We start from the raw sequence: 72,089 nt of genomic DNA, 5'->3' as shown, positions 1-72,089 counted from the left end.
TAAAAATCCCCGCGTCGCCCACACCTGTTTGGGTATGCTGAGGGAGAATTTAGTGTGGCTAAAGCACCTAACCAGCACATCTTTCGGACTGTGGTAGGGCAGCACGGTAGCACAGTAGTTAGCACTGCCGCTTCACAGCTCCAGGGACCTGGGTTCGATTCCTGGCTCGGGTGACTGTCTATGTGGTGTTTGCACATTCTTCTCTGTGTGGGTTTCCTCTGGATGCTCCGGTTTCCTCCCACAGTCCAAAGATGTGCGGTTTAGGATGATTGGCCATGCTAAAATTGTCCCTTAGTGTAGGTTAGAGGGATTAGTGGGTAAATATGTAGGGATACAGGGATAGAGAATGGGTGGGACTGTGGTCAGTGCAGACGCGATGGGCCAAATGGCCTCTTTCTGCACTGTAGGTTTTCTATGAAATTGGAGCAGCTGGAGGAAACCCACACAGACACAGGGAGAACATGCAGAGTCCACACAGACAGTAACAGGAATCAAACCCTGGTGCTGTGAGGCAGCAGTGCTAACCACTGTGCCACTGTGAAAAAGTTAGTTAACCCAAACTTCTTTTGGTCAAAGATTTAAAGTCATATCATTCAAACCAGGTGCTAAAATGTACAATTTTGTGGTTTATGATTGCTAACATGTTCTAATGATAAAACAAAGATTCAAGACTGTCACATTATGGAATACTTTAAAAGTTTTAAAATGATTACAGCAGGGAGCCCATCGATATTATGGCTGGATGGTTTATAGGGGTTTCTTTTCCCTGGAGCAGCACAGCCCAGTGTCAAAAGCCAACAGTTAACTCAATTAAAGCCCAAATTTTGGCACAGTGTAGCAAGCAAGTTTGGAACAATTGATATCGTCACGTGAATCCGTGCACCATCTAGTGGTGGGGCAGGAAATCCAAGCACACACACAGGGCCCCGGGAGGATTCTATATTCTACAGACAAGGATGATTCACTCCTCCAACATTTAAAGTATCCTTAACGTGGTTAAGCATCCTAAAGTGCACCACAGAAGCAGCAAACAAAACAGCCTCTGGCTCCGTGTCAGATTAGACACTCGGGTCAAAGAGATAAGGTTTTGTTTTCCAAAGGAGAGTCTTAAGGAGGAATTGAGAATTAGAACCTCGGATCCACTACTGATAACTGTGGCCTCAGCTGCCACTCGGGGAATGAGGGATATCAGAATGGGAGGCTTGTCAGGAGGAGAACAAGGAGCAGCCATGAATGCAAGCAATGTAGGTCTGCAAGCACGGAGTTGACGGAACAGGGCTTTTGCGAGTTAGACATGGGCTGCACAGGCGTGTGGATAGAATTACAGAATCCCTACAGTGCAGAAGGAGGCCATTCGTCCCATCGAGTCTGCACCAACCTCAATCCCGCCCCTTAACCCCATGCATTTACCCTGGCTATTCCCTCGACACTAAGGGGCAATTCAGCGTGGCCAATCCACCTAACCCACATATCTTTGCAGTGTGGGAGGAAACCCACACAGAGACGGGGAGAAAGCGCAGACAGTGACCCAAACCGGGAATCGAACCCAGGTCCCTGGCACTGTGAGGCAGCAGTGCTAACCACTGTGCCACCCTCGATAAGGTCAAGGAATCTGGAGTCATGATAAAATAGGACTCTTATTCAATCCAGCATTTGAACTGTGGATCATGGTCTTGTCCAGCTGACAGACACATTGGGGAAGGATGACACGGTGAACCAGGTCACAAGTTGCAGACAGGTCAAAGGCTGGCAACCCCACTTAAAATATACGGTCGCTCATTTAATACAGACGAGGAGAAATTTGAGTGATGACTGTCTGGAACTCTTCCTCAAAAGGCAGTGGAAGCAGAGTCTTTGATTTGATACTACACTCCTGAAACATCTGACCGTGGCACCTCCAAGTTGATTTTCAAGTTTGCTGACAACACTGCCGTAGTGGGTCAAACCTCAAACAATGATGAGACAGAGTACAGAAATGAGATAGAGGATCTGATGAACTAGTACAGAAACAACAATCTGTCCCTCAATGACAATTGTCAATGATCATTAAGTTAATCTCTTCCTTAACATCCACAGAACAAAGGAGATCGTCATCGACTTCAGGAAGTCGATTGGAGAACATGCCCCTGTCTACATCAATAGGGATGAAGTAGAAAGGGTCAAGAGTTTCAAGTTATTAGGGGTCCAGATCACCAACAACCCGTCCTAGTCCCCCACGCTGACACTATGGTTAAGAAAGCCCCACCATTGCCTCTACTTCCTCAGAAGACTAAGGAAATTTGGCATCTCAGCTACGATTCTCACCAACTTTTACAGATGCACCATAGAAAGCATTCTTTCTGGTTGTATCACAGCTTGGTCTGGGCTCCTGGTCTAACCAAGACCACAAGGAACTGCAAAAGGTCGTGAACGAAGCCCAATCCATCAGGCAAACCAGCCTCCCATCCATTGACTCTGACTACACTTCCCGCTGCCTCGGTAAAGCAGCCAGCATAATTAAGGATCCCCACGCACCCCGCACATTCTCTCTTCCACCTTCTTTCGTCAGGAAAAAGATACAAAAGTCCAAGGTCACATCCTAACCGACTCAAGAACAGCTTCTTCCCTGCTGCTGTTAGACTTTTGAATGGACCTACCTTGTATTAAGTTGATCTTTCTCTACACCCTCACTATCTCAGTAACCCTATATTCTGCACTCTCTTGTTTCCTTCTCCATGAATGTATGTTTTGTCTGTATAGCGTACAAGAAACAATACTTTTCACTATGTTAGTACATGTGACAATAATAAATCAAATCTTTCTCTACATCCTAGCTATGACAGTAACACTACATTCTGCACTCTCTCCTTTCCTTCTCTATGAACGGTATTCTCTACCACATGCAACAATACTTTTCACTGTATATTAGTACATGTGACAATAATAAAATCACATTACACAAAGAGAGGGATCCATTAATACCAACTAACATTGGTCCTTGGAAGTAATGTCAGGTGGTTAGCAGTTTGCTGGGAATAGGGTCAAGGGAGCTGGAGTTTGGATTCATGGACAAGATAGGCTTGGAGAGGGTACAGAAGAGAAATGAGGGGAAGAGGAGAGTTCCGCAGTGGGACAGCGAGAGGTTCACTGGTTATCTAATCTGCACCGATTGGATTCTTCATAACCAGAGAGTTAAAAAACTCAATCCCAATTTATCATCCTGAAATTTACCAGGGATCGCGATTCAAAATGATTTCTGTATATAACCCTTCAGACAACATTAGACAATGTTCACTAAATCTTACCGTACACAAAGGCATAATGTCGTAGCCATACTTGTAGCCAGAACAGGAATCATGACAAACATAAGGATTTTCCTCGTCTCTGGATTCTCAGACAACACAAGCAGGAAGTCAAAATTCTGACATTGGGATCCAGTGTATCCTGTGGGACACCTTGAATTGAAGGGGGAGGGAGAGCAGTGTTACGGCAGTGCAGTTTGTAACCGGCTTGTTTTCCTCTGGGCAGTCATTGTTACTCACAATCGATTCTGTTCCATGGAATCAACCAACCTCGGAGACCCAAAGAAAAGTTATTTTCCAAAAAAAACGTTTATTGCAAGAGCGAGTGCTGACATCTCTGATCAGCTGAAGGCAGTGGAGAAAGCTACAGACCCTACAGCATCCTAGCTAATAGTACTGAGATTGATGATCTAGAACTAGCCGCACTCCCTGTTACAGTACAGCTGAACACTGGTATTTACTGGACATTGTGGAATCTTGCCAATGTCCAGTTTATAAAAATCAAGCAAGCCAGTTATCACCCTAACCTATTTGCCATTTGGCAAAGTGACAGAGGTATTGTTGGCAGTGCGGTGGAGTGATACTTACTCCGCAATAACCAGCTCACTGCTCAGTTACTGGGTTCCACCAGGGCCACTGGAATCAGAATCTCCACCGTGCAGGAAGGCCATTTGGCATCAAGTCTCTGACAGAGAGTCTTACCCAGGCCTTCTCCCCATAACCCCACACATGTACTATGGCTAAACCACTTATCCTACACATCTTTGGACACTAAGGGGCAAATTTAGCATGGCCAATCTACCTAACCTGCACATCTTTGGAGAGAGAGGAAACTGGAGCACCCGGAGGAAAACCACACAGATGATATGGGCAGAATGCGAAAACTCCACATGGACAGTCACCCGAGGCCAGAATTGAACCCGGCTCCCTAGAGCTGTGAGGCAGCACTGCTGACCACTGTGCCAAGGGTGGAATATTAGATGCAAAATGAGAGCAACTCCAATGCTGCATCGAGGAACCCTAGTGAAATTGAAGACAATGGAAATGGAGGGCAAAAGTTCTCCACTGGTTTGAGTCATACCTAGCACAGAGGACGATAGTTATGGTTATTGGAGGCCCATTGTCTCAACCCCAGAAGATCACTATAGGAGTTCCTCAGGGCAGTCACTTTAGGTTCAATCATCTTCAGTGGACCCTCTCTCCAATGTGAAGTCAGCAGTGGGGATGTTTCCCCTCTTCAATGGCATTTTGCAACTTTGGATGCTAAAGCAATCCATGTCAACTGGACACAAATCAGGTATGGGCTGGGGCGGCTGTGAATAATACTTGGCACAAGTGCCAAACACTGACCTTCCCCAACAAGAGAGTCCAACCACTCCCTTTGATATTCACATTAGTCTAATCTCGCAACAACTTCCTGGGGGGATATAAAAGAGGAATTATCCTTCACTGGATAAGTGACTGAACCAACCATGAGAACACCATGTCTACAAAAGCAGGTCAGGAATGAGTAACTCATCTCCTGATTGTCCAAAGCTTGTCCACTGTCTACAAGTCAGGAGTGTGATGGAACACTCCCCACTTGCCCAGATGGGGACAGCTCCAACAACACTCAAGAAGCTCAACACCATCTAGGACAAAGCAGCCCCACTTGATTGGCACCCCGTCTATCACTGGTGCATAATGACTGCAGTGTGTACCATCTATAAGATACACCACAAGAATTCACCAAGGCTCCTTAAGCAGCACCTTCCAAACCCATGACCACTACAACTTAAAAGCACAAGGGCAGCAGCTGGATATGGAAATAGCACCCCGAGATTTCCCCTTTAAGTTTACTTACTAGTGTCACAAGTAGACCCACATTAACACTGCAATGAAGTTACTGTGAAAAATCCCTTGTTAGTCACCACATTCCAGAGCCTGTCCAAGTACACTGAGGGAGCATTTAGCATGGCCCATTCACCTAACCAGCACGTCTTTCAGACTGCGGGAGGAAACTGAAGCTCCTGGAGGAAACCCACACAGACACGGGGAGAACATGCAGACTCAGGAAAGACAGTGAACCAAGCTGGGAATCGAACTCGGGTCCCTGGCGCTGTGAGGCAGCAGTGCTAACCACTGTGACACACACACCCACTCCTCATTGTTGCTGGGTCAAAGTCCTGGAACTCCTTCTCCAACAGCATTTCTTGGGCTGATCAGAATCTGCAGTTGCGAAAGAGGTGAACTGCAGTAGTGGGGGCCATTCAGCCCCTCGAGCCTGCTCCTGTCATTCAATATGATAACGGTTGACCTCACCTCCCATCTGGTGGCAGAGGTTGGCACTGCTGCCTCAGTGCCAGATGTGTTTGCGTGGGTTTCCTCCCACAGCCCAAAGATGTGCGGGTTAGGTGGATTGGCCATGAGTGTCAGGGGAATTAGCTGGGGTAAATACATGGGGTGATGGGGATTATGGTCAGTGCAGACTTGATGGGCCAAATGGTCTCCTTCCATACAGTAGAAGTCTATGACTCCCACCCACTCCCTATAACCCTTCATCCCACTATTAATTATTAAAAAACCTATCCATCTCTTCCTTAAATCTGTTTAGTTTTCCATCATCCATTTCTCTCTGGGATAGAGAATTCTACAGATACTTCACTCAAACGGGGAGGGGTGGAATGCAAGTTCTCCTTTCCTGTTTTCAATCTAAAACCATGACTGTGAGAGCTCACCATCTTCAAGGACAATTCAGCTGGGAAACAAGTGTTGGCCTTGGTTACAATGTTCACACATCTCACAGACAAAGCGTTTGGGTAATGGGGATTTACACAATGCTGTTCTAAGGGCTATTGAACCCAGAGTATCAATACACAAGAGCCTGCCTCCTTTTAACCTAGGTTATGTAGCATCGAGACCCTTTATGTTCTGTTCTGTTCCATTCCAGGAAGTCAAGTTCTAAAAGAAAGTGCCCCCGCAAGCTACTTACACGCAAAGTATAACGTCGGTAGATACTTGATGCCTGCATGTTCCATGAACACAGGAACCAATGTCAGAAGTGGAGCAGTCCACAAACAGCTCCTGAGCACCTGCCACATTTTTTTGAGAGAAAAGATAGCAAAAACAAAAGAGAACAATGCTTAAAATCAAACATTCAGTACAATAGCCTTCAAAAGCCAGCAACACCGGTTAGGGCAAGCTATTGGTTAGTTTATCTGTTCATCACAAGCAGGTGTACATTAACACCGCAATGAAGTTACTGTAAAAATCCCCTAGGTGCCACCTGTTTGGGTATACCGAGGGAGAATTTAGCTCCAAAACGTAGCACAAAATAGTTAAGTTTATGCAGTAAAGAAGAAATTTACTAGCGATATGTTGTTCTGAAGTGTTGGACCATTAGTGGTTAGCACTGCTGCCTCTCAGCACCAGGGACCTGGGTTCAATCCCCACCTTGGGTCACTGTCTGCATGTTCTCCCCGTGTCAGAGTGGGTTTCCTCCGGGTGCTCCAGTCCCCCACCCCCCCCCCCACAGTCCCAGAGATGAGTTGCTTAGGTGCATTAGCCATGCTAAATTCTCCCTCGGTGTACCCCGACACTGGCTAGGAGACTTTCACAGTAACTTCACTGCAGCGTCGATGGAAGCCTACTTGTAACACTAATGAATTTTAAAAAAGCAAACTTGTCATACCAACCAGGGAGAAAAAGAAACTACAGACTACCAACGTCCCCGTAAACATCTCCACATGTAACCATTGGTTACAAATAACCTGCGGTGTTCAACTTCCAAAGATGTTTAGCAAATCCCAAAAATTGGTGTTCGAAATATCAGGTTAAAATTAAATATTCCATGTGCTTGGAGACATCTAAAACTCTGGTATAAACCTAGTTCCTATAAAGGTTTACAGTTTTGCAAAGGAAAGCATACAGCAATTATTCCTCATCCTAGCTGGGTGCAGAGCTCTATGCATTGTGTGTGACATTCTATCAGAATGGATCTGTCTGTGAAGAAAGTAATTGATTAGCTGCCTTTTGCCAAAGGCTTGTACAGCAGAACATAAGAACATAAGAACATAAGAACATAAGAACATAAGAACATAAGAACATAAGAACATAAGAACATAAGAACATAAGAACATAAGAACATAAGAACATAAGAACATAAGAACATAAGAACTAGGAGCAGGCCATCTAGCCCTTCGAGCTTGCCCTGCCATTCAATAAGATCATGGCTGATCTGTCGTGGCTCAGTTCCACACTCCCGCCCTCTCCCCATAACCCTTAATCCCCTCTCTTATCAAAAACCCATCAACCCGCGTCTTAAAAATATTTAGCGAGGCAGCTTCCACCACTTCAACAGGCAGAGAATTCCAGAGATTCACCACCCTTTGAGTGAAGAAGTTCCTCCTCAACTCCGTTCTAAACCGCCCCCCCTTTATCTTGAGGCTGTGCCCCCTAGTCCTACTGTCTTTTTTGAGCGGGAAGAGCCTCTCCACCTCTATCCTATCCATCTCATTCATCATCTTATACGTCTCAATGAGATCTCCCCTCATTCTTCTAAACTCTAATGAGTACAAGCCTAGTTTATTCAGCCTCTCCTCATAGCTCAACCCCCTCAACTCCGGCATCAGCCTAGTAAACCTCCTCTGCACTCCCTCCAAGGCCAAAATATCCTTGCGTAAGTACGGCGCCCAAAACTGCACACAGTACTCCAGCTGCGGTCTCACCAATGCCCTATACAGCCGCAGCAAGACCTCCCTACTTTTATATTCAATCCCCCTCGCTATGAAGGCCAGCATCCCATTCGCCTTCCTGACCACCTGCTGCACCTGCAAGCTGGGTTTTTGCGACTCATGCACAAGGACCCCGAGGTCCCTCTGCACCGTCGCCTGCTGCAGTTTTTCTCCACATAAGTAATAAACCTTCCTACCATTATTCCTACCAAAGTGGACCACCTCGCACTTGCCAACATTAAATTCCATTTGCCAGTTCCTGGCCCATTCGCCCAGCCTATCTAGATCCTTCTGCAGACTCTCCACACCCTCTGCGCAATTTGCCTTTCCACCAATCTTGGTGTCATCAGCAAATTTCGACACCCTACACTCGGTTCTCTCCTCCAGATCATCTATATAAATGGTAAATAGCTGAGGCCCCAGCACCGACCCCTGGGGCACTCCCCTAGTCACCATCCGCCAATCCGAATAGCACCCATTGACCCCCACTCTCTGCCTCCTATTTGACAACCAATCCTCTATCCACGCTAACACCCTACCCCCAACTCCATGTCCCCTGACCTTCTGCAATAACCTCTTGTGAGGTACCTTGTCAAACGCCTTCTGAAAATCAACAAAGACCACATCCACCGGCTCTCCTCTATCCACCGCCCTAGACACATCCTCATAGAACTCCAGTAAATTTGTCAGACACGACTTCCCCTTAACAAAACCGTGCTGCGTCTGCTCTATCAAGCAATTCCCCTCAAGATGCCTCGTTATTTCCTCCTTGATGACGGATTCTTAAGAACATAAGAAATAGGAGCAGGAGTAGGCCATCTAGCCCTTCGAGCCTGCCCCGCCATTCAATAAGATCATGGCTGATCTGTTGTGGCTCAGTTCCACTTTCCCGCCCTCTCCCCATAACCCTTAATCCCCTCTCTTATCAAGAACCCATCAACCCGCTTCTTAAAAATATTTAGCGAGGCAGCCTCCACCACTTCAACGGGCAGAGAATTCCAGAGATTCACCACCCTTTGAGTGAAGAAGTTCCTCCTCAACTCCGTTCTAAACCGCCTCCCCTTTATCTTGAGGCTGTGCCCCCTAGTCCTACTGTCTTTTTTGAGCGGGAAGAGTCTCTCCACCTCTATCCTATCCATCCCATTCATCATCTTATATGTCTCAATGAGATCTCCCCTCATTCTTCTAAACTCTAACGAGTACAAGCCTAGTTTATTCAGCCTCTCCTCATAGCTCAATCCCCTCAACTCCGGTATCAGCCTAGTAAACCTCCTCTGCACTCCCTCCAGGGCCAAAATATCCTTGCGCAGGTGCGGCGCCCAAAACTGCACACAGTACTCCAGCTGCGGCCTCACCAATGCCCTATACAGCTGCAGCAAGACCTCCCTACTTTTATATTCAATCCCCCTCGCTATGAAGGCCAGCATCCCATTCGCCTTCCTGACCACCTGCTGCACCTGCAAGCTGGGTTTTTGCGACTCATGCACAAGGACCCCGAGGTCCCTCTGCACCGTCGCCTGCTGCAGTTTTTCGCCACGTAAGTAATAGTCCTTCCTACCATTCTTCCTACCAAAGTGGACCACCTCACACTTGCCAACATTAAATTCCATTTGCCATTTCCTGGCCCATTCGCCCAGCCTATCTAGATCCTTCTGCAGACTCTCCACACCCTCCACACAATTTGCCTTTCCCCCAATCTTGGTGTCATCAGCAAATTTCGACACCCTACACTCGGTTCCCTCCTCCAGATCATCTATATAAATGGTAAATAGCTGAGGCCCCAGCACCGACCCCTGGGGCACCCCACTAGTCACCAACCGCCAATCCGAATAGCACCCATTGACCCCCACTCTCTGCCTCCTATTTGACAACCAATCCTCTATCTACGCTAACACCCTACCCCCAACCCCATGTCCCCTGACCTTCTGCAATAACCTCTTGTGAGGTACCTTGTCAAACGCCTTCTGAAAATCCAGAAAGACCACATCCACCGGCTCTCCTCTATCCACTGCCCTAGACACATCCTCATAGAACTCCAGTAAATTTGTCAGACACGACTTCCCTTTAATGAAACCGTGTTGCGTCTGCCCTATCAAGCAATTCCCTTCAAGATGCCTCGCAATTTCCTCCTTAATGACGGATTCTAACATTTTACCTACCACAGACGTTAAACTAACCGGCCTATAATTCCCCGCCTTTTGCCTGGCACCCTTCTTAAACAACGGCGTAACATTAGCCGTTTTCCAATCTTCCGGCACTTCCCCGGAATCCAGCGACGTCTGGAAAATAACCACCAAGGCATCCACTATCACCTCCGCCATTTCTTTCAGAACCCTCGGATGCATTCCATCCGGTCCTGGGGACTTGTCCACAATCAGCCCCTCCAGTCTGTCGAGCACCACCTCTCTAGTAACAGTAATGTCATTAAGACCCTCCATTCCTACCACCTTTCCATCGCTAACACCCGGCAAATTATTCACGTCCTCCTCCGTGAAGACAGTCTGTTCCAAACGTATTTCAGCAATTATTTATTCTTGCTTTGCGTTTATGTCACTAAAACAAACCCAAGAAGTTTTAGTCCAACTTGGATATTGTGCAGCTTGATATAAAATTCCAGTCACTTGGTGGTTTATTGTGCAATTTCAAAATTCTCTTCATCTTTAAGTCTCTCGGTGAGTCTTGCAAGTTACTCATTTTCCTGGTTAGCACTCTCTTGAGGGGAAACTCAATTTTTTCCAGCCCAAGATTTGTGGTCAAGAGGGCAGCACAGTGGTTAGCGCTGCTGCCTCACAGCACCAGAGACCCAGGTTCAATCCCAGCCTTGGAAGGCTGTGTATGGAGTTTGTACATTCTCCCCATGTCTGCATGGGTTTCCTCCAGGTACTTTGGTCAGCACGGTAGCACAGTGGTTAGCACCGCTGCCTCACAGCTCCAAAGACCTGGGTTCGATTCCAGGCTCGGGTCTGTGTGGAGTTTGCACATTCTCCTCGTGTCTGTGTGGGTTTCCTCCCACACTCCAAAGATGTGCGGGTTAGGTTGATTGGCCCTGCTAAAATTGCCCCTTAGTGTCCTGAGATATGTAGGTTAGAGGGATTAGTGGGTAAGACATGTAGGAATATGGGGGATAGGGCCTGGGTGGGATTGTGGTCAGTGCAGACTCGATGGGCCGAAGGGCCTCTTTCTGCACTGTATGATTCTATGATTTCTATCTATGAAAGATGTGTATGTCAAGTGGATTGGCCACATTAAAATTGCCCATTAGTATTCAAAGATGTGCAGGTTAGGTGGATTGGGTAAGATACTCTGTCAGTGCAGACTCAATGGCCTCTTCTGCACTGTAGGAATTCTGTGATAAGATCCTACAACCTTAAAGAAATGTGATCTATTCTTATCCAGGCCCTATCCTTGTAATCCCACACGTTTACCATGGCCAATCCATCTAATCTACACGTCTTTGGATGCTAAGGGGCAATTTAGTGTGGGGCCAATCCACCTAACCCGCACATCTTTGGATCGTGGGAGGAAACTGGAGCAGCTTGATAGGACTGTTTCTAAAACTCGGAATTTGAAAAGTTTTCCACCTGTCGGAAAGATTGAAGGGTAAAACCATTGGTTTTGTTCATCGCAATTGTTATTGAGCTGTGTGTTCTACACAAGGGTATTAAAGTAATCAGGCATTAATAGAGTACAAATCTAACAGAGCCACATCATTTAGTTTGTTGTACTGGCACCAAAAGTGTTCATTGTTACATCAGGGTCTCTCCTTACTGCAAAACAGTAAAATGTCCCATTCACACTATCTGTCTGAGGACCAAATATCACCAGCTGGTGTGAAGCAAATCTTTGTAAAGTTACACACAGAACATAAAAGATTGCTTTATGTGCTTGCAAGTAACCTTCTATTAGACCTCTTCACACTTTCCCACCTAAGGGAATAGCGCCACTTCATAATTAACATAAGAACATAAGAAATAGGAGCAGGAGTAGGCCATCTGGCCCTTCGAGCCTGCCCCGCCATTCAATAAGATCATGGCTGATCTGTCGTGGCTCAGTTCCACTTTCCCGCCCTCTCCCCATAACCCTTAATCCCCTCTCTTATCAAAAACCCATCAACCCGCGTCTTAAAAATATTTAGCGAGGCAGCCTCCACCACTTCAACGGGCAGAGAATTCCAGAGATTCACCACCCTTTGAGTGAAGAAGTTCCTCCTCAACTCCGTTCTAAACCGCCCCCCCTTTATCTTGAGGCTGTGCCCCCTAGTCCTACTGTCTTTTTTGAGCGGGAAGAGTCTCTCCACCTCTATCCTATCCATCCCATTCATCATCTTATACGTCTCAATGAGATCTCCCCTCATTCTTCTAAACTCTAACGAGTACAAGCCTAGTTTATTCAGCCTCTCCTCATAGCTCAACCCCCTCAACTCCGGCATCAGCCTAGTAAACCTCCTCTGCACTCCCTCCAGGGCCAAAATATCCTTGCGCAGGTGCGGCGCCCAAAACTGCACACAGTACTCCAGCTGCGGCCTCACCAATGCCCTATACAGCTGCAGCAAGACCTCCCTACTTTTATATTCAATCCCCCTCGCTATGAAGGCCAGCATCCCATTCGCCTTCCTGACCACCTGCTGCACCTGCAGGCTGGGTTTTTGTGACTCATGCACAAGGACCCCGAGGTCCCTTTGCACCGTCGCCTGCTGCAGTTTTTCGCCACGTAAGTAATAGTCCTTCCTACCAAAGTGGACCACCTCACACTTGCCAACATTAAATTCCATTTGCCATTTCCTGGCCCATTCGATTTAATAGATTGAATGGATGCATCACAACACAAATGTCTGTGTGGGTTTCCTCCCACAGTCCCATCAATCCTTTATTCCCCAATAAAGATAAATCCTCCAAGGAGATGCGGCTAGAGTGGGTCGACCATGCTGAATTGTCCCTTAGTGTCCAAAGATGTATACTTTGGGGGGAGAATTAGTGGAGGAAATAAACACAAGTTGCTGGGATAAGGTGGATTAGGGCCTCGGTAAGATACTCTGTTTGAGAGTGTTCCAAGGTGTGTACGTTAGGGGGGATTAGTGGGGTAAATATTTAAATTTCTTTATTAGTATCACAAGTAGACTTACATTAACACTACAATGGAAGTTACAGAAAAAATCCCCCAGTTGCCACACTCCGGTGCCTGTTCGGAGGGAGAATTTAGCATGACCGATGCACCTAACCAGCACGTCTTCTGGACTGTGGGAGGAAATCAGAGCACCCGGAGGAAACCCACGCAGATATGGGAGGGTCACGCAGCCCCCCGTACAGACACTGAGAATCGAACTCGGGTCTCTGGCACCGAGAGGCAGCAGTGCTAACCATCGTGCCACCAGAGTGTTCCAAGATGTGTAGGTTAGGTGGGATTAGTGGGGTAAATACATGACAAGGATAGGGTGGGTTTGGGCCTGGGCTTGGTACTCTTGTCAGTGCAGACTTGATGGACTGAATGGCCTCCTTCTGCACTGTGGAGTTTCTATGGATGACTACGATAATGGCAGATGATGCAAACTCAAGGCAGAGAATGAATTTATAATTTTGTAAGAAGTTTTGTACACATTCCACTGACAAAAGCAGTGTCAGGCTACTGACACTGGAAACTATCAGTTTGATTTGCCAGAAAGCTCAATTTAGATTTTTTTTTTAAAAAATGGTTAATCTCACTTCTGTTAACATAGCTGATTGGGTGAAGGAATTAAATGCAATTCTAATTGTTAGAACAAGATGCACAAGTTCAAACTACCTGGTTGTTAAAACTGGTTCACTTAAAAAGATTTTTAAAAATTACATCAATGAGAATACACAGATTTAATTGCTGCGATTTAGCCTGACAAAGGATTTCTTTGTGGCATTAACACATCTTTCAAAACACCTCATTACTCCAATTGTTTCTAAAGTAGTTTTTGTCATCAATTTTAGACATTGCACCATTGAAGTGTTAGCTAGTTTGGGTAACTTTGTCAGAAACGGAATAAATCCAAGCTTGCTAATATCGGGACTTTTCACCAGGGTGTTGCCTGGGATGGAATGTTTAAGCTGAGAATTTGGGTAGGCTTGGATTGTTTTCATTGGAGCAGAGAAGACCAAGGGGTGACCTGATCAAGGTGTACAAGATTATGAGAGACATGGACCAGGAGGGAAGGGAGCAGCTGTTCCCCTTATCTGAAGGGCCAGTTACAAAGGGGACACAAGTTAAAAGTGAGGGGGTGGGAAGATTTGAGGAAAAACATTTTTTTTTAAACCCAGAGGGTGGTGAGGGTCTGGAATGTGCTGCCTGGAAGGGTGGTGGAGGTGGGATGCCTCACAACCTTTAAAAAGTACCTGGATGAGTACTTAGCCCTGAATGTTATGATGTGCCATGGGTCAAACACTGGACAAGTGGGATTAAGTGGGCAAGTCAGGGCTTTTCAGTGCAGACTCAATGGGCCTCTTCAACACTGTAGGATTCTGTGACTTCCATAACTCACCAATTCATTCTTCATCCCGTCTTAATCAACTCAAAATAAAGCAATAGAAGTTGGATTCAGTTAATAAATGTTGTGCAAGTCATTTTGATTTGCTCAGAAAGCTTAGGATATTTATGGGTAGTTTAAATTGTAGATATTCATTTTACATTTACAGAAGGTATTTAAAAAAGGAGGAAAAAAAAATTAACCTTACCTGTTAAAAGCAGCAAGAGTCCACACAAAGTGCTCACTCCATGTTGTGAACTACCAGTCATTTCTAGTTTAGGGTGGAAATTCTCAGTGGGAGGTAATGTTTTAACACAGACTGGATGTGGGGAGCAGTCAGTAAGAAGCAAACATTCAGCAGAATAATGGAAGGACACAAATTATCCTCAAAATTGCAGTAAGGGTGGGGGAGAAAAATTGGTGCAATTCACGCAACCAACTAGTGCCAGAGAACAGAAATAAAAGCTCACCAAACAGGGACAAGAATGCAGATCCAGAAAACCCCCCTCTATTAATTACTTTCCCCTTCCATTCCCACCACTGAAAGAACACATCACTCTGATTGCCAACCCTTTCCTTGTTCAATATTACACACCCTGGAGCTCGTTTTGGATTAAGATCGGAGGCAGGGTCACTAATATGTTTAACAAGGGGATAATTGAGTTTGTCGGATTCTCATTGGTGACACATTGTTCTGATCCAACATTCATGGAGAAATGTTCCCATATGAAAAATATTTAATTTGGAGTTTATTATTTATGCCTGACATTATATTTCCCCTGTTTGTTGTCCTGGTCATTATTTATTTTATCTGTGAGTCAAAGCTTGGGTTGAGAGTATCTGATCTCGACTATATCAAACCTTGGTTGGGTTGTATTTGGAGTATTGTGTGCGGTTCTGGCCACACAACTGCCCGAAGGACGTGGAAGCTTTGGAGAGGCTGCAAAGAAGGTTCACCCGGGTGTTGCCTGGTCTCGAGGGTGTTGGCTATGAGGAGAGGTTGAATAAAATTGGGATTGTTCTCACTTGAAGCACAGAGGCTGGGGGAAGGACCTGACCGAGGTCTACAAAATTATGAGAGGTTGTCAGAGTCTTTTTCCCAGGGTGGACGTGTCAGTTACAAGGGGGCACAGATTCAAGGTGAGAGGGGTAAACTTTAAGGGAGATGTGTGGGGAAAGTGGTGGGCGTCTGGAACGCAATACCCCACAAGGTATACCCCTCAGCAATACCCCTCAGCGATACCCCTCAGCGATACCCCTCAGCGATACCCCTCAGCGATACCCCTCAGCGATACCCTACGGCGATACCCCACGGCGATACCCCACGGCGATACCCCACGGCGATACCCCACAGCGATACCCCACAGCGATACCCCACAGCGATACCCCACGGCGATATCCCACGGCGATACCCCACAGCGATATCCCACAGCAATACCCCACAGCAATATCCCAGCATGACAGTGACAAACACAATCTGCCTTCATGTTTTTGTGGTGATTTTGATTGAGAGATAGATACCGACCAGGCAACACAGTGGCGCACTGCCTCATAGTGCCAGCGACCTGGGTTCAATTCCGGCCTTGGGTCACTGTCTGTGAGGAGATTGCATGTTCTCCCCGTGTCTGCATGGGTTTCCTCTGGGTGCTCCGGTTTTCTCCCACAGACTGAAATTTGTGCTGGTTAGGTGGATTGGCCGTGCTAAATTGCCCCTTAGTGTCAGGGGGATTAGCAGGGTAAATATATGTGAGGTTTTGGGGGTAGGGCCTGGGTGGGATTGTTGTCGGCCCAGACTCAATGAGCCAAATGACCTCCTTTTGCACTGCAGGGATTCTAGGATACCAGAGAAAACTCCCCGACCCTTCTTTGAATAAACCCATCTGGGTGACTAATGTCCTTTAGGGAAGGAAATCTGCTGTCCTTCCTCGGTCTGGCCTACATGTGACTCCAGAGCCACAGCAATGTGGTTAACTCTCAACTGCCCTCTGAAATGAAGAGCAGTTAGGGATGGGTAATAAATGCTGGCCCAGACAGTGATGTGTCCCTTAAAAATGAATTTAAAAACAACACAGAATCTTTCACATCCCAGCCAAGGGAGCACTAGTTTAGTATCTCCTCTGACAGGCCTCTTGATAAACCAATTTAACGGATTGTTTGGCCTGGATTAGAGGCACTCAGCCATAAAATTGTTCCGACTAACTGACAAGAACAGAAGAAACAGAGAGGATGAGCAACGTTTGAGAAGGTTGTTGGAACATTCGACCCCTGGTTTGCGAAAGGGGTGAATTAAAATCGGAAGTTCCAACGTCATACCTCAGCATTCATAGAATCCCTACAGTGCAGAAGGAGGCCATTTGGCCCATCAAGCCTATACCAACCACAATCCCACCCCACACATTTACCCTGCTAATCCCCCCCTGACACTAGGGTCAATTTAGCCTGGCCAATCCACCTAACCCGCACATCTTTGGAGTGTGGGAGGAACCCAGAGGAAACCCACGCAGACATGGGGAGAACATACAAACTGCACACAAACAGTGACCCGAGGCCAGAATCGAACCTGGGTCCCTGGTGTCGTGAGGCAGCAGTGCTAACCACTGTGCCCACCGTGCCAGGCAGTGGCAGCTCTGCTTTTGACTAGGGCAGAGCTGTTACTTGTGGGGAGAACGTTGGAAAGAAAATCCTCCAGCTTTTAGACGTGTGAAGGATTCCCAGGCAATACAAATTGCTAAAAGCTTTGTGTGATAAAGATCATGCAAGCATGACAGCGCAGAACAACTTTGAAAGCAGTGGTGAAGGTGATCGAAGAAACACACAGAGGTTACAAAGAGTAAGTGATGGGTCAGTATCACTACTTAACCATCAAACCCAGTGGGGAGAGGTTCAGGATTGGAGCTTAAATCAAAGGGAAAGTGGAAGGAGTGCTGCAGCTTGAAGGTTTATTTGGATTGCTATGTTCTGAGGTTGTTTTCACAGTAAGGATTAATTAGATAATGATCCAAAAACAAGCCACACAGCGAAGAACATTCATGCAAGTTTAAAAGATGTGGTGGGTGAGATGTCAACCAGCCACCTGTACTTCCTGCAGGCAAATGCCCAGTACGTAACTAAGGAGAGATGTTGGCCTAGGGGTATTATTGCTAAATTATTAATCTAGAAACTCAGCTAATGTTCTGGGGACCTGGGTTCGAATCTCGCCACGGCAGATGGTGGAATTTGAATTCAATAAAAAATATCTGGAATTAAGAATCTACTGATGACCATTGTCAGAAAAACCCACTAATGTCCTTTAGGGAAGGAAATCTGCTGTCCTTACCTAGTATGGCCCTACATGTGATTCCAGAGCCACAGCAATGCACTCGTTGGAGTTTAGAAGGCTGAGGGGGGATCTTATAGAGACATACAAGACAATGAAGGGGCTAGATAGGGTAGAGGTAGAGAGATTCTTTCCACTTAGAAAGGAAACCAGAACTAGAGGGCACAGCCTCAAAATAAGGGGGGAGCAGTTTAGAACGGAGCTGAGGAAGAACTTCTTCTCTCAGAGGGTGGTGAATCTCTGGAATTCTCTGCCCATTAAAGTGGTGGAGGCTGCCTCGTTGAATATGTTTAAGTCACGGGTAGATAGGTTTCTGATAGATAAGGGAATTAAGGGTTATGGGGAGAAAGCGGGAAAATGGAACTGATCCACTTCAGATCAGCCATGATCTTATTGAATGGCGGGGCAGGCTCGAAGGGCTAGACTCCTGCTCCTATTTCTTATGTTCCTATGGCTCTCAACTGCCCTCCTAGAGCAATTAGGGATGGGCAATAAATGTTGGCCAGCCAGCGACGCCCATGTCCCACAAATAAATAAGTAAAAACATGTCTAAATAAGCAGTTCTTTACTATAACTCACCCTCATCAGCTGTTCCTGCAGGGTAGCCACCTCGCTAACCCTGCGTCAGATTCTTTGTGGGCATGGAGTTTGTGCCAGGGCACTGCCTCGGTCCCTGTGCCCGCCTGTGGAGCGATCACCTTCAGCTTGTGAACATTGTACACGCCCCAGGCTGGTGCCTGATCCTAACTGTTTCTTAGAACACATATCCACTTGCCTTAGCACCATTAATGCTGGCATCGAGTGCAGGGACCTGAGAGGGATGTCTGACCACCATCCTCCCCACACCCCCACCCACCCCACACCCCCACCAACCCCTTGCATAAGAACTAGGAACAGGAGTTGGCCCCTCGAGCCTGCCCCGCCATTCAATAAGATCATGGCTGATCTTTTTGTGGACTCAGCTCCACTTACCCACCCGCTCACCATAACCCTTAATCCTTTTACTGTTCAAAAATGTATCTACCCTTACCTTAAAAACATTCAATGAGGGAGCCTCAACTGGGCAGGGAATTCCACAGATTCACAACCCTTCGTGTGAAGAAGTTCCTCCTCAACTCAGTCCTAAATCTGCTCCCCCTTATTTTGAGGCCATGCTCCCTCGTTCTAGTTTCACCCGCCAGTGGAAACAACCTCCCTGCTTCTATCTTATCGATTCCCTTCATAATCTTCTATGTTTCTATAAGATCTCCCCTCATTCTTCTGAATTCCAGTGAATATAGCCCCAGTCTACTCAGTCTCTCCTCATAAGCCAACCCTCTCAGCTCTGGAATCAACCTAGTGAATCTCCTCTGCACCCCCTCCAGTGCCAGTTTATCCTTTCTCAAGTAAGGAGACCAAAACTGTACACAGTACTCCAGGTGTGGCCTCACCAGCACCTTATACAGCTGTAGCATAACCTCACTGTTTTAAAACTCCATTCCTTGCAGAGGTGGTAGATGGGACAGGCTCCGAGCGGGCTGAATGTGTATGCCTTCCTCCTCCTCATGGTCTAGGCTAACTTCCTAACGCACCTTGGAGTTTCTAATCTGACCCCTAACAGTACAATAAGACTTCCTTTAACTATAACACAAAACATGAAATGCAAAGTCCCTCATTCAGGAGTGTAAAACATGAAACACAATAAAATCCATCATTCCCTGAAATTGTTGTTTTACTGTTTATTGAAGCATTATAATGTACAAAACTTGCTAGTTAGAAAGCAATGGTATTGCAATGTGTTTGCTCATACAATAAACATACATCGTAGTATTGTTGAAAAAAAGATACACATCATCAAAGCTTTTCATCTTGCACCCATCAGGACAGTTCGCAAGAATTCCAATGGTAACATAGAACATAGAACACTACAGCACAAATAGGCCCTTCGGCCCACAAGTTGCACCAATCATATCCATACCTACCAGGCCTATCTATAACCCTCAATCCCATTAAATCCCATGTGCTCATCCAGAAGTCTCTTAAAAGACCCTAACAAGTTTGCCTCCACCACAACCAACAGCAGCCGATTCCACTCACTCACCACCCTCTGAGTGAAAAACTTTCCCCTGACATCTCCTCTGTACCTGCTTCCCAGCACCTTAAACCTGTGTCCTCTCATAGTAACCATTTCAGCCTGGGAAATAGCCTCTGAGAATCCACCCTATCTATACCTCTGAACATCTTATAAACCTCTATCAGGTCACCTCTCAATCTTTGTCTCTCCAGGGAGAAGAGACCGAGCTCCCTCAACCTATCTTCATAAGGCATGCCTCCCAATCCAGGCAACATCCTTGTAAATCTCCTCTGCACCCTCTCAATAGCTTCCACATCCTTCCTGTAGTGAGGCAACCAGAACTGCGCACACTTTCTCCAAGAGGGGTCTGACAAGGGTCTTATAAAGGGAACAACAATTTAGACTGCTTGAGGCCAGCATGCTGATTGGTTGGCAAGTGGACTCTGATTGGCAGAGGCATTTCTATGGAGAATGCACTAGAGAGCAGTTAACTGCCGATGCTTGGATTCAAAGCTGGTCAAGATTGGTCTCTGCACTGCCATGAGGAATGAACCAGGAATTGACTGCTCCCCCCCAGTTTCCTGTTTAGTTGAAAAGGGCTCAATGTGAACAGCTGAGGGGATGATGTGATGCTGGGTATGAACCCTGTACACAAGGTCTATACCATCAAGCAATCATACATATTATAATATTCGATATTTTACTGTATAATGGAAGATAAGAGAAGACGTAAAAAGATGCCATTTCAGAAGGGAGACCACAATCTCCCTCGAACAGAAGGAAAAACAAAATGTTTACAAATACTTAGAGCAATAAATACTTTCCTTTATTCATCTGTCCCTTAATTTGAATTTCATTGGACCTCCCAAATCCCTTGAAACCATAAACCCATCACAAGTTCAGAATCGACGTGACGTGCTCAGCGCTGCAAACCTCTAAGATCCTCTATCATAGAATCTCTACAGTGCAGAAGGAGGCCATTCAGCCCATCAAGTCTGCACCGACCACAGTCTCACCCAGGCCCCATTCCCGTAACGCCACATATTTACCCTGCTAATCCCTAACATTAAGGGTTAAATTTAGTATCGCCAGTCCACTTAACCTGCACATTTTCTGGAGTGTGGGAGGAATCCGGAGCACCCGGAGGAAACCCACGCAGACAATGCGCAGACTCCGCAAAGGCAGTGACCCAAGCCGGGAATCGAACCCGGGTCCCTGGTGCCTGAGGCAGCAGACTGTGCCACCGTGTTGCCCTATCACTGGAGGTTTGTTTTACAGGTAGGTTGTTATATTCTAGAATGCAATCTAAGGGTGTGGCCAAGTAGATCCAATCAAAGCCTCCCAAGGAGTATTGGCAATGGGGAAACGAGTTGGTGAATTGGAACTAACCAGTAGCTTCATCCGTAGTGTGGGCCTGGGCAACTGAAAACATCTGAGTTTTCTCCCTGCCCTCCTCTGGGTGGAATTTGATGCCCTCCTCTTGGTGGGTTTGGTGCCCCCTTCGCCACCCACATGAAGGCCCACCAAATTGGCCAAAAGGGTGCAAAAGAAAACCGTGATACCCACCCCCACCCCCGCACAAGATCCATGGGGAATCACTGATTCCCATAGGACCAACGGTATAAATGGGGGATTGGTTCCTGAACCAAGGCGGGAAATCACTAAAGGGGCACCAGTATTCCAGCTCTCGTCTGGTCAACTCACTGAGGTGACCCTTCAAGCTTGCACGGCTTAGCACAAGTTCCTCAGTTAGTGCGGGGAGATACATTGAAACCATCGGTCACTGTCTCTTTCCTGTGCAACAATGAGCTTCTACGAATCTGACCACATATTCCATACAACACAGAAGTGCATAAAAATCGCAACGGCGATGGCAAAAAGTTTCTTAACAAATTAAAGCATTTGTTTCCGACCTGTCCAGTCACACAGATGGGCAAAGCAGAACGTCAGCACACATGCACAAACATGTCAGCATCGTAAAGTCGATAGCGATATTGTAAAGTCCAAATGAGATGTCAATTTCCAAACATTGATTGGACCGTTGGTCATAACCAAAATGTTGCAAAGTTGCAAGGTCCGAGGGCACGACCTCAGAGTGAAGGGACAACCCTTTAGAACGGAGATGAGGAGGAACCTCTTCAGCCAGAGGGTGGCGAATCTGTGGAACTCATTGCCACAGAGGAGGCCGGGTCAGTGAGTATATTTAAGACAGAGATAGATAAGTTCTTGATTGATAAGGGGGTCAAAAATTATGGGGAAAAGGGTAGGAAATTGGGTTTGAGAAACCTATCAGCCGTCATTGAATGGTAGAACAGACTCGATGGGCCGAATGGCTTAATTCTGCACCTACATCTTATGATCTGATGCATTTAATTGGGCTACGAAAGAAGCTGATTAAACGTAAATCCTTCTTCCAGTTGAACTGGATCCCATTGTATGTTTAAAACAATCTGATTAAAACATATTCCCGGCACCCAGCTTTACTCAACTAAATGACCTCAGGCAAAGGCAGCTACACAAACGTCATTGGTAAATGTGTACCAGAACCAGACACAACGGGAAGGAAAAACATTCAACTGTGGCCTGGCGTCGATGGTATCTCCTGGCGAGAGTGGCAGGGGAGGAATTCTAAGTGCCCGGGCTCGCGAACGGCCCGTTTGTAGGTCACACACCAGTTCAACTCAACGTGTTCGATCTGGTCGTTTCTCTCGGGCTTCGCTTGGTGCTCGGGACGGGCCCAGGCCACCTGCCTCACGGACGCGGCCGGCTTCTGCGCACGAACCGCGGCGTTCCGACGTGGGCGGCGGACACAGCAGGACAGGAAAGAGAAGCAGTCGTTCTTGAAGGTTTCGTTCATGAAGGTGTAGATGACGGGGTTGTTGAAGGAGTTGAAGAACCCGATCGCTTGTACGACAGCGACGATCATGTTGATGGTGACATCATCGTATTCCTCCTCCAGCTCGTCTGCGGAAACAGAATTCCATCAACGTTAGGGAGACGGAGGCAATGGAGCGGAACCTGGCTCCAGCCCTGTGGGGTTATTAGATAACCGGTTACCAGACAACCAGCAAGATAACCAGTTGTAAGCAACAATATAGAGTCCAGTCACAATGTCTCACTAGCTCAAGGCAGTGATAGGTCACTGTTTAAGTTTAAATTTATTTATTAGTGTCACAAGTAGGCTTACATTAACACTGCAATGAAGTTACTGTGAAAATCCCTGTTCGGGTGACATGGTGGCACAGTCGTTACCACTGCCGCCTCATAGTGCCGGGGAGCCCGGTTCAATGCCAACCTCGGGTCACTGTCTGTGTGGAGTTTGCACATTCTCCCCGTGTCTGCATGGGTTTCCACCGGGTGCCCTGGTTTCCTCCCACAGTCCCAAGATGTGCAGGTTAGGTGGACTGGCCATGCTAAAATTGCCCCTTCGAGTCAGGGGGAATTAGCAGGGTAAATATGAGGGATTACGGGGATAGGGCCTGGGTGGGACTGTGGTTGGCGCAGACTTAATGGGCCAAATGGCCTTGTTCTGCGCTGTAGGGATTCTATGAGCCTGCCTTCTTGAATCACTGCAGTCCGTGTGATGGAATGTTCCCGTGGCAGGGGGAGGTGGCCAGAACTATTATTTTTAATTATTTACTAGTGTTACAAATAGGCTTACATTAACACTGCAATGAAGTCATTGTGACAATCCCCTAGGCACCACACTCTGGCACCAGTTTGGGTACACTGAGGGAGAATTTAGCACGGCCAATGCACCTAACCAGCACATCTTTCAGACTGTGGAAAAATATCAGAGCACCCGGAGGAAACCCATGCAGACATGGGGAGAACGTGCAGACTCCACACAAGCCAGGAATCGAACCCGGGTCCCTGGCATTGTGAGGCAGCAGTGCCAACCACTGTGCCGCCCATGCCGCCCAACTGGAAACGGGCAATAAATGTTGCTTCAGGAAAGGTAATGGCCTAGATTATTAATCCAGAAACTCAGCTAATGTTCTGGGGACCCGGGTTCAAATCCCACCATGGCAGATGGTGGAATTTGAATTCAATAAAAAAAAATCTGGAATTGAGAATCTACTGATGACCATGAAACCATTGTCGGAAAAACCCATCTGATTCACTAATGTCCTTTGGGGAAGGAAATCTGCTGTCCTTACCTGGTCTGACTCCAGAGCTACAGAAATATGGTTGACTCTCAATTGCTGTTGGGCAATTAGGGATGGACAATAAATGCTGGCCATGTCCCTTGAATTAATAAAAAAGACTCACATTCTGTATTTGGTGAAAAAAGGAAAGGAACAGGGAAAATCTTTTCCCAAGATCAATCCTACTTTAACATCCTTCCACCATGTGCCATGTTTTATGAGTCAGCATGTACTAAGCAGAAGTTGGTGTGGTGGAACCCATGGTGCGATGGGACTCTGTACACATACCAGTATACCTTTGGCCTGATTTTCTTTCCTCACCCCCCCTCCCATCCCCCACCCCGCCTTTTCCTTCACTGGAACTTTACTTGTCTCCGACAGACAGGGGGCTTAGATCATTTCCGTTTGATTTGAAGTGCTGGTCAGTTCTGGGGTAACAGCCAGCCAGCAGAAAACGTCTGGGTCATTTGCCCACTTTCTCTTCTGGGAAATCAAAAGGCAGCACCTGTAGGACTGAGAAAAAATTAGGCCCGAGTTTCCCCTTTGCGATGGGAGAGGGGTAAATACTGGGAGCTCAAACTTGTAACTGATACGCATTCACTCAGCTAGACTTCACCCCCCCGCAACCCCACAGCCACCTATAATTGCTGCCCTATGCCCAGTCTCCCAAAGGAGGTTGGGCCAAAATAGCCCCACACATCTTTCAAATATCCTTCCCTCAAGGTGTAGTCCGAAATACGTGCTGGTTAGGGTGCATTGGCCACCCTAAATTCTCCCTGAGTATTCCTGAACAGGAGTGTGGTAACCAGGGGATTTTCACAGTAACTTCATTGTAGTGTTAATGTAAGCCTACTTGTGACGTTAATAGAGTAAAAACTTTTAAAACTTTAGATCCTTGATGGGTGCTGGTGTGGGAGAGGAGGACTGAGTTCAACAGGGGGCCGGCCAGGGGCCAGGAAAATTAGCAGCACTCTCACTGTTTCTGCACATACGTGAAATAGTCAGCACAGACAAAGGGGATATTTCACTATATCTATCAATGGTACACAGCTGAATATCCTTGCTAACAGCACCAAAACTGTGATAAAAGACATGATTAAGTGACCATTGTCATTCCATCCGTCTACCACTAAAGATTATGACATTACTGATGGGATACAATTAAACAGCTATTGACTTGGGTTATCTCTTTGTATATGTAAATAATTTACCGGTGTGTGTGACTAGAATTATCTTTACTAGAAGTTGTAAGAAATGCCCTATAAAAAAAGCTGACTGCACACAATTGAGTGGGACAGACTGAAGAAACATTAGGAATTCTCCAGTTCTCCTCTCCTTATCGATAAAGGATCCATCACTCATGAACGCTGTGTCTAAATATGTTTTTCACTCCAACACTGGTGATGGATGCAGAGTAGCCCCAGTAAGAGCCCCAATATGTTACTGAACTAGTAACCCAGAGACCCAGGGGTAATGCTCGAGAGACCCGGGTTTGATGGCGAAATTTGAATTCAATTAAAATCATGAATTAAGAAGTCTAAAGGAGATGGTGAAACCATTGTCGTAAAAACCCATCTGATTCACTAGTGTCCTTGAGGGAAGGAAATCTGCTGTTCTTACCTGGCCTGGCCTACATGTGACTTCATACCCACAGCAATGTTATTGACTCTTAACCGCCCACTGAAATGGCCTAGCAAACCACTCAGTTCCAGGGCAATTAGGGATGGGCAATAAATGCTGGCCCAGCCAGCGGTGTCCATATCCCCTGAATGAATGAAGTTTTAAAAATGTACAAATGTGGGCGGATAAGGGCAGTGGGGTCAGTCTCATGTCAATCATGGAGATAGCGAACTCTCAGAAGGGTTTATATTTGCCAGTGAAAGAGCAGAATCTGCTGCTCTCAAATTTCTTTTCTTCTTCTAACTTTCTCATCTCCTGAAGACACTGGAACTTTGTTGACATTAGCACTGCTGCCTCACAGTGCCAGGGACCTGGGCTTAATTCCAAGCTTGGGCAACTGTGTGGAGTTTGCATGTTCTCCTCATGTCTGCGTGGGTTTCCTCCGGGTGCTTGAGTTTCCTCCCACAGTCCAAAGATGTGCAGGTTAGATGGTTTGGCCATGCTAAATTACCCTTAAGTGTCCCAGGAAGTGTAGGTAATGGGGATTGGCCATACTAAATTACCCTTAAGTGTCCCAGGATGTGTAGGTAATGGGGATTGGCCATACTAAATTACCCTTAAGTGTCCCAGGATGTGTAGGTTAGGGGGATTGGCCATGCTAAATTATCCTTAAGTATCCCAGGATGTGTAGGTAACGGGGATTGGCCATGCTAAATTACCCTTAAGTGTCCCAGGATGTGTAGGTAACGGGGATTGGCCATACTAAATTACCCTTAAGTGTCCCAGGATGTGTAGGTAACGGGGATTGGCCATGCTAAATTACCCTTAAGTGTCCCAGGATGTGTAGGTAACGGGGATTGGCCATGCTAAATTACCCTTAAGTGCCCCAGGATGTGTAGGTTAGGGGGATTGGCCATGCTAAATTACCCTTTAGTGCCCGAGGATGTGTAGGTTAGGGGGATTGGCCATGCTAATTTTTCCCTTAGTGTCAAAGATGTACAGCTTAGGTGGATTGGCCATGCTAAATTGTCCCTTAGTGTCCCAAGATGTATAAGTTGGGGAGATTAGCAGGGTAAATAGATGGGGTTAAGAGGATCAAGTCTGGGTAAGATGCTCTTTCAGAGAGTTGGTGCAAACTCGATGGGCTGAATGGCCTCCTTCTGTACAGTAGGGATTCAATGATTCCATGTCTTGACAATTTAAGCGCTCATCCTGATGCTTCTCAAATGTTATTTAGTTCCCAACACCACTCCAGATGAGACCAAATAACCTGTCCAAGAGTCCAGTGAGATTTTGACCTCCCATCGCAACATCTCCTCCTGTGGCCCAATGCCTAATTTTACTGGGTGAGACCTCTGCAAAATGACCTGGGCCCTTCCACTGTTGGCATCGATGGCAGTTGTTGAGAGTTGAACGAATGAAAGGAATTAAAGAGGGTTAATAAAAGAAGAAGGAGTTTACTTACTGAACTCAAACAGCATGTGCACCACATGGAACGGAGCCCAACATATGGTGAAGAGAGCAACGATAGTTATCATGATAACAACAGCTCGCTTCTTCTTACTGTAAGCGACATCAATCAGTGTCAGTCCTTGGTGAGAAAGTGTGTTCACCCGGATGAACATTTCACATTTTCTGCCTTACATATTTTACATACACTACCTGCGGAAATCTCCAGCCCTGCCACCTGGCTGGATTTTCCAGTCCCACCACCAAAGCCGATGGGCTTTTGGAGGGCTTGCCCTGTTTTCCAGCCCTGGACCCGCACCCCCCCTGCTGCGACGGTGCTGTAAAATTCCACCAATAATAAATAATCGAGGAGCGCCAACATGCAAACGCATTGTGATATCACAGAACGCCTACAGAGCAGAATTCAGCCCATCGAGTCTGCACCAACTACAGAGCATCCCATCCAAGCCCTATTCCCACATATTTACCATGTTAATCAACCTAACCCACACACCTTGGACACTAAGGGGCAATTTAACATGGCCAATTCACCTAACCTCCACATCTTTGGACACTAAGGGACAATTTAGCATGACCAATTCACCTAACCTCCACATCTTTGGACACTAAGGGACAATTTAGCATGGCCAATTCACCTAACCTACACATCTTTGGACACTAAGGGGCAATTTAGCATGGCCAGTCCACCTAACCTCCACATCTTTGGACACTAAGGGACAATTTAGCATGACCAATCCACCTAACCTCCACATCTTTGGACACTAAGGGACAATTTAGCATGGCCAATTCACCTAACCTACACATCTTTGGACACTAAGGGGCAATTTAGCATGACCAATTCACCTAACCTCACATCTTTGGACACTAAGGGACAATTTAGCATGACCAATCCACCTAACCTCCACATCTTTGGACACTAAGGGACAATTTAGCATGGCCAATTCACCTAACCTACACATCTTTGGACACTAAGGGGCAATTTAGCATGATCAATTCACCTAACCTCACATCTTTGGACACTAAGGGACAATTTAGCATGACCAATCCACCTAACCTCCACATCTTTGGACACTAAGGGACAATTTAGCATGGCCAATTCACCTAACCTACACATCTTTGGACACTAAGGGGCAATTTAGCATGACCAATTCACCTAACCTATACATCTTTGGACACTAAGGGACAATTTAGCATGACCAATCCACCTAACCTACACATCTTTGGACACTAAGGGGCAATTTAGCATGGCCAATCCACCGAACCTACACATCTTTGGACTGTGGGAGGAAACCAGAGCACCTGGAAGAAACCCACGCAGACACGGTGAGAACATGCAAACTCTGCACAGTGACCCAAACTGGGAATTGAACCCGGTTCTCTGGTGCTGTGAAGCAGCAGTGCTAACTACTGTGCTATTGTGCGACTCATAAATGATCTATTTAATGCTAGAGAAGCTTCAAACAACAAGAGGGTCATCATCTAAAAATGGGAAAAGATAACCAGGGAAAGAGTAGGGCCCATTAGGGTCCAAGTGGGCAATCTGTGGGTGGAGCCAGAGGACATTAGTAAAGTGTTGAACAAATAATTTACACTTGTCTCCATGAGGATATAGGGTATATCCTCATGAAGGTATAGTCATTGGGGAGAGAGGTTGCGAGGTTCTTGAACAAATCGCCAGAGGGAAAAACAAAGTATTGGAGGTGATGGCATCCTGAAAAAGGGACAAATCTTCAGGTCTGGGTGAATTGTGTCTTAGGCTGCTGTGGAAAGCAAGGAGGAGGTTGTCATGTCTCTGACTCATATTTTTAATCACTCCCTGGTCATGGTAGGAAGGGGAGTGGTGGGCACAATGTGGAGAAGCCAGCGTTGGACTGGGGTAGGCACAGTAAAAAGTCTCACAACACCAAGTTGTGTTAAAGTCCAACAGGTTTATTTGGTAGCACGAGCTTTCAGTGTGTCGCTCCTTCTTCAGCTGAGTGAGGAGCTGTGTTCACAAACAGGGCGCACATAGACACAGACTCAATTTACAAGATAATGGTTGGAATGCGAGTCTTTACAGGTAATCAAATCTTAAAGGTACAGATAATGTGAGTGGAAATGGTGGGGTAGGGAGGGGAGGGGTGGGCGCTGGGGGGGCAGCTGCCAGAGGACTGGAGAACATCTAACGCGGTTCCGCTATTTAAGAAGGATGGGAGGAATAAGCCAGGGAACTGCAGACCAGTGAGTCAGTGGCAGGGAAACTATTGGAGAAACTTCTGAAGGAGAGAATCTATCTCTACTTGGAGGGGTAAGGCTTGTAGAGATAGTGAGCATGGCTTTGTCAGAGAGAGGTCATGCCTAACAAATCTGATTGAATTTTTTGAGGAGGTGACCAGGTGTGTAGATGAGGGGAGTGTAATTTATCTGGATTTCAGCAAAGCCTTTGACCAGGTCCCAGAAAATCGAAGGCCTCTCCCCCCGACAGGATCTTCCAATCCTGACAAGGTCAATGAGGTTTTTCAAAGCTGGCCGCATTTTCTCGCCACCCGCCCCCCGTGATGGAGGTGGGAAAATCCACTCCCCCCCCCCCCCCGTGATATTTGGGTAAAAACACTGACCTTGTAATCTTGGTCATTTCCCTCTTGTTCAGGGTGTTTAAGAAGGAGTTATCCCCGACGCGTTTCTTAACCCAGAGCTCAAAAACGATTCTGGTGCAAAGCAGCAGCATCGCCGTGAGGGGCAGCAGGAAGAGAGCCACCAGGATGAACGTGGCGTAGGCCCTGCGGAGTGATGGCGAGTCCCAGCGTTCGAGGCAGGAAACGTAATGGCGGTCGTAGAGAAAATCATACTTCACCTGTGGAACAAATCACCGTCTGGAGCTTATCGTTGGATTTCTACAGCTCGCCTCACCAAAACTGAGCCAATCATTTACGCCAATTAAATGAGTTTTACTTTGGCCCAGATTTACCAGACGATGAATTTGGCCAGTTACCGAGCCACCCTCACACCCAACTAGAACAAACAAGAAAGAAAATTACAGCACAGGAACAGGCCCTTCGGCCCTCCAAGCCTGCACCGGCCATGCTGCCCCACTGGACTAAAACCCCCTACCCTTCCAGGGACCACATCCCTCCATTCCCATCAAGACGCTCCTTAAAACTCACTATCATATCTGCTTCCACTACGTCCCCCGTCAGCGAGTTCCAGGCACCCACCACCCTCTGTGTAAAAGACATGCCTCGTACATCTCCTTTAAACCTTGCCCCTTGCACCTTAACCCTGTGCCCCCCCTAGTAATTGTCTCTTCCACCCTAGGAGCCACCCTTCTGGCTGTCCTTGCCCCTCGTAATTTTGTAGAGTTCTATCAGGTCGCCCCTCAACCCAGTGAGGACAAACCAAGTTTCTCCAACCTCTCCTCGTAGCTGGTGCCCTCCGTACCAGGCAACTCTTGTATACCGACTACCCCTATGCTCCCTGGCTCCCGGTATTGCGATGTCTTTTAAGTTTACTTATCAGTGTCACAGCAGGCTTACATTAACACTACGATGAAGTTAGTGAAACTCCCCTAGTCGCCACGTTCCGGCGTATGTATGGGTACACAGAGGGAGAATTTGGCTTGGCCAATGCACCTAATCAGCAATCTCCACATCTGGGAGGAAACCGGAGCGCCCAGAGGAAACCCATGCAGACATGGGGAGAATGTGCAGGTTGCACCACAGCTTGATATGGCTCCTGCTCTGCCCAAGAGGGCAAGGACCTACTATACATACAGACTTGGGGGTGTGCATATCACTGGCAAGGCCAGCATGAGTTGCTCATTCTGAAATGCCCTTAACTAATTGGGTGCTGAGCCACCTTTGGACACAGCTGCAGTTCCATAAGACCATAAGAAATAGGAGCAGAATTAGGCCATTCGGCCCATCGAATCTGCTCCAAATGGGCCAAATGGTAAGTTTCTGGTAAACTTCTCAACCCCATTGTCCCGCCTTTTCCCCTCTGATCCCCTTACTGATCAAGAATCTATCTATCTCCGCCTTAAATACACTCAATAACCTGGTCTGCACAGCCTCCTCGTAGAATCACAGAATCATAGAATCCCTACAGTGCAGAAAGATGCCATTCGGCCCATTGAGTCTGCACCGACCACAATCCCACCCATGCCCTACCTTGTAACCCATTTACCCTGCTAATCCCCCTGACAATAAGGGGCAATTTAGCATGGCCAATCCATCTAACCGGCACATCTATGGAGTGTGGGAGGAAAGTGAAGCATCCGGAGAAAACCCATGCAGACACGGGGAGAACATGCAAACCCCACACAGACAGTGACCTGACGCTGGAGTTGAACCTGGGTTCCTGGTGCTGTGAGGCAGCAATGCTAACCTCTCTGTCACCGTATGAATTCCATAGATCTGGTTGAAGAAATTCCTCCTTATTTCGGTTCTAAAGAGTGGTCCCTTCTCTCCGAGGCTGTGCCCTTGGATCCCAGTCTCTCCCACTAATGGAAACGTCTCCCCCACTCTATTCAGGCCTTTCAGTATTCTGTAAATTTCAATGAGATTCCCCCACCTCCTTCTTCTAAACTCCATCAAAAACAGACTCCAAGTCCTCAAACACTCCTCATACCTCAAGCATTTCATCCCCGGGATCATTCTCATGAACCTCCTCTGGACCCTTTCCAACGCACATCCTTCCTTAGGCACAGGCCAGCCAGGAGAACGTGGGAATGTTCAAGTTCAGCTGGTCTAGATGGGCCCAGAATGCTGTTAAACTGGGAACTCCAGGAATTTGATCCAGCTACAGTGAAGGGATGGCGATATAGCTCCAAGCCAAGTTGATGAGTGACTTGGAGGGGAAGCTACAGATGGTGGTGCTTACTGCCTTGTCCTCCCAGAGGTTAGAGGTTTAAGGGCATCTTAGAAGAGGAAAGTGAGAGAGGCGAAAAGGTATAGGGAGGAAATACTTGGCTTCAGGACCTTGCCAACTAAAGCCATGGGCACTGATCTTGGAGAGATTAAAATCAGAGGGTGCACAAGAGGTCAGAATTTGTTAAATCCAGTGATGTAGGGTCGGGAGAAATGGTGAATTTAGCAGTGGCAAGGCCATGGAGAGATTTGAAAATGAGGATGAGAATTTAAAATACTGCCAAAAGTTGTCCAGCGAATACAGGAACAAATGGGTGAATGAGTATTGATCTGATTTATTATTATCACATGTATTAACATACAGGGAAAAGTATTGTTTCTTGCTCCCTATACAGACAAAGCATACTGTTCATAGAGAAGGAAAGGAGACAGTGCCGAATATAGTGTTACAGTCATAGCTAGGGTGTAGAGAAAGATTAACTTAATGCGAGGTAGGTCCATTCAAAAGTCTGACGGCAGCAGGGAAGAAGCTGTTCTTGAGTCGGTTGGTACGGGACCTCAGAATTTTGAATCTTTTTCCCCGACCAAAGAAGGTGGAAGAGAGAATGTCTGGGATGCGTGGGGCCCTTAATTATGAGGGCTGCTTTTCCAAGGTGGTGGGAAGTGTAGACAGAGTCAATGGATGGGAGGTTGGTTTGAGTGATGGACTGGGCTTCGTTCATGACTTTTTGTAGTTCCTTGCGGTCTTGGTCAGAGCAGGAGCCCAGACCAAGCTGTGATACAACCAGAAAGGATGCTTTCTATGATGCATCTGTAAAGGTTGGTGAGAGTCGTAGCTGACATGCCAAATTTCCTTAGCCTCCTGAAAAAATAGGGACGTTGGTGGGCTTTCTTAACTATATTGTCAGTGTGGAGGGACCAGGATAGGTCGTTGGTGATCTGGACGCCTAAAATCTTGATGCTCTCGATCATTTCTACTTCATCCGCATTTGTTTATATTTATCTATTAGTGTCACAAGTAGGCTTACATTAACACTACGATAAAGTTACTGTGAAAATCCCCAAGTTGCCACACTCGGTGCCTGTTCGGGTTACACTGAGGGAGAAGTTAGCATGGCCAATGCACCCTAACCAGCACATCTTTCAGACTGTGGGGGAGGAAACCGGAGCACCCGGAGGAAACCCACGCACTCACGGGGAAAACTCTGCACAGACGGTGACCCAAGCCAGGAATTGAACCCGGGTCCATGGCGCTGCGAGGCAGCAGTGCTAACTAACCGCTGTGGTGATGCAGACAGGGGTATGTTCTCCATTATGCTTCCTGAAGACGATGACGATCTCCTTCGTTTTGCTGGCTTTGAGGGAGAGATTATTGTCCAGTTCACCAGATTCAGTGAGTTGGGACACGGGCAGGAGTATTTTGTTGAGCTCAGATTTACAGAGGACAGAGGTGCGGGGAGGGGGTGGGGAAACATGGAAATATTCAACTCTAAATAAAGGTAGCAATGGCACGGAGATGGTTTCCACAGCAGAGGACCTGAGATGGAGTGGAGTTGGGCGATCTGCTCACCTGATGTGCCAAGGGATGTTTTGCTGTATAAAGGCAAAATCTGGGCCATTATCTCAAAAAGCCTGTGACATCTGACCGTTTTGAGATAATTCTGATTAAAATGTCCTTTAACTTCAGGGCCGCATGGTGGAACAGTGATTAGCACTGCTGTCTCACCGAGTCAGAGACCCATGATTCGATTCCTGGCCTCGGTCATTGTCTGTGTGGAGTTTGCACATTCTCCCCGTATCTGCATGCGTTTCCTCCAGTTGCTCCGGTTTTTCTCCCACAGTGCTGGTTAGGTGCATTGACCTGAACAGGTGCTGGAGCGTGGTGGCTGAGGAAAGTTTCATAGTAAGTTCATTGCAGTGTTAATGTAAGCCTTACTTGTGACTAACAAGCAAAATGATAAAACTTTAGTTGAATCAGAGCTTTCTGAATAGAGAGTCATCTCAGGAACGTGACCATGTGATCTGGTCACCATGGGAGAGAAATACAAACAGAAGCCATCAAGTGACGATCTTAACCCCTTTACACAGTGTTTAAGGAAAAAGTTGTTTCCTGAGTAACTGAGAGAGACAAAGAAAATATTGTCTTGAAGAAACAAAGAAGGATGATTTGAGTTAAGAACCAAGCAGGGTGCTGGTGAGAGTTTGTTTTCTGTTTGAAAGGAAGGGAACTGGGCAAATGGGGCTCTCGGAGATTTAAAGGAATAGCGAGTAATAAAGTGGGCCGCGCTGGTGAAAATTGTGTTGAGAAATTTTGGGATGAATGGAATGATTTTTGTAGGACACTGGAAGTTTCAATCTAGGGTGATGTGGAGATGTGATACGGCATGAGAGCTGGCAGTTACTTTGGAACTGTTCTAATAATGTTATATATCTCCCAGTGAAATACAGTGAAAGGAATTGAAAGATCGCATTAGTTAATTTATAGGGAACTATATTTTCTTTAGATTTCAAGTATTAGTTACCTGGCAATTGATGTTTGACCTTTATTGGCTTTGGGTTTTTTTTCAGTAAAAGTCTTACAACATGAAACTTCGTCCTGTTTTCCATCCTTGTTTTTAAGTTATTGATCTCAATGAGAATCATACCATATACAGGAACTTGAATCAATAATTCAAGAACGTTTTCATTTTGAATAATGTATTAATGCAGAGCAAATGGCAGAACTTGCCTCAAGCTGTTGGACGTACAACATAGGAGCTGCAACGATGATAGCCATGACCCACGCAAACCCTGGCAACAAATAATACGTATTAGAATGGTTCACATTAGAAAGATTTCCAGTCAACTTATGAGGACAACAGGCCTTACAGCACAGGAGGATGCCACAGCTGGAGAGATGGGTTATGCGCTAGTTACTGTGGTGCAAGTGGTACCTCAAACTACTCCCAGGATCCTAACACAGCCACGCTCATAGATAGCAGCAGTGTGGCAGGGTGGCTCAGTGGTTAGCACTGCTGCCTCACAGCACCAGGGACCCGGGTTCAATTCCGGCCTCGGGTCACTGTCTGTGTGGAGCTTGCACATTCTCACCGTGTCTGCATGGGTTTCCTCCAGGTGCTCTAGTTTCCTCCAACACTCCAAAGATGTGTAACATAGGTGGATTGGCCATGATAAATTGCCCCTTAGTGTCCAAAGATCATAGAGTCATAGAATCCCTACAGTCCAGAGGAAGGCCATTCGGCCCATGGAGTCTATACTGACAACATTCCCACCCAGATCATAGAGTGATAGAATCACTACAGTACAGGAGGAGGCCATTAGGCCCATCGAGTCTGCACTGACTCTCTGACAGAATATCTTCTCCAGATCCACCCCAACCCCATAACCGCACACATTTACCCCGCTAATCCCCCAACCTGCACATCTTTGGACACTAAGGGGCAATTTAGCATGGCCAATCCACCTAACCTACACATCTTTGGACACTAAGGGGCAATTTAGCGTGGCCAATCCACCAAACCAGCACATCTTTGGACACTAAGGGGCAATTTAGCATGGCCAATCCACCTAACCTGCACATCTTTAGACACTGAGGGGTAATTTAGCATGGCCAATCCACCTAACCTGCACATCTTTAGACACTGAGGGGCAATTTAGCATGGCCAATCCACCTAACCTACACATCTTTGGACACTAAGGGGCAATTTAGCGTGGCCAATCCACCAAACCAGCACATCTTTGGACACTAAGGGGCAATTTAGCATGGCCAATCCACCTAACCAGCACACCTTTGGACACTAAGGGGCAATTTAGCATGGCCAATCCACCTAATCTGCACATCTTTGGACACTAAGGGGCAATTTAGCATGGCCAATCCATCTAACCTGCACATCTTTAGACACTAAGGGGCAATTTAGCATGGCCAATCCACCTAACCAGCACACCTTTGGACACTAAGGGGCAATTTAGCATGGCCAATCCACCTAACCAGCACACTTTTGGACACTAAGGGGCAATTTAGCATGGCCAATCCACCTAACCTGCACATCTTTGGACTGTGGGAGGAAACCGGAGCACCCGGAGGAAACCCACGCAGACACGGGGAGAACGTGCAAACACCACAGAGACAGTGACCCAAGGCCGGAATTGAACCCGGGTCCCTGGCGTTCTGAGGGCAGCAGTGCTAACCCACTGTGCCACCGTCAGGGGGAGAGGACTAGGAAACAGCACTTAGGGGCTGATTTGCCCCCGGCCACCTTCCGTGCTGTAGCACGAGCTGTGATCTCACAGGCCACTGAAAGAAGGGGAACAAGATTTATTTTGACAATATTCTCCCGACAAGTGCAACAAAGTTAATTTACCAGTGGCTCGTGACGTAGCCACTTATGGGGTGAAGGTTTGGGTGAATGTGGAGCTCTCGAACAAGAAAGATAATTGTTCCATAGAAAACCTACCAAGCATTGTGTAGGCTCTTGTGTTCAGGTCATGTCTCTTGAGTGGGTGCACTATCCCTTCATACCTCTCCACAGCTATGCACATCATTGTAAGGATGCAGCTCACAACAGCTGTAGTCTGAACAAAAGGAACCATCTTGCAGACAAAAACCCCTGTGAGTGAAATTTCAGACAAAAGGTTGAAAGAGGCCTGCTGGAGCTTTCCCTGACAACGCAAAGCCACTTGACATTGCAAGGTTTAACGGAATGGCCACTCCATCCGGAAGGGAAAGGAAATTGTGCAGCAAAATAGCCGCTGGATTTTTCGGCCTACACTCCACACCTGAATAATACACCCTACCTTTGTGTGTTTTGTCCGCAAAGGGGGTGTCTCAAGGTATTTAAACATAGTTCGGATGGACCTACACAAAGCGTAGATCAGATACAAATTGCCCCCTTCCCCCTCCCCAAACTGGCACCCCACCCCCCCCCCACCCCCCCCCACCCCCCCCCAGCCCCAAACTGGCTGCCTTCAAAACATTGCTTACAATTCACTCTTGGGATGACAGCACCATTGGTTAGGCCATTTCTTGCCCATCCTTTGAGGAAAGGTGCTGAGCTGCCGCCTTGAGCCACTGCAATTCATATTCATATGTGACGTCTTAAAGAGAGAACCCCTTGCTTTTTTTTGGGGGGCAGCACAGTGGCGTAGTGGTTAGCACTGCTGCCTCACAGCGCCGGGGGCCCAGGTTCGATTCTATACCTCAGAACACCGCCTGTGTAGGGTTTGCACTTTCTCCCCATGTCCACGTGGGTTTCCTCCAGGTTAGGTGGATTGGCCGTGCTAAATTGTGTCAGGGGGATTAACAGGGTGAGGGGAATAGGGCCTGGGTGGGATGTGGTCAGGACAGACTCGATGGGCCGAATGGCCTCCTTTTGTACAGTAGGGACTCTATGAGAAAAGAAAGATGTTCATTTTTGGCCTCTAAAATAAAGATTGGTTTTGCCGTTGGGTGTGGAAGCCATGCATCATTCCTTAATTGTTGCACGGTTGGAGGAAGACAGCCTTAAGCCAGCAATGCAGTTGTAAAAGCCATTCCCCTCGCCCGCTCTCTGAATTAACAATTAGTTCTCTGCCACAGAGAACTAGTGAGTGAGTCTCGGTCAGGTAGCTAATCCGAGATTTCCCATTTTATCACATGTTCTAATGTTAAAAGTTCACTTATCCGTGTCACAAGCCTTAGTCACCACACTACACGGAGGGAGAATTCAGCACGGCCAATGCACCCTAACCAGCACGCCTTCCGGACTGTGGGAGGAAGCCGGAGCACCTGGAGGAAACCCACGCAGACACGGGGAGAATGTGCAGACTCCACACAGTGATGCAAGCCGGGAATCAGGCCTGGGTCCCCTGGTGCTGTGAGGCAGCAGTGCCAACCACTGTGCCACCACCGTGCCCTTAAAATTGACCCACCTGGAATTTTTCTTGCAGCACTCTACCTGGGGGTAAAGTAGAATCCAGCATCCCATCCGATTCTCCCATCATTCCCCAGACAGCGTTCCTTCCTTCTTACATCAGCTGCTTGTTGGTACCATGGTGACGACCTTTAACAACTGGCAAGCTGCAGGGAACGGCTGCTATTTTGGGTGAAAATCCTATTCTTATAGATGATCAAATCTTTCAGAAATAAAAGCAGAAAAAGCTGCCAGAAGTACTCACCAGATCAGGCTTTTTTTTTTGGTTTTATTCCAGATTTCCAAATTTTCCATTCCCGCCGACAGTGATGGCAGGGCATGCGAGACTGGAGAATTTCAGTGGCGATCTCACCGGCCGTTCACACCACACTCCAGCTGCAGCCAGCTCGGAGAATGTGGCTTGCAACCAAACCTCCGTTCACTGCAGCGAGAAGGGAAAATATCGCCAGCGTGAACGGTAGGAGAGACGATGGCTTAGTGAGATTATCGCTAGACTACTAATCCAGAAACTCAGCTAATGTTCTGGGGGAACCTGGGTTCGAATCCCGCCACGGCAGATGGTGGATTTTGAATTCAATAAAAAGTATCTGGAATTAAGAACCTATTGTTGGAAAAACCCATCTGGTTCACCAATGTCTTTCAGGAAAGGAAATCTTATCTGGGCTGGTCTATGTGTGACTCCAGATCCACAGCAATGTGGTTGACTCTCAACTGCCCCCTAAGGGCAATTAGGGATGGGTAATAAATGCTGGCCCAGCCAGCGATGCCCATGTCCCACATATGAATAAAACCTAGGCCTCAGTCTCTTCATCCTAATGGCCTACCCTTCTTCCATTTCCCTGTGTTCTGCATTACAATAAGATCTTACCTCAAGAAATCAAAACAGTTTCTGGTTTTTAACAACATTGCAATAATTGCCTTGAAGTGTCAAGTGGTGCAGTCAATAAATAAACCTGAAACATTGGCAAGTCAATTAGCAGACACGCGTGGAGTTAGTTTTCTTTGCTTACCACTCTCCAGTAGTAACTCTTCACATGCCCATTGCTGCAACGTGTCAACCAGATGCAGTCACTTGCTCCTTGATGTTGCACCCTCTTTAAGATTAAACTCATCTAAAACCCTACAGCCCACACACCCTGACTGGGGCCAAGACTCATTTACCCATCACCCTGGGTGGTAAAGACATACCTCCATTCTCATGTACAAAATCTTTTGATTTTTAGAGCTATTCTAAACATCAATATGCATTCACATAGAACCACAGAATCCCTACAGTGCAGAAGGAGGCCATTCCAGCCCATTGAGTCTGCACCCTCTTTCTGAAAGACCTCTTTACCCAAGCCTAACATGCACTTCTGCCCTATCCCCACAACACATGTATTTTCCATGGCTAACCCCCAAAGCTATCCATCTTTGGACCCTAAGGGGCAATTTAGCATGGCCAATCCACCTAACCTACATTTCTTTGGGCACTCAGGGACAATTTAGCATGGCCAATCCACCTAACCTACACATCTTTGGACAGTCAGGGGTAATTTAACATGGCCAATCCACCTAACCAACACATCTTTGGGCACTCAGGGGCAATTTAACATGGCCAATCCACCTAACCTACACATCTTTGGACACTAAGGGACAATTTAGCATGGCCAATCCACCTAACCTACACATCTTTGGACACTAAGGGGCAATTTAGCATGGCCAATCCACCTAACCTACACATCTTTGGACACTAAGGGGCAATTTAGCATGGCCAATCCATCTAACCTGCACATCTTTGGACACTAAGGGGTAATTTATCATGGCCAATCCACCTAACCTGCACATCTTTGGACACTCGGGCAATTTAGCATGGCCAATCCACCTAAGCTGCACATCTTTGGACACTAAGGGATAATTTATCATGGCCAATCCACCTAACCTGCACATCTTTGGACACTCGGGCAATTTAGCATGGTCAATCCACCTAACCTGCACATCTTTCGGACTGTGTGCGGAAAGCGGAGGAAACCCATGCAGACATGGGGAGAACATGCAGACTCGGCGCAGACAGTGACCCAAGCCGGGATTCGAACTGCAGCACACATTTTGGGAACCGAAACCCTATACTGATAGTCTCCACTTTGCGTAATAAAGTATCCATGTGTAATAAACCCGTGGAGGTGGAAATCAAAATCCCTTTATTTACAAGTCTGACAACAGCGTACGGTGCTTTCAATTAGCAGTCCACACTCGGAGTGCCAGAGGAACTGACACTCCTGGTTAAAAACAAAGAAAGAGACTCCCTGATTGGCCCATCAATTTATCAGGGATCCACATTCTAATAGGCCCACCTCAATTGCCCGATTAAAGTCAGTGGACTGTGTCACCCTGTAATGAGGATAAACTTTCTTCTCAAGAGTGCAGTTGAATATCCATCTGTTTCTTTCTTTTTAATCCTATCCTTTACTTTTCATTCCCACTTTGTAACAATTTACTCTCGGAGACACTTATAATCATGGCTTTAAACAAATACCCGGGGTAAGAGATGGAAGGGAAACCAGAGTGTGTTACATAAGTAATCACGCTGTTATACAAAACAGTCATCCCAAATCATTATGTGGATTCTGCCACCCCGCGCTTTACAAGTAAATTTGCTGCAATTAACAGATTCAGATTGAATGGGAAATTGAGTCCAGAATTTTAAAATCAGCAGGAAACAAAATCATTTCTCTTGATTTATTGCAAAGCGTCAATGCAGTTTTCTTTAGTGCACGTCACCTGTGAAACGCTAAGTCTGTGCCATTTCTTTCAGTATGTTTTCCTGGCGTCCGGACCTGTCATTATAAAAATTAGGAAGTTTCCATCATTACAGGTTCAAGGAACATTTCCTGCTGTGTGCTCAGCAGCATGAGTTCCACGTGTTACACGTGGTTAAACGTGCTACAGGAGGCTTGTATAATCCACAGTGTGCCTGCGTTTCTCAAAGGCAGCCTCCCCACCCCTCTTCAAAGGGGTCGGGGACTCGGTTTACAGCAGCACCTCAGGAGAATCTTCGATGGAAGGAAAAAGAAATGGAGATTTCAAAATATATATCCCCCTCCCCAACCATTTTCCCAAATCCTTGACTGTGGGTTTTTTAGTTCCTGCGATTATAAGAACATAAGAACATAAGAAATAGGAGCAGGAGTAGACCATCTAGCCCTTTGAGCCTGCCCCGCCATTCAATAAGATCATGGCTGATCTGTCGTGGCTCAGTTCCACAATCCCACCCTCTCCCCATAACCCTTAATCCCCTCTCTTATCAAAAACCCATCAACCCGCGTCTTAAAAATATTTAGTGAGGCAGCCTCCACCACTTCAACGGGCAGAGAATTCCAGAGATTCACCACCCTTTGAGTGGAGAAGTTCCTCCTCAACTCCGTTCTAAACCGCCCCCCCTTTATCTGGAGGCTGTGTCCCCTAGTCCTACTGTCCTTTCTGAGCGGGAAGAGTCTCCCCACCTCTATCCTATCCATCCCATTCATCATCTTATACGTCTCAATGAGATCTCCCCTCATTCTTCTAAACTCTAACGAGTACAAGCCTAGTTTATTCAGCCTCTCCTCATAGCTCAACCCCCTCAACTCCGGCATCAGCCTAGTAAACCTCCTCTGCACTCCCTCCAAGGCCAAAATATCCTTGCGTAAGTATCTTCCAAAGGGGAATTCCGTGCAATGTTCAGATGAAAGAAAAGATCCAAGGCTGCTCCAGAGGCAGATCAGCTGCACCCAAAGTTGCCCAGGCAAATCACATTCATAAATAGGGGCACATCGGCCATGGAATGTGAGAGGAGGGTTGCCAATACAAACTTCTTCTCACTAGGGTTGCTTTCCCAGATTTAGTAATCTCCTTGAACCTTATTTCTAACCAAGTTCCACCACGGGGACAGATCTTCCAAGTTCACCACGTGACTCGGAACATTTGAGCGCTGGCTACAGGGACACACAGCTCACTAGTTGCTCACTAGGACACTGTAGTTTAATTACCTTTCCCAGAGATTATTAGGCAGCACAAAGAAGATGCTACAGGATTTTCAGTTTGCAAGGTTCTCCGTCCTCCACCGACACCCACCCCCCCAACCAGAGATCCATCTGAGCGCCCCCCACCTCCAGTAGATGCCAGCGGAAGGCCAGGAAGGTGTGACAGGCTCTCAAAGGACTGCAGTTCGGAAGGATAGTGAAGGGAGAGCAGCGATCGAGGTAGGTTGGGGGTGTGCTCTGCTGGGGGGGTTGGTGGGGGGGGGGGGGTGGGGGGCCTGCCTCCCAGGCGTGTCCGATCGTTGGGGGACAAGTCTGCCAGAGGGGGCCTGCCTCCCAGGAGGTTCTAATCCAGGGTGGGGGCTGCCAGGAGTGGGGGGGGCCTGCTCCCGGGGGGGTCTGATCCAGGGTGGGGGCTGCCAGGAGTGGCCTACCTCCCAGGCAGTCTGATCCGGGGTGATGGGTGGTGGGGGTTCGGGGGTGGGGGGGGGGGTTGGGGGGGGGGGTGGTACAGTGGGGTTTGGCGGTAGGGCTGGGCGCGCTGTTCATTAAATCGATTTAAATGCAGGATAATACATTTAAATCGTCAGGCTGCCTGCAAATCGGGTGCCGGTAAAGCCACGATCTGCTCGGATTCGGGTGCAGATCACGTTAAAGGCCCGAAGCCTGAATTTAACCGCGATTTCGCCCCGTTGGTAAAATCGGGCCCCGAGTGTCCGGAGGGAATTATGGGGTAAACACATGGGGTTACGAGGATCATTACTTTAAACAGATTGACCCTTCAGTTTTAAACCGTCAACAGGGGAACTGTGTGATTTTGGTAACTTCCATTATCCTGCATGACGTATGTTCCCTTGTCCAAGTCACAGCAGAGCAACCGTGTACCTATTCGCTAGTGTGCCAGTGTATGGTATCCAGGTGCCACCTTGTGGTGCCCGTGTACTCATGTGGCACCTGAGTGCCAGTGCATGGCACTTGTGTACCAGTGTGTGTGGTATCCCCATGTGCCAGCTTATGGTGCCTGTGTGGTACCTGGGCGCCAATGCATGGTGCTTGTGTGTCAGAGTGTGTGGTACCCAGGTGACAGCAGATGTTACCGGTGTATGGTGCCCACATGCCAACACGTGGTATGGCACAGTACACACATGATAAAGATACCCACTGTACAAGCACTTTTGTATTGCAGTGGCTTCAATCTGCTTCTCCATGGCTTTTGGGGAAGGTGGCGTGACAACAGGATTACATTGGCTGGGAGGAGAATGCCTCAATGTGTCACCGGGCAATTAGCAAACCATCAGCACTCACTGGATACTCTGAATAATGGGCCCTGTTATTGACAGATTTCTCTGTCTGGCATTCAGTCAGCTCATCCTGCATTCTCGATGTCTAAGCTCATTTTCAAGTTCGGGGCACGCACAAAATGTAATTGAATTTCTCTCCCTGTTTAGCCGAGAGCTACGAAGGGATAACACTGGCGATAATCGCTTTCCCTCAAATCTAATGCAACTCACTGTTCAGATGGCACCACCAGAAACGTCCCAGAGTGAGGCCAGCTAAGGATGCCGACTCACAGAAGGCGATTTTGGCAGGGCTGACCAGGAAGAGGTGGGCTTCCCCCCCCACCCCACCCCCCACCCTGTGTCTGCGTGGGTTTCCTTCGATCTCCTCCAGGGAGGTGCTGGTTAGGGTGCATTGGCCGTGCTAAATTCTCCCTCAGTGTACCCGAACGGGCGACTAGGGGATTTTTCATAGTAACTTCATTGCAATGTTAATGTCAACCTACTTGTGACGAATAAGTAATCAGTGGGGAAGCACAGTAGTGGTTGGCACTGCTGCTTCAGGGCACCGGGGGGCCCGGGTTCGATTCCTGGCTTGGGTCGCTGTCTGTGTGGTATTTGCGCATTCCCCCCGTGTCTGCGTGGGTTTCCTCCTGGGCGCTCCGGTTTCCTTCTGCGGGCCGGGGGACATGCAGGTTGGGTGCATTGACCCGAACAGGTGCCGGAGTGTGGCGACGGGGGGGGGATTTTCACAGTGACTTCACTGTAACGTGAATGTGGGCCTACTTGTGACTATCCTTACTTAACGCTCCTGTGCTGTACTGGTGGAGTGCTATGTTGTCAGAGACACAGGCCGAAAACCTACCACCTTGCCTGCTCCGGAATCTGTTCCCAGGATGAGAATTCCCGTTGATCTCGGGCAGGATTTTACACTCTCACCTGAACGAGGCTGTAAGATCCCACCCACCATCTTTCCAATCAGATGTCAAACCAAGGCTGCTGTGTCCCGGGGGGGGGGGGGGGGGGGGGGGGGGGGGGGTTGGAGGGGAGGGGGGAGGCTGCAATAATCAGGGCTCCGAATCGATTAGCTGCTGCATCCAAGGGTGGTGGGGGTGGGGAGGGGGAGAGGGAGGGGATGCAACACTCAAGGTTCCCTCTCAAGAGAAGGGATGACCACAAGCTGGGGTTGTGTATATCAGCACAACTCCAGTTCTCTGCAGGGCGGCAGTGAGGACACTGTGTTCAAGGGATGGAGGGATCGCGTCCCCACATTACTCAGATCCATGGGGGCGAGAGGCTGCCATGCCTGTGTGGGCGGGGAGGGCGGGGGCGTAACGGTGGGGGTCAGTGATGAGGCCAGCGATGTGCGTATGGTGGGTTTGTAGGGGCCAGTGATAAGGCCAGTAATGTCTCTGTGGGGGCCAGCGATGTGTGTGGGGGGGAGTTGTGGGGGCAGCGATTTGTGTGTGTGGGGGGGGGGAGTTGTGGGGGCAGCGATGTGTGTGAGGTTTGGATGGCAGTGATCTAGGTGCTGCGAGGTCTTTTCCACGATCTCTCAGCGATGTGCATACACGCGGGTTCCCACTCACCCCGCTGGTTTCAGGCTCTTTGACACAAATAGGTTCGCGCCCTGTCCGTGTTTTTAATGAGATTCACAACTGGGACCTCTGCATTGTACAGAGTGCGGAGATTCGAGTGAGGAGCTGAACTGCTCTAGAACAGCCAATTCAGCGCTTCTGGAAGAATCGCGGCCATGAGTTCAAATCCCAGCCAGGGCGAGTTTAAGTTTAATTTTTATTTTCATTCTTCTAAGTGACTTGGGTGTCACTGGCTGGGCCAGCATTTATTGCCCTTGAAGGAGGCAGTTAAGAGTCAACCACGTTGCTGTGGCTCTGGAGTCACATGTAGGCCAGACCGGGTAAGGATGGCAGATTTCCTTCCCTAAAGGATATTAGTGAACCAGATGGGTTTTTACAACAATCGACAATTGGTTCATGGTCACCATTAAACTTTTAATTCTAGATTTTTATTGAATTCAAATTTCACCATCCACCATGGTGGGATTCGAACCCAGGGCTTTACCCTGGGTCTCTGGATTATTAGTCCAGTGACAATACCACTACGCCAACCACTTCTCTTTATGGCAATCGACAATGGTTTCACAGTCATCATAAGACTTTAATTCCAGATTTTTATTGAATGCAAATTTCACCATCTTCTGTGGTGGGATTCGAACCCGGGTCCACAGAACATTCTGGGTTGATAGCCCTGTGATGATATCACTTAGCCATCGCCTCTAAATCTGCCATAAAATGTTAGTTTTATTTATTTATTATAATTATCATGATATTGTAAAAACCTATCTGATACAGCGAAGTCTTTTGGGAAGGAAATCTGCCATCCTTACCCGGTCTGGCCTACATGTGACTCCAGAGCCACAGCAATGTGGTTGATTCTTAACTGTCCCATGAAATGGCTTAGAGAGTCACTCAGGTGTATCAGACTGCCACAGAAAGGAGCACTGTGGTGGGGGCTGCGTTGTTGAAGAAGGCAGTTTATCACCACCTTAGAATCCCTGCAGCGGAGAAGGAGGCCATTCGGCCCATCGAGTCTGCACCATCCACAATCCCACCCAGGCCCTATTCCCGTAACCCCACGTATTCACCTTGCTAATCTCCCTGACACGAGGGTTAAATTAGCACGGCCAATCCGCACATCTTTGGAGCGTGGGAGGAAACTGGAGCACCCGGAGGGAAACCCATGCAGACACGGGGAGAGTGTGCAAACTCCACAGAGACACTGAACCGAGGCTGGAATTGAACCCAGGTCCTTGGTGCTGTGAGGCAGCGGTGCTAACCACTGTGCCACCGTGCTGCCTCACCTTCAGCAGGAAAATTGGGCATGGTCATTATGTTATTATGTCAAATCTCAAGATCAAATAGAAAGAAGTATATTCTGTTCACATTGCCTCTGGATCATTGTGAGGCTCTTTGACCGTCAGGAATGAAGCCCCAATTCGCATCTCAATTTCCAAGGTGATATTTTGTTGTCAGACAACAGCAGAGAGGAGAGTGCGTGTCAAATCACAGTATAATAACATTGGAAGATTCAAAGGTCTCGGACTGGATGCAAGTGATAAGGAAGAGATTTGACCAGGTCTCTCTGGGACGTAATGCTATTGACTGGTTGAGCTTTGCTTTGACGTCAGTGTGTTAACAAGAAGTGAAATGATAATGAAAGTGAATAATGAATGAAATAATGATAATGATAGTGAAATGGAAGTAGTGGGTTCAATATTTTATATATCAAATGACCAGCTTGCTCCAAGGCTCCTACAGGAGGTCTTGGTGTTTTCAATGATATTACAGTGCTGTTCAATGCTCCCCATAGTCAGGGTGTCGATAACCAAGGAGCGCAGAGTTAGGGTCAGGAGATTTAGAATCTCTACAGTGCAGAAGGAGGCCATTCAGCCCATCGAGCCTGCACCAACAACAAACCCACCCACGCCTGTAACTCCACATATTTATCCCACGAGCAATCCCCACCCCGGCACAAAGGGGCAGTTTAGCACGGCCAATGCACCTAACCCGTACATCGTTGGAGTGTGGGAGGAAAGCGGGGCACCCGGAGGAAACCCACGCAGACTCGGGGAGAGAGTTGAACCCGGGTCCCTGGTGCTGTGGGGCAGCAGTGCTAACCACTGGGCTACCCGTGATCCCTTGAAACAACCAACGCTAGCTTCACGGTCATTACTACTGAGACTAGCTTCATATTCCATATATATTCATTGAATTGCTGGGATTTGGAGGGGATTTGAGGGAAAACTTTTTCACCCAAAGGGTGGTGGGATTCTGGAACTCATTGCCTGGAAGGCTGTATCCGGATGTATCACAGTGTGGTATAAAGTCTGACAGCAGCAGGGAAGAGGAATCGCCACACTTCAGGCGAGGGGGTGAGGTTGAGAAGCGGGGCTCAGCCAGTACGGGATTTGAACCTGGACTACATCACTAACCAGCCATCCAGCTAACTGAGCTGTTTATATCACCTCTTGTTTCTCACCTTGTATCTCTTATACCTCACCATCATTCCTTCTGTCATTCCTGCCTCATTTATATATTAGTGTCATAAATAAGCCTACATTAACACTGCAATGAAGTTACTGTGAAAATCCCCGAGTTGCCATATTCCAGCACCTGTTCGGGTACACTGAGGGAGAATTTAGCACGGCCAATGCACCTAGCCAGCACATCTTTCAGAGTGTGGGAGGAAACCGGAGCACCCGGAGGAGACCCACGCAGACACGGGGAGAATGTGCAAACTCCGCACAGTGACCCGAGGCCAGAATTGAACCCGGGTCCCTGGCACTATGAGGCCGCAGTGCTAACCACTGTGCCACCGTGATTCTTTGAAACAACTCATGATAGCTTCATAGTCACCATTACGGAATTGAATTGCTGGGATTTGGAGGGGAATTGAGGGAACACCTTTTCACCCAGAGGGTGGTGAGAATCTGGAACTCACTGCCTGGAAGGTTGTATCTGGATGTGTCACAGCGTGGTATGGCTCCTGCTCTCACCAAGATCACAAGGAACTAGAGGGTTAAAAACATAGCCCAATCCATCACACAAACCAATCTCCCATCCATTGAACGCACCCTGGACATTCTCTTTTCCACCTTCTTCCATCAGGAAAAAGATACAAAAGTCTGAGGAACCATACCAACCAAATCAAGAACAGCTTCTTCCCTGCTGCCATCAGACTTCAGAATGGACCTACCATATATTAAGCTGATCTTTCTCTACACTCCAGCTATGATTATAACAGTATATTTTGCACCCACTCCTTTCCTTTCCCCCTTATGTACTCTGTGAACAGTATGCCTTGTCTGAATACACTGAGGGAGAATTTAGCCCCTAACCAGGTGCTAAATTCCTCTGGGTGCTCAGATGGAGGAAACCCACGCAGACACAGGGAGAACGTGCAGACTCCGCACAGACAGTGACCCAAGCTGGGAATCGAACCTGAGTCCCTGGCGCTGTGAGTTAGCAGTGCTGACCATTGCATCACCAAGCCTCTCCCCCTCTACAAAATGATTGTTATAAGGCCCATGTGAAGTTGTAAGGGGCGAACATGAAGAACCCCTGGAAAGCAAGAAGGCCGTTTTGGGATCGGGTATGCACACTCTCTTGATTTATAAAGTGCTTTCGGGCACTGAAAGAGGCCATTCAGTCCGTCTGGACTTTGCCAGCCCTCCACGGAGCATTCCAGTCAATTCCATTCCCCTAAACTACCAGAATTACAAAACTTTACCAAGTATTGACAGCGGAGGAACAGACCCACAGGTGCGTGCCTAGACTCCAGAGAGCTGAACGGGGAAGAGATGAGACGAATTTCCTTCTAGCTCCAAGCCTGCAGCCGTTGGCTGCTTGCCTGCCTTGCCTGGAGCCTGAAACATCTGCGAACAAAGTTACTTCCAATGCGTGCAACTGAGTTACTGCTCATAACAGAAGCAGCTCGCTGCTGAGATCTAAGCATCTCTGCCTTAGCTTGGATTTGTAATTCACTTCAATCATTATTCAGTGGGTTGTGGCTTGCCTTCAGGCAAGTGAGACCTGGGGTGCCTTCTTGAAAGTCCACTGCCTCTTCAATGGTGCCAATGTGGCGTAGTGGTATTACATAGTGGACGAGTAATCCAGAGACCCAGTGTAATGCTCTGGAGACCCGGGTTCAAATCTCACCACAAAATTTGAATTCAATAAAAATCTGTAGATAAAAGTCTAATGATGACCATGAGATCATTGTCGATTGTTGGAAAAACCCATCTGGTTCACTAATGTCCTTCAGGGATGGAAATCTGCCATCCTTACGCAGTGGTTAGCACTGCGCCAGGGCCCCGGGTTCGATTCCAGCCTTGGGTGACTGTGTAGAGTTTGCACATTCTCCCCGTGTCTGCGTGAGTTTCCTCCGGTTTCCTCCCACACTCCAAAGATGTGCAGGTTGGATGGATTGGCAGTGCTAAATTGCCCCTTACTGTGCCGAAGATGTGCAGCTCAGGTGGATTAGCGGGGTATATACGGGGATAGGGCCTGGGTGGGACGCTCTGTTGGAGGGACGGTGCAGACTTAATGGGCTGAATGGCCTCCTTCTACACTGTGGGGACTCTGTGACTCTGTCAGGTGAGTTCAGATTCACAGCAATGTGGTTGACTCTCAACTGCCCTTTGTAATGGCCCTCACTATGCCAATTAGTTCAAGGGGAAATTAGGGATGGGCAATAAATGCTGGCCAGCCAGCGACACCAATGTCCCACAAATGAATAGAAAAAAACTTCAAAATCCTCATTAAAAAGAACCTCTTTCACAAAGGTGAGATCCTTCTTGCTTTTGTGACAAACCTTGTTTGCTTGTGTACCTGTGCAAGTTTTAATAAGTTGTGTATTTATATCTCAGTGCTTATTAATCCACAGTGGGGTGTCATTATAAACTGTTGTGTGATCTCTCGCTGTGCTTTGCATGAATATTGTAGCAATATTGACATTTTTTAATGTTGGTTTTGTTTCTAAGAAGATACCACAAAACTATGATTGATCAAGAAAGGGATTTTCCAGCGACACTTGCCCCAAGGCCGGAAAATCTTGCCCGAGGTCAATGGATCTTTGCATGGTCCTCTTCCTGTCCCGCCCACTATGATTCCCGTGACAGGAAAATTACAGATCCCCTACAGGAGGCCATTCAGCCCATCGAGTCTGCAGCAACCACAATCCCACCCAGCCTCTACACCCGTAGCCCCACGTATTTACTCTACCCAGTCCCCCTGACACCAAGGGGCATTTTACCACTCACCAATTTGTCAAAGCTCTCCAATTTAGCATAGCCAATCCACCTAACCCGCACATCTTTGGAGTGTGAGAGGAAACCAGAGCACCCAGAGGAAACCCACGCAGACACGGGGAGAACATGCAGACTCCGCACAGACAGTGACCCAAGGCAGGAATTGAACCCGGGTCCCTGGCGCTGTGAGGCAGCGGTGCTAACCACTGTGCCACCGCGCCGCCCAAAGGATTTGTTAAGCTACGTCCTTGAACAAGCCTGTCTTTGCCCTGTCACATTCTCAAAACCCCTTCTTTGCAGAATTGTTACAGCACAGAAAGAGGCCATTCGGTCCATCGTGGCTCCCCGAATGAGCCACAAGCCTAGCTCCATTTCCCACATTTCGCCTGTAACTTTTCTGATTGCATTTAGTCAAATAATCATCAAATTCTCTTGAATGCCTCGATTGAACCTATCTCCACCACACTCTCAGGCAGAGCACTTTTACATGACCACTCACTGCATATAAAAGTTTTCTCTCCTATCTATTTTGCTTCCTTTGCCTTTGATAGTTAATCTGTGACCTCTTGTTCTTGATTCTTTCATGAGATGAATAGTTTTCACCTTATCGTCTCTATCCAGGACCCCTCGTGATTTTGAAGACATCCGTCACGTCTCCAATCAGCCTTCTCTTCTCCAAGAAACAGTCTCAACTTCTCCGATATTCCCACACAATTGATGCTTCTCACCCCTGGAGTGGTTGTCTCTCTGAAATCTCCAATTCTTTACTAAAATGAAGCAGCAAGAGCCGGTCACAATGTTCCAGTTGAGCATGAATTATTGTTCTACACAAGTTTAATAAAACCTCCTTGCTCTAAGCCTAATAAACACTGCTGCCTCACAGGACCCGGGTTCGATTCCCGGCTAGGTTCACTGTCTGTGCAGAGTCTGCACCTTCTCCCCATGTCTGTGTGGGTTTCCTCCGAGTGCTCCAGTTTCCTCCCACAGTCTAAAAGACTTGCTGGTTAGGTGCATTGGCCGTGCTAAATTCTCCCTCAGTGAACCCGAACAGGCGTCAGAGTGTGGCGACTAGGGGATTTTCACCATAGTACAGTGGTTAGCACTGCTGCTTCACAGCTCCAGGGAACTGGGTTCGATTTCCAGCTTGGGTCACTGTCTGTGTGGCGTTTGTACATTGTCCTTGTGTCTGCGTGGGTTTCCTCCGGATGCTCCAGTTTCCTCCCACAGTCCAAAGATGTGCAGGTTAGGTTGATTGGCCATGCTAAAATTGCCCCTTAGTGTCCTGAGATGTGTAGGTTAGAGGGATTAGTGGGTAAAATATGTAGGGATATGGGGATAGGGCCTGGGTGGGATTGTGTTCAGTGCAGACTTGATGGGCTGAATGGCCTCTTTCTGTTCTGTAGGGTTTCTATGATTCACAATGACTTCATTGCAGCTAAATTGATCCTTCGTGACCCAAGATGTGTAGGTTGGGTGGGTTAGCCGCGGTAAATATCTGGAGTTACGGGGATAGGGTGGAGGAAAGAGCCTGGGAAATAGATCTGTCAGATCATAGAGTCAGTTTAGGCTTGATGGGCCAAATGGCCTACTTTTGACACTAACAAATAAACATTAAAAAAACACCCAAGGTATTGTATGCTTTATCAATCACGCTCTTGGCACAGTGGTTAGCACTGCTGGCTAACAGCGCCAGGGACCTGGGTTCGATTCCCGGCTTGGATCACTGTGCGGAGTCTGCATGTTCTCCCCACGTCTGCCTGGGTTTCCTCCAGGAGCTCCGGTTTCCTCCCACAGTCTGAATGATGTGCTTGTTAGTTGCATTGGCCATGTTAAATTCTCAACCTGTACCTGTCACACCCAATAACGTATACACCCAAATCCCACTTCCCCTGCATCCCTTTTATTTTATATACTTCCTCCCTACCAAAATGAATCACCTCATATCTTTCTGCATTAAATTCTCTCCGTCACCAACCCATGATCTATGTCCTTTTGAAGTTCTATGCTGACCTCCTCACAGATTCCAAGAATTCCAAGCTCTGTATCGTCCGCACACTCTGAAATTGATCCCTGTTCCTGCTGCCATTTTCGGAATACTGGTGTCTATCACAGTACAGATGAACTGGAATATTCCTTTGCTTTATCACAGACTGTGATAAGGTGAGCAAAACTAGAGCAACAACTGGAGAGGACAAGGTTTCAAATCGTTTATTCAACAGCAAGAAGTGGGTTGCACTCGGCTGAAAGGTTCTGAGAATCCATACTTAATTATAAAAGGGGAGAAAGGTCAATCCTAGTCCTAGGGGTGTGAAGAGGCTGGATGGAAGTCATCTCCATAACTTCTTATTAAAATGTACACACAGTAAGCTTCTGAACTGTAGGCTCTGATTAGGATGTTCAAGATTTTAGCTTTGTCAACAATAAATGAGGTGAATGATCTGACATTTTGGGCCAAATATTTTGGCCCTGCCCTGAGGAGATGGGTCTTGGAAACAGAGTGAGCCAATCAAAAGGGTGATAAGGTGGCACGGTGGTTAGCACTGCTGCCTCACGGCGCCAGGCACCCGGGCTCGAATCCGGCCTTGGGCGACTGTCTGTGTGGAGTTTGCACGTTCTCCCCATATCTGCATGGGTTTCCTCCGGTTTCCCCCCACAAGAGTGAAAGATGTGCTTGGATTGGCCACGGGTATTCCAAAATATGTTGGTTCAAAATTTTTAAAGTTTATTTGTTAGTGTCACAAGTAAGGCTTACATTAACACTGCAATTAAGTTACAGTGAAAATTCCCTAGTTGCCACACTCTGGCGCCTGTTCGGGCACACTGAGGGAGAATTTAGCACAGTGGCACACTAGTTAATACAGCTTCCTCAGAGTGCCAGGGACCCGAGTTCGATTCTGGCCTTGGGTAACTGTGCGGAGTCTGCACATTCTCCAATGCACCTAACCAGCACGTCTTTAGACTGTGGGAGGAAGCCGGAGCACCCGGAGGAAACCCACGCAGACACGAGGAGAATGTGCAGACTCCGCACAGTTACCCAAAGCCGGAATCGAACCCTGGCACTCTGAGGCAGCAGTGCTGACTAGTGTGCCCCTTAGAGGGATTAGCCGTGCTCAATTGCTCCTTAGCGCCTCGAGGTGTGTAGGTTAGGGGGATTAGCCGAGCTAAATTAACAGAATTCCTACTGTGCGGAAGGAGGGCAGGGTTACGGGGGAGGTCAGAGTCCTGTTGGTAATAACGGCAGCAGATATACAATGCAACCCAAAAAGGAGAGAGCTGGGGACATTGTGAAAGCAGGTTGTGGAGGAAACAAACAAAGGGATCTTCTGAGTGAAGTCAGCGAGGACTGCGGTAATACCAGGGTTAGTGTGGTCAGAGTTCTGTTGGTAATAATAGTTTCAGGAACAAATGGCATCAGATGAAAGATAATATCCCAGAAAGGAGAGAGCTGGGGGCATTGTGAGACAGATTCAGTACGTCTGTTACAGCCAAAGCTCTTTCAATGTTCTCTAAATTACTTTAAAGTCAATAGATAACAATCAGAGACCCAAGGAGCACAAGCACAGGAAAGGGGGAAATACAGAACAATAATCAAATTTGCCTTTGATTGTAAATTATGGAAGTAAATTGAGAATTGTGTAGGGAGTTTGGGCTGGACCTTGATCTTGCACTGATGCAGTGCATATTTTACCCCATTAGTGCAGGGAGAATGCTCAAAGAAAGTGAGAGAAACATATCGAGTCCACAGGAGTCATGTCATAAAATCCCTGCAATGCAAGACAAGGCCGTTCAGCCCAACGAGTCTGCACCGACAACAATCCCACCCAGACCCTATCCCCATAACCCCATTCCTTTACCCTGCTAGCCCCTGGCAGTGAGGGGCAATTTAGCATGGCCAATCAACCTAACCAGCACATATTTCAGGCCCGTCAGAGGAAAACCCATGCAGACACGGGGAGAACGTGCAAACTCCTCACAGACAGTCACCCAAGGCCAGAGTCTAACCCAGGTGCTGTGAGGCAGCAGTCTTATCCACTCTATCAGCGTGCCACCCCTTAATGTCTCAAGATATGTAGGTGAGGGGGATTAGCCATGTTAAATTGCATATCAGTGTCCCAAGATGTGAAGGTTAGGTGGATTAGCAAAGGTAAATATCTGAGGTTATGAGGATAGGGCAGTAGAGAGGGCCTGGGAAAGATATTTGTCAGAGAGTCTGTTCAGGCTGATGGGCCAAATGGCCTCCTTCTGCACTGTAGGGAATCTATGATTCTATGAAAAGTCCATTGACTTCGGTAAAATTGTGTGTAAAATTGCACCCGTTCTATCTCTAGTTGTCCAGATCTATGTAATGGAAGGTGAAGAGACAATCGATAGAGAAAGAAACATACTGTCAAAGCTTTCCATCTTGCACTCATCAGGACAGACACACAAGAGTGCCAAATCTCAAAGGGAACATCCTGCATGAAAAAAGAGTTCTGCTTGGTTGGCAAATGGACTAGTGCCAAGTTGGCACATCCTGGGACACTAAGCAGCAATTTAGCATAGCTAATCTCCCTCATCTAATCTTACTAGTGGCAAATTGCCACTAGTTGGCAAGTGGCAAATGAATTAAAATTAGTAATTGGTTGGATTTTAGTAATTATTGTTTGAATGAGGGCAGCGCTGATTTGTTAAGAAATGTGTGGCAGTGGAAATGACAGAATTGTTCCTTTGTACATTTCAAAAGACATTAAATCAGACCAGCATTTCTTAGGACAGTAGTCATCCTGTAATGATTGAAGATATCAGCTGGAATTCTCCAACCTCGTCCACAGCCAGGATTATCCAGTCCCACTGCTGTGAGTGCAGATCTGGCAAAGTGCTAAATTCTCCCTGGCAAGAGAGGAGAATTCCAGTTTCCATAAATTTTCTTTATTCTTTCGTTGAGCATGGGCATTGCTGGCCAGCCAGCATTTATTGCCCACCCAAGGGCAACTAGGGATGGGCAATAAATGCTAGCCGACCACATCGCTGTGGCTCTGGGGTCACATGTAGGCCAGACCGGGTAAGGACGGCAGATTTCCTTCCGTAAAGGGACATTAGTGAAACAGATGCTTTTTTCCAACAATGGTTTCATGGTCATCAGTAAATTCTTAATTTTTTATTGAACTTAAGTTCCACCATCTGCCGTGGCGGGATTCGAACCTGAGTCCCCAGAACATTAGCTGAGTTTCTGGATTAATAGTCTAGTGATAATACTACTGGGCCATTGCCTCCCGTCTACGCAGGTTTGCTGGAGGAAATAAACAAAAGGACTGCGCTTTGGTAATACCAGGGTTTCTGTGGTCAGAGTTCTGTTGTTAGTAATAGCAACAAGAACAGATGGCATCAGATTAAAGATAATATCCCAGAAAGGAGAGAGCTGGGGGCATCGTGAGACAGATTCAGTATGTCTGCTACGGCCAAAGCTCTTTCAATGTTTTATAAATGACTTCAAAGTCAATAGATAACAATCAGAGACCCAAGGAACACAAGCACAGGGAAGAGGAACGAAAGTCAAATTTGCCTTTGATTGTAAATTATGGATGTAAATTGAGAATTCACATTATGCGTAGGGAGCTCGGGCTGGACCTTGAACTTGCACTGATGCTGTGTATATTTTATCCCAAGACGGAAAGTGCTGAGAATGCTCAGAGCAACTGCGGAGTGAGGAAGATATCGGTTCCATAGGAGTTAAGCCATACAATCCCTGCAGTGCAGAAGGAGGCCACGGCAATGACTAAACAAAACCTTAGTCCAGAGTAGATGTTAGTGGCAGAATAAAGGTCAGCTCTGCCTGGAAGCTAAAACAGGAGAACAAGATGTAGATTAGACACAAAGTATTAACTCTGTTTCTCTCCACTTGCCTGGATGGGTGAAGCTCCAACAACACTCAAGAAGCTTGACATTATCCAGGACAAAGCAGCCCATTTGATTGGTGTCCCATCCACTCCTTCCATCACCGGCGCACAGTGTGTACCATCTACAAGATATCCTGCAGGAACTCGCCAAGACTCCATAGACAGCGCCTTCCGAACAAGCAACTGCCATCATGTAGAGGGACAAGACAACAGATACTTGGGAATACCACCAGCTGGAGGTTCCCCCTCCAAGCCACTCGCCATCCTGACTTGGAAAAATGTCGGCCATTCCTTCACTGTTGCTGGAAAATCCTGGAACACCCATTCTAACAGCACTGTGGGTGTACCTACACCTCAGGGACTGCAGCCATTCGAGAAGGCAGCTCACCACCATCTTTTCAAAGGTAGTTAGGGATGGGCAATAAATCCAAAGATGTGCGGGTTAGATTGATTGGCCGTGCTAAAGGTGCCCCTTAGCGTCCTGGAATGTGTAGGTTAGAGAGATTAGTGGGTAAATGTGTAGGGATATGGGGGTAGGGCCTGGGTGGGATTGTGGTCGGTGCAGACTCGATGGGCCGAAGGGCCTCTTTCTGCACTGTAGGGTTTCTATGATTCTTCTATGATTCTATGAAATGCTGGCACTGTCCACATGAACTTTAAACTGAATTTAAAAAATGGTTCAGCCAGACCTGCAGAGTTTTTCCGATCTTTAAGCTTATTAACTAGTGCCACAAGTAGGCTTACATTAACACTGCAATGCAGTTACTGTGAAAATCCCCTAGTTGCCACAGTCCCGTTGGAGCACACTGAGGGAGTATTTAGCGCGGCCAATACACCTAACCAACACGTCTTTCAGGCTGTGGGAGGAAACCGGAGCACCTGGAGGAAACCCACACAGACACGGAGAGAATGTGCAGACTCCACACAGACACACACACACACACACACACACAGACACACACACAGAGTCACCCAAGCCGGGAATCGAACCTGGGTGCTATGAGGCAGCAATGCCAACCAGTGTGCAGACTGCAGCAGAATTTTTGCTTTAATTCCTGAACATTTTTAGTAGTCTTTGGGGATCCTTGGCAGAAGTAGCTAAGTAAATGAAATTTGCATCGCAAGTGTGTTCCAGAAAACTGTTTTAAGAGAATCATTTAGATAAATGTATTTAAAACAAAAACATACAAGGTTTGTGCTGCTTTATCTTTTAGTCCCAGATGAAGGGGTCAATTTGCTAATTCGAACACTGCGGCAAAATAGTGTGTGAGAGAGAGAGAGGCAAACTCACCCCCAATCCATTGCGAGGAGATGTTCTGGAGCAGAGTGAAGGGGATACAGAAGAAGGTGATGAGGAGATCACTGACCGCCAAGGAGCAGATGCAGATTGTGGTGACAGTTCGAGACCGCTTGCCCCGCTTGACAATGCACATCACCAGGAGATTCCCAAAGAGAGCGAGCAGGAAAATCAGGCAGTAAACCACCACAAAAGTTGCCTTGGCCGCGAGGGGCAACTCGGGGATGTAGATCAGAGGCTGCAGTTTGTAAATGCGGATGAACTGCTGCCGGGAGAGGTTGTAAAAATCCAGCAACTGGTTCAGGATCTCGGGGGTAACGTTAAAGGACTCTGAGTTTTGCATTGTTCCGTCTCTGCTGCTCCCTCGCCAGTTGAGTTTTGGTGCCCTGACTCTGTTCACTGGATGAGACACAGCGTCCAGTCTGGTCCAGGGAGATTTGAATTCAATTCAAGTTGAATTCTGTGGGGGTAGATCTTGTTACGAATAAAACCTACACAATGTGCTCACAGCCCCAAAGGCGCTCCTTTAAGCTGGCTATGTGAAATCACAACGCGCAACTAGTGACTCGCTGTGCTGTTAACTCATTGCCACCTCACCAAATGCAATCAATGCCAATCTCTGAACCAAACTGACAGCAGTTGCCCCCAGGTGCATTGGTCCTGAGACACAGACAGACTTTGATGGCTCTGAGGGAGATAAACCTCAGCCTGAAATTTTTTTTAAAAAGCCAAAACAGTGCAGATACCCCAAACTTTAATCCCCCTTTTTATCCCCTGGTGTGCAAGTTTCGGTCTTTTTTCTCTGGGCCAGGATGTTCTTGCTCTGGAGGCAGTGTAGCGAAGGTTTACCAGGCTGATTCTGGCGATGATTTGATTTTGATTTCATCTGATTTCTTATTGTCACCTGTAATTAACACATGGGGAAAAGTATTGTTTCTTGCCCGCTATACCGAAAAGGCATACCGTTCATAGAGAAGGAAACAAGAGAGTGTAACAAGTAGTGTTACAGTCATAGCTAGGGAAAGATCAACTTAATGCAAGGTAGAGATGGACTCCTCACGAAGTTACGGTGAAAATCCCCTCATCGCCACGCTCCTGTTCGGGTACACTGAGGGAGAATTTAGCACGGCCAATGCACCCTAACCAACACGTCTTTTGGATTCTTGGGAGGTTAGGATTGTTTTCGCTGGAGTTCAGACGACTGACGGGGGACCTCATAGAAACTTATAAAATTCTAACGGAACTAGGAGGGTAGATGCAGGGAGGATGTTCCCGATGGTGGGGGAATCTGGAACCAGGGGGTCACAGTCTGAGGATTCAGGGTAGACCATTTAGGACAGAGATGAGACATTTCTTCACCCAAAGAGTGGTGAGCCTGTGGAATTCAGGAAGTAGTTGATACCAAAACATTGAATGTATTCAAGAGGCAGCTGGATATAGCACTTGGGGTGATGGGATCAAAGCTTATGAAAGGAAGTGGGATTAGGCTATTGAATTGGATGATCAGCCATGATTGTGATGAATGGCGGAGCAGACTCGAAGGGCTGAATGGCCTCCTCCTCCTCCTATCTTCTATGTTTCTATGTTTTGTTGTTCATTCCTGGGACATGGGCGTCGCTGGCTAGGCCAGCATTTATTGCCCACCTCTAGTTGCCCTTGAAAAGGCTCCACACGTGATTTCAGTAAGAGAATTAAAAAAGTAATTATGATTTAAGACATATATGCTGATATTTTAAATGTATTTTAAGTACTGTATGAATTATTGTTCACTTTAGCCAAAGGCAGGTTACCGTAAGGTGTGATGGTAAAGGCGAATAGTTCAGAACAAAAACCAATGCTCCTTGAACCACTGAAGTCTCTCCGGTGCAGGTACACCCACAGGATTGCTTGGGAAGGAGTTACAGGATTTTGACGCTGTTTTGATGAAAAACGTTTTTACTCAGAGGGTGGTGAGGGTCTGGAATGCGCTGCCTGGGAGGGTGGTGGAGGTGGGATGCCTCACATCCTTTAAAAAGTACCTGGATGAGTACTTGGCATACCCTAACATTCAAGGCTATAGACCAAGTGCTGGCAAGTGGTGGTCAGGCCATTTAATGCGTCGGTGCAGACTCGGTGGGCCGAAGGGCCTCTTCTGCACTGTAGTATTCTGTGATTCTGTGCGATATATTTCCAAGTCAGGATGGTGAGTGACTTGGAAGGAAACTTGCAGGTGGTGGTGGTCCCCATGTGTCTGCTGCCATTGTCCTTCTAGATACAAGTGCTCATGGCTTTGGAAGGTGCTGTCAAAGAAGCCTTGGTGAGTTCCTGCTGTGCATCTTATAGATGTTGGACACACTACTGCTACTGAACATTGGTGGTGGAGAGAGTTAATAATATAAGGTGCCTGGGGTGTCAATCAAGTGGGCTGCTTTATTTTGGATGGTGTCAAGATTCTTGCATGTTCTTGGAGCTACATTCATCCAGGCACGTGGAGAGTATTCCATCACACTCCTGACTTATGCCTTGTAGATGATGGACAGGCTTTGGGGAGCTGGGAGTTACGCATTGCAGAATTCCCAGCCTTTGACCTGCTCTTGTAGCCCCGATATTTATAGGACTATATCAAACAGTGAAAAGAGACATCATAATATATACCGACATTCATTTCCTTTGCTCTATCTCTTTTCTCTATCCCTCATTCTGTATAAATTGAGCACAGAATTCAAGCATGCCAGTTTCAATGCATGCTTATTAACTATTGGGGTGATTTCATTGAGTAAAGCATCTAACTTTATGGAACAAACAGGCATTCCAGCAACAGCAACAATTTGCACTTATATAGCACCTTCAGCACAGTAAAACAATCACGTACGTAAGTGGTCAGAAAGTGACACTGAGTCATAGAAACATAGAAACTAGAAGCAGGAGTAGGCCAACCAGGGCCGGCTCTGCCATTCATTTTGAACATGGCCGATCATCAAATTCAACCAGCCTGGCCAATCCATCTAACCTGCACATCTTTGGACACTGAGGGGCAATTTAGCATGGCCAATCCACTTAACCTGCACATCTTTAGACAGTAAGGGTCAATTTCCCATGGCCAATCCACCTAACCTACACATCATTGGACACAAGGGTCAATTTAGCATGGCCAATCCACTTAAACTGCACATCTTTGGACACTGAGGGGCAATTTAGCATGGCCAATCCACCTAACCTGCACATCTTTTGGACACTGAGGGGCAATTTAGCTTGGCCAATCTATCAAACCTGCACATATTTGGACAGTAAGGGTCAATTTAGCATGGCCAATCCACCTAACTTACACATCATTGGACAAAAAGAGGCAATTTAGCATGGCCAATCCAACTAACCTGCACATCTTTGGATATTAAAGGACAATTTAGCATGGACAACCCACCTTAGCTTCACTTATTTGGAAATAAGGGGCAATTTAGCATGGCCAATCCACCAAACCCACACATCGTTGAAATTAAGGGGCAATTTAGCATGGCCAATGCTTCTAACCTGCATATCTTTGGACACGGACAATTTAGCATGGCCAATCCACCTTAGCTGCACATCTTTGGACTGTGGGAGGAAACCGGAACACCTAAAGAAAACCCATACAGGTCTACCCTATTTATGAAAGGCAAGGGAGAGGGAAAAAATGGTCAACTACAGAACTGTCAGTTTCATGTGAGTCGTGGAAATAGTAGAATCTATTACAAAGGATGTGATACAGAAGAGAAGGCTGAGAACAGCACAGAAGTTAAAGAAAGCACATTGAGTAGTAAAGGCAGTGTCAGTAACCCTAGTACCAGACAGATCAGGCAAAAGCAAGACAGGGAGCAAGGGAAGTCCAGATTAAACTGCATTTATTTCAATGCAAGAGGCCTGATGGACAAAACAGATGAATTCAGGGCATGGATGGGTACGTGGGGCTGGGATATTATAGCAATTACTGAAATATGGCTAAGGGGGGACAGGGTTGGCAGCTCAGTGTGTCGGGGTACCGATGCTCTAGGAAAGATAGAACAGGAGGTAAGAGAGGAAGCAAGTTTGCACTTTTGATTAGGGAAAACATCACGGAAGTACTGAGAGGGGATATATCCGAGGGTTCATCCACTGTAAGGAGATTACAGATAGCTCCAAAAAAAAGGGTGGTAATATTAGGGGATTTTAACTTGCCCAACATTGACTGGGACATCCATAGTATTAGAGGGTTGGATGGAAAGAAATTTGTTGAGTGTGTTCAGGAGGAATTTCTCATTCAGTGTGTGGATGGCCCGATTAGAGAGGGGGAAAAGCTTGACCACCTCTTGGGAAATAAGGAAGGGCAGGTGACAGAAGTATTAGTGAGGGATCACTTTGGGACCATTGACCATAATTCTATTAGTTTTAAGCTATAATAGAGAATGATTATAATAGGCAAATTGTGCGGAGGGTGTGGAGAGTCTGCAGAAGGATCTAGATAGGCTGGGCGAATGGGCCAGGAAATGGCAAATGGAATTTAATGTTGGCAAGTGTGAGGTGGTCCACTTTGGTAGGAATAATGGTAGGAAGGATTATCACTTACGTGGCGGAAAACTGCAGCAGGCGACGGTGCAGAGGGACCTCGGGGTCCTTGTGCATGAGTCGCAAAAACCCAGCCTGCAGGTGCAGCAGGTGGTCAGGAAGGCTAATGGGATGCTGGCCTTCATAGCGAGGGGGATTGAATATAAAAGTAGGGAGGTCTTGCTGCAACTGTATAGGGCATTGGTGAGGCCGCAACTGGAGTACTGTGTGCAGTTTTGGGCGCTGTACTTACGCAAGGATATTTTGGCCTTGGAGGGAGTGCAGAGGAGGTTTACTAGGCTGATACCGGAGTTGAGGGGGTTGAACTATGAGGAGAGGCTGAATAAACTAGGCTTGTACTCATTAGAGTTTAGAGGAATGAGGGAAGATCTCATTGAGACGTATAAGATGATGAATGGGATGGATAGGATAGAGGTGGAGAGACTCTTCCCGCTCAGAAAGGATAATAGGACTAGGGGGCACAGCCTCAAGATAGAGGGGGGCAGTTTAGAACGGAGTTGAGGAGGAACTTATTCACTCAAAGGGTGGTGAATCTCTGGAATTCTCTGCCCGTTGAAGTGGTGGAGGCTACCTCGCTAAATATTTTTAAGACGCGGGTTGATGGGTTTTTGATAAGAGGGGGGATTAAGGGTTATGGGGAGAGGGCGGGAATGTGGAACTGAGCCACGACAGATCAGCCATGATCTTATTGAATGGCGGGGCAGGCTCGAAGGGCTAGATGGCCTACTCCTGCTCCTATTTCTTATGTTCTTATGTTCTTATGTTCTTATGATAGATCTGGCCCAAAAGTTAAAATTCTAAATTGAGGCAAGGCCAATTTTGATGGTATCAGGCAGGAACTTTCACAAGTTAATTGGGAGCATCTTTGGGAAGGCAAAGGGATGTCTGGTAAGTGGGAAGCTTTCAAAAGTGTGTTAACCAGGGTTCAGGTTAAGCAAATTCTTTTTAGAGTGAAGAGCAAGGCTGACAGAAGTAGGGAACCCTGGTTGACTCGGGATATTGAGGCCCTAGTCAAGAAGAAGAAAGAGGCACATGACATGCGTAGGCAGCTGGGATCAAGTGGATCCCTTGAAGAGTATAGGAGGTGTAGGAGTAGAGTTAAGAGAGAAATCAGGAGGGCAAAAAGGGGACATGAGATTGTTTTGGCAGATAAGACAAAGGAGAATCCAAAGAGCTTCTACAAATACATTAAGGGCAAAAGAGTAACAAGGGAGAGAGTAGGGCCTCTTAAGGATCAACAAGGTCATCCATGTGCAGATCCACAAGAGCTGGGTGAGATCCGAAATGAATATTTCTCATCAGTATTTACTATTGAGAAAAGGATGGATATTAGACAATTTGGAGAAATAAATAGTGATGTCTTGAGGATTGTACATATTACAAAGAAAGAGGTGCTGGAAGTCTTAAAGCACATCAAGGTAGATAAATCCCTGGGACCTAATGAGGTGTATCCCAGGACATTGTGGGAGGCTAGGGAGGAAATTGCAGATCCCCTAGGCGAGATATTTGAATCATCGATAGTCATGGGTGAGGTGTCTGAAGGTTGAAGGCGTGGCAAATTTTGTGCCTTTGTTTAAAAAGTGCTGCGGAGATAAGCCTGGGAACTGTAGGCCAGTGAGCCTCACATTTGTGGTGGGTAAATTGTTGGAAGGTAATTTGAGAGACAGGATGTGCAGGCATTTAGAGACACAAGGACTGATTTAGGCTCAGTCAGCATAGTCTTATGAATGGAAAATCATGTCTCACAAATTTGATTGAGTTTTTTGAAGGGGTAGCCAAGAAGGTAGATGAGGGCAGTGGACTTTTGTGTTGTCTACATGGACTTTAGCAAGGCCTTTGACAAGGTAGCACATGGTAGGTTGTTGCATAAGGATAAATCTAACAGGATCCAGGGTGAGGTATCTTAATGGATCTAAAACTGGCTTGATGACAGAGGCCAAATGGTTGTAGAGGGTTGTTTTTCAAACTGGAGGCCTGTGACCAGCGATGTGCCTCAGGTATCAGTGCTGGGTCCACTGGTATTTGTCATTTATATTAATGACTTAGATTAGAGTATAAGATGCATGGTTAGTAAGTTTGCAGATAGCACCAAGATTAGTGGCATAGTGGATAATGAAGAAGGTTATCTCGGATTGCAAGGGGATCTTGATCAATTGGGCCAGTGGGCTGATGAATGGCAGATGGAATTTAATTTAGATAAATGCAAGGTGATGCATTTTGGTAGATTAAACCAGGACAGGACTTACTCAGTTAATGGTAGAGCACTGGGGAGAGTTACAGAACAAACAGATCTAGCAATACATGTTCATAGCTCCTTGAAAGTGGAGTCACAGGTGGACAGTGGTGAAGAAGGCATTCGGCATGCTTGGTTTCATTGGTCAGAACATTGAATACAGGAGTTGGAATGTCTTGTTGAAGTTGTACAAGACATTGATAAGGCCACACTTGGAGTACTGTGTGCAGTTCTGGTCACCCTATTATGGAATGGATATTATTAAACTAGAAAGAGTGCAGAAAAGATTCACTAGGATGCAAGGGAAGGATATACTTGCCATCAAGGGAGTGCAGTGGAGATTTACCCTAGCGTCTGAGGGTTGCGTGGGATTGTGGGAATGGGGTTTGGATGGGATTGTGGTCAGTACAGACTCGATGGGCCGAATGGCTTCCTTCTGTAGTGTGGGGAATCTATGAGTCTATGATAGTCTTGAGGGATGAGATTATCTCATGAGGAGAGAACTATATTCCCTAGAATTTAGAAAAATGAGAGGCGATCACATGCAAAATTCTTAAAGGGCTGTTCAGGCTAGATGCATAAAGGATGTTCCCCTGGCCAGGGCATCTAGCACCAGGGGGACACCATCGCAGAATAAGAGGTAGGCCATTTAGGACAGAGATGAGGAAGAACTTCTTCACTTCGAGGGTGGTGAATCTGAGGAATTCTTTCCCCCAGAGGAGTGTAGAAGCTCGATCATTGAGCATATTCAAAACAGAGGTTGATAGATTTCTAGATGCTAATGACGTCGAGGGAATAGTGTGGGAAAATGGTGTTGAGCTAGAAGATTAGCCATGACCTAACTGAGTGACAGAGTGGGCTTTAAGAGCTGAATGGCCCTCTTATGTTCCTATATGGGCAGGCTGTGTTTATTAAAAGCATTTGACCTCGATCTAAAAAGAAACAGATGCCAGTGTGGTGTTTGGCAAACTCGATTATTGCCTGCTTCTCAGAGAATTTCTACAAGTGCAGAAGAAGTCCATTCCGTCCATCGAGTCTTCATCGAAAACAACCCCACCCAGGCCCTACCCCCGTAACCCCACGGATTTACCCTGCTAATTCCCCTGACCCTAAGGGGCAATTTAGTATGACCATTCCACCAAACCTGCACATCTTTTGCTCCAGAATATCATTTTCTCTTCTGGATCTTGCAGATTCGATAGGGTCTGCTAAGGGACTTTTGGATAAGTACATGGAACTTAATAAGATAGAGGGTTATAGGTCTGCCTAGTAGGTAGGGAAATGTTCGGCCCAACTTGTGGGCCAATGGGCCTGTTTGTGCTGTAGTTCTTCTATGTTTCTATCAAGTTTGGTGCTGAATTAACAATTGTATTTAATTTGAGTTATTATTGTCACATGTATTAGCTTACAGTGAAAAGTATTGTTTCTTGGGTGTTATACAGACAAAGCATACCATTCATAGGGAAGGAAAGGAGAGAGTGCAGGATGTAGTGTTACCGTCATAGGGTGTAGAGAAAGATCAACCTAATGCAAGGTAGGTCCTTTCAAAAATCTGATGGCAGCAGGGAAGAAGCTGTTCTTGAGTCGGTTGGTACGTGTCCTCAGACTTTTGTATCTTTTTCCAGATGGAAGAGAGAATGTCTGGGGTGCGTGGCATCCTTAATTATGCTGGCTGCTTTTCCGAGGCAGTGGGAAGTGTAGACAGAGTCAATGGATGGGAGGCTGGTTTGTGTGATGGATTGGGGCTATGTTCATGACCATTTGTAGTTTCTTGCGGTCTTGGGCAGAGCAGGAGCCATACCAAGCTGTGATACAACCAGAAAGGATGCTTCCTATGGTGCACCTGTAAATGTTGGTGAGAGTCGTAACTGACATGCCAAATTTCCTTAGTCTCCTGAGAAAGTAGAAGTGTTGGTGGGCTTCCTTTCTTTTATTAGTGTCTTAAGTAGGCTTACATTAACACTGCAATAAAGTTACTGTGAGAATTCCCTAGTTGCCACACCTGTTCAGGGACACTGAGGGAGAATTTACAACAGCCAATGCACTAACCAGCACGCCTTTTGGACTGTGTACCAGAATACCTGGAGGAACCCCACACAGATAGCAGAATGTGCAGACTCGAGACAGATAGTGACCCAACCTGGGACCCTGGCGCTGTGATGCAGCAGTGCTCACCACTGTGCCACCCCAACTATGGCTCTACACCAGCGTGGAGGGACCAGGGTGGGCATCTAGAAAACTGAAGCTGTTGAACGTTTCCAATTCATCCCCATTGATATGGAATGATAGAATCCCTACAAGTGCAGAAGGAGGCCATTTGGCCCATCGAGTGTGCATTGACTCTCTGAAAAAGCATCTCACCCAGACTCACACCATCCATCTCCCCGCCCTAGCCCTGTAATTCCACACTAATGCCCCCCCCCACCCCGCTAACCCCTAAGTGTGTCAATAGAAGGCAAAAGCTGCCTAAACCTTATTGTGAGATGGGCGGCCTTAGACCTTAATAACATGGCAACGTTGTCTGCAATGGAGTTTCCAGATTGGTGTTCCACACTGGTTTAATGTGACAGTTTATGAATCGCTCTGTACATTCATTCCTAGCAAGGGCACCTCTCATTTCTGCTCAGCAGATTTCTATTTTGCTCATCTTGTCACAAAAGAAAGTTATGCCAACTCGATGTTGAGGAATTGCTAAGGAATCTTTTAATTAACTCATCATTCTGTTGCGGTTTCTCTGCTGAATGCCCTCATTTATCATAGATACCTTGACAGCAAAAATAGCAACATCTTATCGCAGATAAGGGAAATCAGTAAGTTTTTTCAGGGGAACAAAAGGAAACTTCATTTCCTTTGGATTCGCATCTATTCTACATCAAGTGTTACCCAATGTCACAGACCGTCCCTCCAACTGAAATACAATTCCAATTTCATGAAGAAGGCATGAATGCTGCACTAAATAGAAATCATAATTCAATGCTTTGAATGGGCGCTCTGCAAACAATTGCAATGGTTTGGAATGTTAATGGCGACATACTTGAGATTAGATCAGAGAAATAACTTCAAACAAAGTATTAAGTGGCCGTTCTGCTAAGTGGCCAGAATGAGATAAAGGGCCACTTGGTCCCCTTCTTTCTCCCTTTTCCCATCTCTTTCTCCTCCTCTCAGACCTCAGGAACATCGCAGCCATTCAGACCATCCAGCCTGTTCCACATTCGATCATAGCTAATCGGACACTCCAGTGCCTTTTGTCCACACTATCCCCATCCCCATGGTGGCACAGTGGTCAGCACTGCTGCCTCACAGCACCAGGGACCCAGGTTCAATTCCGCCATCGGGTCACTGTCTGTGTGAAGTTTGCATTTTCTCCCCATATCTGCGTGGGTTTCCTCCGGGCGCTCCGGTTTCCTGCTACAGCCCAAAGATGTGAGGGTTAGGTTGATTGGCCATGCTAAATTGACCCTATTCTCAGTGGTATTAGCAAGGTAAATACGTGGGGTTACGGGGATAGAGCCTGGATGGGATTGTGTTCGATACAGACTCAATGGGCTGAATGGCCTCCTTCTGTATTGTATGGATTCTGTGAGTCTATTATTCTATCTTTGGACCCTAAGGGGCAATTTAGCATAGCCAATCCATCTAACTTGCACATCTTTGGACACTAAGAGGCAATTTAGCATGGCCAATCCATTTAACTTACACATCTTTGCACTAAGGGATAATTTAGCATGGCCAATCCATCTAACTTGCACATCTTTGCACTAAGGGGTGATTTAGCATGGCCAATCCATCTAACTTGCACATCTTTGGACATTAAGGGGTAATTTCGCATGGCCAATCCATCTAACTTGTACATCTTTGGACATTAAGGGGTAATTTCGCATGGCCAATCCATCTAACTTGTACATCTTTGGACGCTAAGAGACAATTTAGCACGGCCAATCCACCTAACCTGCACTTCTTTGGACATCAAGGGGCAATTTAGCATGGCCAATCCACCTAACCTGCACACCTTTGGAGTGTGGGAGGAAACCGGAGCACCCGGAGGAAACCCACGCAGACACGGGGAGAACATGACAGTCACCCAAGACAAGATTTCAAAATGGGTTGCTGGCGCTCTGAGGCAGCAGTGCTAACCACTGTACCACCGTGCCTTTTCTATGCTGTAAATTCTACTGACGAATGTTCTTCCTCATTGATTTTAATTTCTGCATTTCCCCAGATACATCCTTTATTTCTTCACTTGTTCTATTATCATCTCACTTTGCTTTGCACCATCATACTTTTGACACTTAATCTCTCCTGCCTTCCATCCTCGCACAGATCTTCTCCTCTGTTCCCCACCTCCCCCGTTCCCCCTACCTTTGTCTCTGTGTCTTCCTGTTTAAAATCGGTTGTGTTGCTAATTTTCCCCAGTCCTAATGAGAGATGGTTAACCTGATGTGATGACCTCAATGAGACGCAGGAGGTTGACCTCTTGGAGTATGAGCTCCCTGATTGAGGTAATGATTGCCTGCCCAATCAGGGAGCCTCACCTAAGACCATGAGACATAGGAGCAGAATTAGGCCACTCGGCCCATCGAGTCTGCTCCACCATTCAATCGTGGCTGATTTATTTCCTCATCCCCATTCTCCTGCCTTTTCCTCATAACCCCTGATCCCCTTATTAATCAAGAATCTACTTTTCTCTGTCTTAAAGACGCAATGACCTGGCCTCCACAGCCTTCTATGGCAAAGAGTTCCACAGATTCACCACCCTCTGGCTGAAGAAATTCCTCCTCATCTCTGTTTTAAAAGATTGTCCCTTTAGCCTGAGGGTGTGCCCCTCTGGTTCTAGTTTTTCCTACCAGTGGAAACATTCTCTCCACATCCACTCTATCCAAGCCTGGCAGTATCCTGTAAGTTTCAATAAGACCCCCTCCCTCATCTTTCTAAAATCCAATGAATACAGGCTCAGAGTCCTAACCGTTTGTCATACAATAAGCTCTTCATTCCAGGGATCATTCTTGTGAACACCCTCTGGATCCTTTCCAAGGCCAGCACATCCTTCATTAGATACAGGGCCCAAAACTGCTCACAATACTTCAAATGGGATCTGACCAGAGCCTTATACAGCCTCAGAAGTACATCCCTGCTCTTGTATTCTAGCCTTCTCGACATGAATGCTAACATTGCATTTGCCTTCCTAACTGCTGACTGAACCTGCACGTTAACCTTAAGACAATCTTGAACAATGACTCCCAAGTCCCTTTGTGTTTCCGATTTCCTAAACATTTTCCCATTTAGAAAATAGTCTATGCCTCCATTCCTTCTTCCAAATTGCAAAACCTCACACTTTTCCACATTGTATTCCATCTGTCACTTCTTTGCTCACTCTCCTAACCTGTCCAAGTCCTTCTGTAATCCCCCTGCTTCCTCAATACTACCTGTCCCTCTACATATCTTTGTATCATCTGCAAACTTAACAACAGTGCCTTCAGTTCCTTCCTCCAAATCGTTAATGTATAATGTGAAGACTTGTGGTCCCAGCACTGACCCCTGAGGCACACCGCTAGTCACCAGCTGCCATCCTGAAAAAGATCCCTTTATCCCCACTCTCTGCCTTCTGCTAGTCAACCAATCCTCTTATCTTACTGAGTCTCCTGGTTTCTCCAAACTGACCATCTGCTGATGACTCTTGTTTGATTTGATTTGATTTATTTTTGTCTCATGTATTCATATACAGTGAAAAGTATTGCTTCTTGCACGCACTATACAGACAAAGCGTACCATTCATAGAGAAAGAAAGGAGACAGTGCAGAATGCAGTGTTACAGTCATAGCGAGGGTGTAGAGAAAGATCAACTTAATGTGAGGTAGGTCCATTCAAAAGTCTGATGGCAGCAGGGAAGAAGCTGTTCTTGAGTCGCTTGGTGCCGTCAGACTTTTGTATCTTTTTCTCGAGGGAAGAAAGTGGAAGAGAGAATGTCCGGGGTGCGTGGGGTCCTTGATTATGCTCAGTAAAAAGTCTCACAACGCCAGGTTAAAGTCCAACAGGTTTATTTGGAATCACGAGCTTTCGGAGCACTGCTCCTTCATCAGGTGAGTGGAGGTGGGTTCACAAACACGACGTGTATAGACAGGGACTCGACTGCAAGATAATTACAGATTGGAATGTGAAGAATGGTTGGAATGCAAGTCTTTACAGGTACAGACAGTGCGAGTGGAGACAGGGATAATCACAGGTTAAAGAGGTGTGAATTGTCTCAAGCCAGGACAGTTAGTAGGATTTTGCAAGCCCAGGCCAAATGGTGGGAGTTACCCATAGCGTGACATGAACCCAAGACCCTGGTTAAGGCCGTCCTCATGTGTGCGGAACTTGACTATCAGTTTCTGCTCAGCGACTCTGCACTGTTGTGTTTCATGGAGGCCGCCTTGGAGAACGCTTACCCAAAGATCAGAGGCCGAATGCCCGTGACTGCTGAAGTGTTCGCCAACAGGAAGACAACAGTCCAGCTTGGCGATTGTCGCAAGGTGTCCGTTCGTCCGTTGTCATAGCGTCTGCATGGTACTTTTTTTTTATTTATTCACAGGATGTGGGCATCTCTGGGTGGCCAGCATTTATTGCCCATCCCTGAGAGTCAACCACATTGCTGTGGCTCTGACGTCACATGTAGGCCAGACCAGGTAAGGACAGCAGATTTCCTTCCCTAAAGGACATTAGTGACCCAGATAGGAACAATGGTTTCATAGTCATCGGTAGACTTTTATTTTCAGCTGTTTTATTGAATTCAAATTTCACCAGCTGCCGTGGTGGGATTCGAACCCAGGTCCGCAGAGCATTACTCTGGGTCTCTGGATCACTAGTCCAGCAACAATACCACTATGCCACCGCCTCCCCTAAAGTGGAGGTAGGCCTACAGATTAGGACGTAAGGGAACATTCCCCCGTATTTTTGATGGATTTCATTCCTGGTGTCATGGTTTTATTTCCCCACACAGTAAGGAAGAGATGACAGCAGTGAGGGGTAACCTGGGCTAGTGAATGGGCTGCATGAGTGGGTCACAGGATTGAAATCAGGTTTGTTTACTAACCGTGACCCCGTGATTAAGATCAAATACATTTATTACATGTCAAATATTGCATAATGAGTTATAGAAAGTGTTTCCTCATTTATCAGTGGCACGGTAGTTAGCACTGCTGCCTCACAGCTTCAGGGACCTGGGTTCCATTCTGGCCTTGGGTCACTGTCTGTGTGGAGTTTGCACATTCTCCCTGTGTCTGCGTGGGTTTCCTCCAGGTGCTCCAGTTTCCTTCCACAGTCCAATGGTGTGAAGGTTAGCTGGATCGGCCATGCTGAATTGCCCCTTGGTGTCCAAATATGTGTAGGTTAGGTAAATTAACCATGCTAAGTTGCCCGTTAGTGTCCAAAGATGTGCAGGTTTGGCGGATTGTCCTTGCTAAGTTGCCCCTTAGTGTCCCATGATTTGTAGGTTAGGGAGATTAGCCATGCTAAAATTACAGGACATAGGTTTAAGGTGAGAGGGGAGAAATACAAAAGTCCCCAGAGGGGCAATTTTTTCACACACAGTGTGGTGAGTGTCTGGAACAAGCTGCCAGAGGTAGTAGTAGAGGGGATACAATTTTGTCTTTTAAAAAGCATTTAGATATAGTTACATGGGTAAAATGGGTACAGAAGGATATGGGCCAAACGTGGGCAACTAGGATTAGTTTAGGAGCTTTTAAAAAAAAGGGTGGCATGGACAAGTTGGGCTGAAGGGCCTGTTTCCAAGCTGTAAACCTCTATGACACTATGCTAAGTTGCCCCTTAGGGTCCAAAGGTGTGCAGGTTAGGTGGATTGGTCTGAGGAAATCCCCCCTTAGTGTCCCATGATTTGTAGGTTAGGGAGATTAGCAGCATAAATATGTGAGTTTATGGGGGTGGGGCAGGAGGGGGTCCTGGATAAGATGCACTCTGGAAGAGTCAGTGCAGACTCAATGGGCCAAATGGCCTCCTTCTGCACTAAAGAGATTCTATAAGATGAAGGAAAAGTGATTTTTTTTCCGGACGTGACCTGCATTTAAAATTATGTGATATCTCAATGCTGAATTGGTCGATTTCAGACACTTGTTTGCAGAGGAGAAACTCAGGATCACAGTATAGAGGCTTCAGCATAGGTGTAATGTGTACGAGTAACAGGGGCTGT

At 46.9% G+C, this 72,089-nt stretch overlaps 1 protein-coding gene across 1 annotated transcript; it reads right to left on the bottom strand.

Moving 5' to 3' along the window:
• Nucleotides 1-22,421: 22,421 nt before the first annotated feature.
• Nucleotides 22,422-57,460, bottom strand: LOC145360396 (pyroglutamylated RF-amide peptide receptor-like). Its single transcript, XM_080215593.1, has 6 exons — nt 57,112-57,460; nt 36,386-36,538; nt 34,660-34,721; nt 29,681-29,920; nt 27,083-27,176; nt 22,422-22,813 (listed from the first exon to the last, which is right to left on the bottom strand). Exons 1-6 carry the CDS (start codon nt 57,458-57,460, stop codon nt 22,422-22,424), a joined length of 1,290 nt encoding a protein of 429 aa, XP_080071719.1.
• Nucleotides 57,461-72,089: the final 14,629 nt, after the last annotated feature.

This window comes from Carcharhinus amblyrhynchos, chromosome 31, assembly GCF_965287045.1.
Source record: "Carcharhinus amblyrhynchos chromosome 31, sCarAmb.v2.hapA, whole genome shotgun sequence".
In the NCBI taxonomy this organism is placed as follows: Eukaryota; Metazoa; Chordata; class Chondrichthyes; order Carcharhiniformes; family Carcharhinidae; genus Carcharhinus; species Carcharhinus amblyrhynchos.
Note: the sequence above shows the minus strand (reverse complement) of the source record. Positions and strands in the feature narration are given on the sequence as shown.

Excerpts from the sequence above, each read along its gene's own strand:
- LOC145360396 (XM_080215593.1), bottom strand. The coding sequence starts at position 57,460 with ATGCAAAACTCAGAGTCCTTTAACGTTACCCCCGAGATCCTGAACCAG. Across the intron at positions 29,921-34,659 it reads TGTACGTCCAACAGCTTGAG|GTGAAGTATGATTTTCTCTA; the intron begins GCAAGTTCTGCC and ends TTTGTTCCACAG. Across the intron at positions 27,177-29,680 it reads TGACCAAGATTACAAGGTCA|AAGAAGCGAGCTGTTGTTAT; the intron begins GTGTTTTTACCC and ends GCTTACAGTAAG.